Genomic DNA, 72,089 nt, shown 5'->3' on the forward strand with positions numbered 1-72,089 from the left:
TTAACGTAGCATGTTAGGCTCCCTAGGTCTCTTCTAAACCTTGTGCTGTAACAGCAAGTTTGTCACAACCTAAACTAGAACAAAGTCGTGACACGGTGATCACGATTAAGAGGGATCCCAACCAATCCATCTTAGCGTACATTCCATACATAAGGTAAAGAAACCTATTAAATGAGCAAAAGTAACAACTCAAGAGAATGGATATAAGGGATAGAATTACTTAATCAATGTCCAAACGGACTATATCAAAATATCATCTAAACATGCCTCTATTCTAGTCTTTGATTGGGGCTTAGGACAAGCTCCTAGATCAACAAAATAAGAAGAAAATCAATGAAAACATAAAAAAGGAAAGTCAAGTCCTCAATGGAATGAGGACTCACCAATTCTTTGACAACTAAAGCAACTCTGCCCATGAATAGGATGGTCGTAGTCCACTCCTACATTATGAGACAATGTAGGCAAACTATGTGTTAGTACATACAAGGTACTAAGTGTGTGAGATATACATGAAAAAGTAACAGGACATGAAAAATATGACATAAGATGCATGGCCAACATAATGAACATGAATAAGGTTTAAAAGCATCTCAAAATGTATGAAAACTTCTGGTCAATGCATCATAAAACTTTATAGTAAATCCCATATATTTATAATTTAACTTGTGTGGTATAAGATAGTTAACTGATATCTTAAGACCATACAATTTATAACATGGAATCCGATGTAACCTTCATCGAAAAGGTGGAGGCTACCTTGCCAGAGTATACTCCATCATGGTACTCAAGTCAACTAAACTGTGTTATATGTAGATGCACTAGCTAGGCCATGAAGTCAAACCAATGGGTAACGTAGTTTAAGACTTTAGGTTGCTACTAGGATTCCCTTGAATAACTAACTGCATTACTGGACCAAACCCCACCTATAACTCCTCTCGGTGCTTAGTCAATATCCCAATGAAATTTATTAAAACATAATCAAAAACATAAGTGATAAAGATAGTAACTACTTATCTATCCATCTTTACAAAATATATTAGGAGTAACTCATTAACTTTACTGATTCATAGGAATCCATAACTTCGATGAGAATTGTCCTTATCAACATCTTTAAACATGATTGTGTGAGATTTTACTTATCACACCATAATAACTTTACTTAATCATAATTGATCATCGTCATAACTTCATCGTTAAATCATAATCTCAACATTAATTCATAGAACTTTTCTTAAAAATCATTAAACTCATAATCAACGTATGAAAATTCTCTTTAACTTCATGATCATAACTTGGAAATAGCTTTATGATGGACATTTATAATTAAGCTTAAAATTATGTTATTCATTTATAAACATGCTTAAAATAATCATTGGTAACAATTCAAAATAAAATTGAAATAGCCTAATAAAATTCATCAAAACTAGGGTTCATAAGCCATTAAAAATTAAAGGATACTTTGAGAAAACTTTGGGACTCCATCAGTGAAAGGGACCCATGGATCAATCCCCACATACCTTGATTGAAATCACTTAAAATTAAGAAGAAACCTTGGAGAAGATATGAAACCCTAGCTTGTACCTTGGAGAGGAATCCTTGAGAGAATTATGTTCTTTCCTTAGAGAATTTTAGAAGAATGCTTTATAATGAGGGAATTCCACAGGATTGGGTAGATATAGGCTTGAACTTAGCCATAATTGTGTCTACGTTCATTAAACCAGACGTAGGGAAATGACACAAATACCCTTCATTAAAACTCGAATCTGACCCTACGAGTTCCCTTCTAGGAATCGTCCTCAATTCTACGACTCATAGACTTGATTCGTACTGCAGGTCTGATGGATATCTAAAAAATCAAGCCTCAGAAGTTTCTTTATGAGTCAAGTGTATGACTCGGTGTCAAGATCACAATTCATCAACAAGACTCATCCTATAGGTATGAGAAGTCCCAAATTTAGAGTATTTGATCTTTACCTACGATTCGTGTTTATGACTCATCTAAAAGACTATGAGTCATAAACATGACTCTTTCTATAGGGTTATGAAAACCTGCAAATGGAGGTCTCTGAACTTTTGAAATGACTCACTTTGACAAATCTTAGACACTCATATGACTCATCCTATTGAGTCGTAGGGTGTCATCTGAGGTTTGTCCTAGATGGACCCGTGGGACTCACTCTATGAATCATTCCTATGAGTCATAGAGTGACTCATAAACATGAGGTCAATCCATATTTTGGGAAAGTTTTTCTTTATTCTAAATTTTCGACTTTCAGGGTCTTATAGGGGTGCATTGCTAAGTTTTCACAAATCATAGGATCCATAAGTACATATTCAGTCATAGGGATCTAAATTTGAGGCAACATAGATAGTTGGAGTTGTTGAAAGACTATGCCATGACTATTTTCTATCATCCCGGTAAGGCAAATATAGTGGTAGATGCTTTGAGTAGAAAGTCTTCTTAGTTTGGGATGTCTTGGCTTGATTCGGGTCGAGAAGAAACCATTGGTTGGAGATGTTCAGAGGCTGGCTAATAGCCTTGTTCATTTGAAGATTTTAGAGGATGGTAATGTTCTTTCCTTTATGGAGACATACTCTTTCTTTATTGATCATATTCTAGAGAGGTAGTTTGAGGATAAGAAGTTTTATATTATTCTTGAAAAAGTGATGCAAGGTGAAGTTAAGGAGGTTGTACTTGATTCTGAGGGTGTATTAAGGATTGGAGGTAGAATTTATGTGCCTAAGGTGGCTAATTTAACTAGATTGAATATAGAGAAGGCATATTATTCGAGGTACTTTATTCCTTCAGGGGCATCTAATATGTACCACAATTTGAGTCAATATTATTGGTTCTACGGTATGAAGAAAGACATAGTTGAGTTTGTATCCAAGTGTTTGACTTATAAGCAGGTTAAGTGTGAGCATCAGCAACTTGGTAGTGTGTCTCAGAGGACGCCCATTCTTATGTGGAAGTGGGAGCATATCACCATGGAATTTGTAGTGCGTTAACCTACTACTATGGGTGGTCATGATTTGATTTGAGTGATTGTTGATAGATTGTCCAAGTCCGCCCATTTAATTCCAGTTATGATAAAGTACATGCCAAGACGTTTTCTCAGATCTACCTTAGTTAGATAGTTCATGTCATGACCCAACCCTATAGGCCGCGACTGGGGTCCGACCTGGACCTCCTTATGCGTATCTATCAACTATACTTAAGTTGAACCGTGTGCAATGTGATACTATACACAAAAACCCAATAGGTCAAAAACTTTATTCATCTACCTGTAGCCTCTTTCACCTGTATCATAACATGAAAAGGCACGTAAGCCGACAAGGCTGCCATAATACAAAAACATTTACAGTATGTCGCATGAGCATAATTGAAACAAATGTACAATCAACCCACATACACATGTCTACAGACCTCTAAGAGTATTAATAACAACATATGGCGAGACAGGTCCCCCGCTGTACCCCTGAATATACAAATATATATATATAGAAGGTCTAGTACCCAAAAGCTTGGTTCCGATTCAATGGAGCTTCTCCCAAACTTACTGAGTGGAACCCTGAGTTGGTGGATCCCCAAAATGTGCGTCTGTACCTGCGGGGATAAAATGCAGCCCCCCAAAGAAAGGGAGGTCAGTACGATACATGTATTGAGTATATAAAGCATAACATAGCATAAATGAGCTTTCAACTGAAATAGGGATGCAGGCAATAAATGTAACAGTTAACGAATCACTATATCTGCACTGTGTGAAATGAGGGCATGTATATCTTCCTCACATACCATACCCGGCACGCTGTGGGACTCGGGGTTATAAATGTATTACTATATTTTCATATACATACCTATATAATGTATCCATCCCTTCATTGAGGGAATCAGTGAAGCTGTCATTTCATCGTGTATAATGCCTGGCCCTTCATAAGACGCGATGAATAATCATTTCATCATATATCATGTCCAGCCCTTCATAGGATGTGGTAAATGAACATTTCATCATTTATCATGCCCGTCCCTTTATGGGATGCGGTGAATAAGCATTTTATCATTTATCATGTTCGTCCCTTCATGGAATGCGGTGAATAATGTATTAGCAGCATACGTGAGTAGATTAGTGAATAATCATATGCAGATAAATTCATCATTTAAGGCTCAATGAAACAGTCAAATGAACCATCACTTGGAAAATAAGGTAGGAGTCATCTCTAGTACCCTCTAGATGCCAATAGGGACTATGTCAACTGGAGCCTCAACTTCATAGTAATACGTTACTATAGTATGAACCATCTTATAGAAGTTTGAGTATTGGCTATCTCATAGCCTTTTAAATAGAGGAGCTTTTTCATACCAATCACTATTCAATCATATAGAAGACTTCAGGAATAGGAGCTTAACTCCTTTAAGGGTCTTAACAGCTAAAAGTGAACCGGAAACATGTATCAAGGAAGTGCCCAACATCTTATGGAACCGAGGACATTTGTTATTGTAGGGTCCTTAGGAATAAGAGCTTATATCTCCACTTACTATCAACATATAAAAGAATCAAGAGTAGTGGTTTGACCACCTTTAGAGTTTTAGCATTCAGACATGGATAAGAGTCATGAGTCGTGCTCGAAGCTTATGAATAGAGTTACCCCAAGCTTCATATACACATCGTTCGTAACCTATATCTAGGACATGCCAAAAGAAAAGGGATGGGATTTACATACATTTGAAACATGCCAAATCAAGGGAGATATAGGCCTTACATACTTACTACTTCCCTTCATACAGAAGACTTGAGAGGCAATATCTCACTTATTGTAGGAGTTCTAACATCAAGAAATAGGTCAGAGGCATGAATCATTCTCGAAACTCTATGAATGGAATTATCCTCAGAGCAAATATTACATTCCACTTATAGCTAATACATGCCAAAAGAAATAAAGTGATAAGCTTTACATACTTATGCCAAAAACATGCCAAGAGAAAGAAGGGTAGCTTCACATACCTCTTATCGATTACTTTTAACCCGTCTTATCGCGTCGTCCTCTAAACCTATTTAACAAGAAGGTAAAACTAATATTAATAACCTTTAACTTTCCACCTTCTAAATCCATAACTAAGCACCCACAGGAATTAATTCCTTATTCGCCTGCTCGACTGATCTCGACTAGTCTTTTAGTTAGTTAAGGAGTTAGTAGAAATCGGACAGTATCTCCTCTATAACTTCCCCTATCCAAACTTTCAATTTATTCTCCAAACCTTAGAAGCCAACCAAAAACAACAATCAGCAGCTCATATGCAATTAAAATATGGCAACATTATGCAATACAATCTTCCAACAACTTGCTTAAAATTATGAGACTAAAATAGGGTTTTTAGTCGCTATTTCATAAAATCTTTAAACATACGGAATGGAGAGTCATGTGGATGCAACCAGAAGCTCCCACACACCTTTCGTAACGTGTTCAATCCCTGCAACATACAATAAAATCACCTGCAAGCCCAGCACAACAGCCACAACACCCTACTCGACATTAAATTTAACTATGACGGCCTTAGTTTAGTTTTTTTCCAACGTCAAGCATCCTTGTGCAATTTTTTATAGTTACAGCCACATATAAGATGTTTAATACACTCCATAACCACACCATAAACTCCAAATTGAAATGAAAACCCTTACCTTACCCAAAATTGGCCAAAGCTTGCCAAAATTCACCTCGGAAGTTCTTCCAGCATGGCTGAAACATCATGGCTTCTTGTTACCCTTTTGATGCTTCTCCAAACAGAAACTTTATATTATTAACACCTTCATATCATGTCCAAAACCTTACCAAAACGTGGGAGAATAGAACCAAGTCATACCTTGCTAAAACTTGTCTCGAAAGTTCTCTTAACATACTGAAAATTAACGGACTATTTGTATCTCTTCCTTGCTTCCCCAAAATGAGATTATATGCTATTAAACACTTTCATGTATCCGTGGGATACCTTGAATAATTAGTTTACGGAATGAAATCGGAGGGCTTACCTTGCTTGACCAAATCCGTAGCTCTCTCTCCATGTTCTCTAAGTTTTTCTCCAATTTTTCTAAGTGTAAAGATGCTGAAAATAAGACCCTTAGTCATTAGATGACTAATATATAACCTTCCTTAGAGGGTGACACATGGCAACCCCTAAGGGTGATATGTTTCAAGCCCTTAGGTAGCCACGTCATCTCATACAACCAATCCCAAGCCGCCACATGGCAGGTGGGGGTCCACCCCAAGCAAGTGAGTCACCTACTTAATCCCAGTAGGTGCGTCACCTACTTTTCACCTACTTGTCACCTGCTTGCTTTATTTTCATGGGTTCGTAATCTTGTCTTACTTTAAGAGCCTATATATTCCTTGCTACTTAAGCTCAATGTATACTCAAGTAGCTCAATTATGTAAGACGTCCAAGTCGGTGGTGTACGTGAGTAAGTCCAAGTCGGTGGTGTATGTGAGTAAGTCAAGTCCTACGACCCATTACTTGGCCTCCAACTCCTTCTGGATTCTTATAACCCTATTTCCAATCTTCCCTATTATTGAGGTATCTTATTCTCTCCTCCTTAGAGTTGTTTGATAGCGTTATAAATTATCTGACTTACATGATGACTTCTAAGAAACTTAAGAGCCTCCCCAAAAACTTAAGAAGCTTAAGAAGTGTTCCAAGGTACCAAAGTACGGGGTGTAACAATTCAATTATATGGTGTACCTATTTCCATTACTTCTGATAGAGATTTTCTCTTTACTTCCATTTTTGGATGGCATTACAACATTGGTTGGGTACTCAGTTGGACATGAGTACAACCTTTCATCACTAGACTGATAGGAAGTCTGAGTAGACGATTCAGGTTTTAGAGGACATACTTTGAGCATATGTGATTTGTGTTTGTGCTTATTCGAAACAATACTTGCTTTTGGTGGATTATGCCTACTATAACAACTATCACTCCAGTATTCACATGGATCCATTTGAGGCTAAGTATGGTAGGAGGTTTAGATCTCCCATTGGTTGGTTCAATGCTATAGAGGTGATAACCTCGAATAAATAATTGCATAGAGATGCCATGGAGCTGGTTTGTTTGATTCAAAGTAGATTATTGACCACCTAGAGTTTTCAAAAGAGTTATACCAATAAGAAAGTTTGAGGGGAGATCATGTTTGGATTAACGTGTCACCTATAAGGGGTGTGATGAGCTTTGGAAAGAAGGGCAAGCTTAGCCATAGATTTATTGGTCTGTTTGAGATTTTGGAGCAGTTTGGAGAGGTGGCCTATAATTTGGCCTTACCACCTAGATTTTCATCCATTCATCCTTTTTTTCATGTTTGCATGCTTCAGAAGTGTGAGCTTGATGAGTCCCATGTGATTTCAATTGATTTTATGGTTTTAGAATCTGACTTGACATTCAAGGAAGAGCCTATAGCTATTTTGGATAGATAGGTTTAAAAGCTAAAGACCAAGGAGATAGCTTCTATAAATGTCCAGTGGAAGCATCGTTTGATTAGGGAGGCTTCTTCGGAGAGAGAGTTTGATATGCTTCCTAGATATCCACAACTTTTTAAGGCTTTAGGTACTTTCTATTACTTTATGTTTGAGGATGAACATGATTTTTAGTGGTGGATAAAGTAATGACCATAAAGGTCATTTTTTGAAATTCTTAAAAAAATACTGTTTATCACTCTAGATAGTTTTCCTGAATCATACTTGATAAGTATTTAAGGTTAAATTGAAATTAGATCAAAAATTTGAGATTTTGGATAGTTTTAGAGTTTTGAAAGCTTAAAGTTGTTAAAAAGTGAGTTTTGATGTCATCCAGAGATATAAGTCTCAGAATGGAATTTCGTCAATTCCATCAGCTCTAGAATGTAGAATTTAGACTATGAGAGTTCTTATCTTCTTCCCAATGGTTTTAATAGTGATTCAGATCCTTGAGTTGTGATTTTGTGGAAGTTATGGCCTAACATTGACTTTCAACATTTGGAGTTCAGACACTTGAATTGGATTTCTATCAATTTTGTTGGATACGGGAGATGATTTTAGGCCTCGAAGAGATCTTAGTTGAATATTTAGAGGTTTTGAGGGCTATTTGGTATTTTTGATCGAAGGTTAGTTTATTGCTACTTTAACCGATTATGGGTCAAGGAGACCTCGGATCCATGTTTCGATAGATCCTTTTAGTCTGAAACATCGAATTCAGTTGGTTAGCATGTTTGGTTTGCATGCAAGAGATTCTGAACAAATCCTAAGGTTCTTTTATGTAAATTTTTAGACTTGTTGCTTTGTTGTTGTTGTTGTTGTTGTTGTATCTGATGTCCGATGTCTTATTCATCATGATCGCAAACCTCCTTCCATGATTGCATAGGTGGTGTTTATTTTACTCCATGATTGCATGAGCCCTGCTGCGATCACATAGGTCTAAGTTCCCTAGGCATCGCGATTGCGTGCACTATGTCGCGATTGTGCAACTCATAAATTAGTTGACCTAATTTTTCTCTTTGCGACCGCGTGGAGGGGTGCCTCTATCGCAAAGTATAATGCCTAGTCAAATATTTATTTCCCAAAGTCGGGTTTCTTTCCCATTTAACTATTTTTGAACTTTAAGAGCTGGAGATTGGCAATTTTAAAGATGTTTTTCAAGATTTATTAATTGGGTAAGTGATTTCAAACTCAAACTTAGAAAAAATTTTCAAGAACTTGAGTTTCTACTAAAAGGGAATTTAAGTTAATTTCAACTTGTTTTTCGATTTGGTTTTCACCTACGAGTTCAAAAATCTTCGAATATCATGTTTTTCTATTTCCCTTAGCCCTCGGGTTTGACTTTTTAGGTCAATTTGGACCCAATTTTAAAAACATAAAAATTGGGTATCTTAATTCATAATTTTTATGGGGATTTGTTATTTGATGAGATTTTATGAGTTCGAAAGCTCGATATATGAGGAAGCTCAAGTCCCGAATTGAATTTACTCTCTTTTAACGCAAGTGGACCTCTTTAACCTTTTTTAAAGTGTCATTGAACCTTCTATTCCTAGTTGTGTTTTTGGAGTAATGGAGAAAGGTGAGCGTCCTTGTACTATTCTACTTGTTATCAAATATTGTTGAAATATTGGTAATAATCATGTGGGAGTAAAATTAATCCATTGATTTAATAATTGGTGATGTACCAATATTATGTGTGATTAGTTATTAATATGAAATTTATCATCTTCTCATATTGCATATGACTATATCTAATTGCATTAGTTCTGAGACACTGTTGTGATGCATATTTTGAGGGAGTGATAAAAAAGAGAACAAAAAGGATGGACCAGTTATCGAGGGACGTGCCATGAATTATGGTCAATACTATATTTTGAGAGATATTCCATGTGTCATGGTTGATTCTATATTTTGAAGGACGTTCCCTACACTAGGGATGATATAATTTTGAGGAATGTGCCACATGTCAGGGTAAGTGCATAAACTGAATTTTCCTCATAGGTCCAGGGCCGCTAGTCAGCAGATATGTATTGATAGGATAGAAATGCATCACTCTATATGTTATTTGCATCGCATTGCGTCTTATCATTGTTGGTTGATGTGTGTGAGGGAAGTGTTATTTTAATTTATTATTGATTGAGAACTTAAAGTGGTCTTGTTGAGAGTCAATTGATGTTATTCAACAGAAATACTTTGATTATGTTATGTCCATTGTTATTCTAGTATAGTTGTGCTGGGTTAGTTTCTAAATTTTGTGCAGGTTGTAGTCTGTGGAGGGTCGGATGGTATTTTAGGATACTTATATTCTCCATTACATTACTTAGGGTCATCTAGGGATGCTTGCAAAATATCATTGTGGTTTTGGTACTTACTCCCTTGCTTTTCTACATGTGTGCAGGTTACGAGCCTGAATAGTCTTGATCATCCCTCCTGCGTCATAGTGAGAGGCTTACCTTTGGATTTTGTGAGGTAACTGCTAGTCTACCTCGCAAACATCATCTACTCTTGATTATGTTTTTTTACTATTCTAGTATTATGGATATTCATACTTATGCTTTTCTTTGAATCTATTGTTATACTTTAGAGGTTTGTACAGGTGACACCAGGAAAAAATTTATCATATTATAAATTCTGAAATGCTTAAGTTATGTTTATATCCTATATTATCTTCTTTACTTCTCCATTTAACCTTGTCAAGGGTTGCTAGTCTTACTTGTCTAGGTGGGTTAAGACTGTTGCCATCAAATCTGATTTTTAGTTTGTGAAAAGTGGTGTCGGTGATTGTATCCAAGGATGAGTTGGGTGAGAGTCCTTATGAAGGAGCACTATCTCAAGATGTGGATTTATCATTGAGGTAATTTCATTCAGCTGCGACATTAAATCAAGTGTTTCCTGGGAGGAAACACTCGATTTATAATTGAGGTAATTTCACTGAGCTATGACATTAAATCAAGTGTTTCCTAGGAGGAAACCCAAGTCTTTGCAATTCTTTTAACTTCACTCTTTATTATTTTTGGTTTGTTTCAACAAAGAAAGAGTGTTTTGAAAATGTTTGTGAGAGGCACATGCACCAGACTAGCAAAACACACGTGAAGCATATTCCTAAGATAGTTTAACTGGAAGAAAAATATACACATGTGAGCAACAGGTGGAAAACATGTGGTATCTACTACACAAATGCGTAATGCAACTCCAAAATAGTGCACTAGCAAGAAAAATGTTCAAAAATCACCATTTGTGTGACACATGCATCTCATATGTCTAAACCTACGAAATACAGGTGCAACACAAGCACAAATATGTCTTATTATTTAAATATTAACCCATTTTTGGTTACCCAGCCTGATTTGTGACCTGCGAGAACTAACATCCAAAATCTCTTCCCCTTCCCCATGAATAAACCCCCACTTCTCCATTATTTTCCACTTCTTCCACAACCTCTTCCTATTTTCCATCCTCCACACCAAGCAAGGTCATAAATCTCTTTTGGGTTAGTTGAAGAATGTCCATTGGAAAAGCTCTCAAGCTTATTTTACACCCACATTTCTACTCTAATCTTTGGTATATAATTTAGCTTTAAAAGTTGAACCTTGTATAGATGAGAAGATGAGGAATGGTATCATGCTAGATTTATTTCTCCCAAACCCTCCATTGTTCTAATAATTTTGGTCAAATTTGTTGTATTGGGGGTGGTTTGCTTTCGAAATTGAAAAATTATGGGGTGAATGACTTTACTTGTTATTATGCATACTTGCGAATCTTGAGTAGTATATTGAAATTTTAGCTAGGGTGATGTCTGACTAACACATTTCTGTTTATGTATCACATAGATTGTCCCTATGAAGGATTGTGTGACTTTATTCCTAAGGATAAATTCATAAGTATAGAGATTTCTTGATATCTTGATTGAAATGAGTGAGAATTGCATCCATGATTGTTGTGTGAGTGAATTGAGTTAATTTTGATTAGTGGTGAAGCTATATGTTGCAAATGAGAGTAGTTTGTCTTGAATGAATTGTGTTGAATCATATGTTTAGCTTGATGGTGGTTCTCAATAATGGATGGGGTAACGCGCTTGTTAAGAAAAGTAGTTGAGTTCTATAGATTGACCTTGCTAATATTTTGGGGGGAACTGAGTACCAATTAGATGATAAATGATGTTGTGAAGTGTTGCTTAATGAAAGGGACCTTTCAGGGTTGTATTCAACACTGTGAAGCACCTATGTGTGGATGTTGTTGCCTTGTATTTCACAGTTGTAACATAGGTTGAGGCTTGAAAACTTGTTCTACTTCCTCAAACATGTGCTACACCTACATATCATAGGTCTTCATCTGCTAAATGCAGATGTAAGCGTAGGTATGAGATATTATTGCAAATGATCAAGTTGAAGCATGTATTCTACATGTGTGTAGCAGAGTTCAACATGCTAATTGCATGTCTCGCACAATGAATGTTCAATGCCTAAAATGTTAAAGTCTTCTTGTATCTTACTTCTATTTATTTTGTTTACTTCTTTTAGTTTTTTATTTTATTATTCATTGAAAAATATAAAAAGATGTAAAAAAAATCTGTAATACTCACAACTCTTGTAGGAATATGATGTCTCCTAGTCAAAGGGCCATGATCCTATTCTCATTAATGGTTGAAGAACTTTGGGAGCCAAATAAATATGAGGATAGCTTGATAACACAACTTTACTTTGGCATTCCCGAGTTGGAAACATATGACCTGAACTTTTGAGAGAAATAGATAATTACTTAATAGGTTGGGTTTAATAAGGCCTCATTCAAGGAGGATTTCCCAAACATTGATAAATAATTTGAGTCGCGGATTAGGGTATGTTTACATCTATCATAGGTAGGTAATTTCCTTAAATAGTTGGGGGATTTTCTGCCTCCTACCATGCACAACTACATCTTGTACACCATAAGGGCAATGTGGAGTCCATACCATTCTTATTTTCTATACCGGTGCATGGTAAAAAGGTTAATATTACTCTGACCATAATAAACTCTATTTTCTGAATTGGTCTATACATCGTCGTACAGGGTTTGCCAGATGGATAGGAATGAAAGATGATAAATATGCTTGGTTAGCCAAAATAATTGTTGAGGGTAGTCCTTTATGGAAAAGTACTAAGAGAGACGTAGCCCAGCTAGATCTATCATTTCAAAGGAAAATTTGGTTGGACCTGGTTTGCACAAGGCACATCCCCTCTAATAATAGATGACATATGTCCATTGAAGCATCCAATCTTATTTCCCACATTATGAAAGGATTGAACATCAATGAGGGTGAAATAATAGACAAAAGGATCAAATGGAAGGCTACACAACATACAACATCTATGCCCTTTCATATGCTTATCAGTCCTTTATATCTTTAAGCCAGATGTCCTCCTCGTTAAGGCGTCGATTGAAATTAATGCACCAAAAGCATGATTGATTTGGTATAAAAAAGATTATTATTCTTTGATTTTTAAAAAGGGGAAACTATCTTCCACCACCACCCAGTCCTCCTCGATCGATCCTCATATTCCACAATTGCCACCACAACACACTACATCCACCTCACCCTCAGCTTAGGGCTTACTCAAATTGGTTCATATGGATCATGATCAAAATGATCAATTGTTAAAACTAGAAAAAGCTATACCATCCCTCATTCATAAGGAAGTCAAGTTAGCAATGAAGCTAGTAGTTGAATCGTTAAGCAACCATTGTGCGTGAGTGGACACCCTAAAAGGGATATTGCATCTTTGAGGAAAACAATGGGCACAAATCATATTGTTCCACCATGGGAGTTAGATCTTAATTTTCTAAACAAGACTCATAAATCTATAAGTCAAGCAGCTAGCCCACCTGATAATTGGTATATAGAGGATAGTGGATCTTAAAATTCTAATTTTTTAGAGATTAAAGAGGTGTATAAGCCCAATTGAGGGGTACCCCTAGCTTAGTCAACCTAGTGGGGGAATTTCCTATTTTACATACCATCACATGATGTCACTTAATGACAAGAAAGAAGTTATATCTCCATTAGACCGACTTGACCTTTCCACCAACTCATCGGTTCAATCTCTAGTTGGGTTTGAGATTAACTCAGCTCATGCATATATTCCTCCGAGAAAACCACTTTGATCATAGTGTACATAGAGGGTTCCTATACCTTTTTTAATTATCAAGCATTAGGGAAATCACTTATGTCTTTTGCTGAGAGTGGATTTTTATTGTAGAATGTTGCACTTTGGTTATGAGCCCTTACAATAAAAACAAGCCCAGTATAATCCCACTATGTGGGATCTGGAGAGGGTATAGTGTACACTTAACCCCCACTTTGAAAGGTAGGGCGGCTGTATCCAAAATACCCTCGACTCAAGAGAAGAGAACAAGAGAGGGAAATAAGGAAACTATGACTACTATGGTGAAAAGATAAGCCACCTAGCATTCTATCTTAATCTGAGTCATCCACAACCTCCTATCTAAGGTCATGTCATCGGCTAGCTGCAACTGTGTCATATCCTGTCTAATCACCCCTCTCCAATACTTCTTCGGCCTCCCTTGTTTCCTATCAAGGAGTATTTTGTATACTACTCCAACCGTCTCAACCCTTAAGAAAATATATATTAAGAAGATTTTTGACTATTTTTCCCTCATGTATGTCTTAATATATAATCTCTATTAATTAAATATTACTTAGGGGACATGATTTTAATATTTAATTTATATGAGCCCTTATCAGGCTTAATTTATATAATGGTTTGAGACATTGGGGACATAATTTTAATATTTAATTGTGCCCTTTTTAGGATTGATCTTTTATGATGATTGTGTTGCTTCAATGCCTGATTAGTCTTACATGCCAATTATTTTACTATACGCACTTGCAAATTATACTTAAAGCCCTCATCGAGCCTTGTTTTCAAATGATATATGAGCGCACGATCAATTTTTCCTTATGAATAGTTGGTAGTGGAAAATAACCCAAGAGGGTTTTCTTAATACCACAAGTTTTTCCCAAGGAACAATTTTTTTCTTTTTATCTTATTTTGGTTTATTTTGCATATCAAATCGGATTGATATTTCCCTGTGATAAATTGAGAGGTGACTCTGTTATGAAAAAATGCAAAGTTTTAGATATTTTTTGAGTCTATGTTACAGTTTTATCAAGAGGGACAATCAAAATATTTGATTTGAAAAGTATTTTTTGAATGAATTTTGAAAATCTAGAAAAAGAGAGAAAAAGTGAATTCTAACATAATCTCTTCTAATGATTTCTACATTCTTTATTTGGCTTTGAAATTTATAAATGGATATTGATTAAATAATAGTAGATTGTCAAAAGTCATCCTATTCAATTGATTTTGAGAATAGTATAACTTGTTGCTCTCTGATTCCATGTATTGCGAGTTGTAGTTTGTTCTTTCTTAAGCATATCGTCGAGAACTTTCCTCCAAATGTGATTCAAGGAAAAAAATTATATGTGGGTTAGCTTGGAAAATGACCTTAGGCCCTCATTTTATTGGTATTATGTTTTTATTTATTTTTGGGTAAAAGTGATTAAAGGTGACAAAAAATATTCAAAACAAAGAAAAAGTGATACAAGTCTTAATTGAGTATAGGTGATAATTTTAAAATTAGTGTTAATGAAATTGATTTTAAAATCCTCAAACTTTATTATTTACAAAAATATCCTCTCTTCTCCCTACCCCTCCCCCTCTCCCTCTCTTCTACCGCCACCGCCATCCCCACCCTTCTGCCATCACCGCCATTCTCACCCTTCCTATTGCTTCAACCATCATTAGCACCTTCTCCTTTACCACTACCACAGTCACCTCCTCCTCTTACTCCTCCACCACCACCTATTCCTCTTTTTCCATAATCATCATCACCACCACCTTGACCACCACCTCTTCCTCCTCCTCCTCCACCATCACCACCAACACCACCACCACTATCTCCCTCATCAGCTCCTTCTTTACCTTATTTTCTTCCAATTTTTTTTATTAAATGTCGAAGTTGCTGCAAACACTATAAAAAAATTATTGCAACAATTTCAATGATTGTTGCAGTAACTCAAGCAATTATTGAAGTTATTACAGAAATTCAGTAATTGTTGAAGTTGTTGTAGCAACTATAATAGCTATTCCAACCACTATCATAGCAATTGTTGTAGCAATTAACATACTTATTGCAACAACTATCGCACTTGATGTAGCAACTATCGTAGTTTCTTAATTTTCTGTAAAAAAAAATTGAATGACTTATTTATTTATTTTTTAAAAATTCTCAAAATCAAAGTAAAACAGTCTATAAAAAAAGAAGAAGAATAACACGATAAAAAAAAAGATAAATGTAGATGCTCGTGATAACAATAATGAAGAAGATAAAAAAAAGATGGAGGAAGAGAGAATGAAAGAAAGAAGAAGATGGAGGGAGGAAGAGAGAAATCTGAAGAGAGAACGTAAGATGGGGAAATTTCAAATTTAAAAATTTCAAATTAGAGGAAAGACTTTTTAAAATTTATAAATATTTGATATGCACCTCAAAGTTTTTAATTACACTAATCTGATTTATTTGTTGATTAATTCTATTTGACAAAGTTTCACCAATTTTAATACAAAGACTTGAATGACACCTTATACTCATTTTCTCTTATTTTTTTCTAACTGGTCTCTTTGAATAATCACTTTGCCTAAATTCTCTTTTTCTTAACATTGACCTTCGCCAACCCCACTGAGCATTAACCGATTCATTGGAAACCATGTATAACTCTTTGACGTTTTTGAATCCTCTATTTTTTTATCCTTACCTCCATAATGGCTAGTGATAAAAATATAGGCTAAAAGCCTATGTTTGGGGGAATACAAATGAAGAATGAATAAGGTGATGTCGGTAAAAGTCTAAATTTGGGGGGGTGCATCAAAGAATGAGAGAGGAATGAAATTCGATATGATATGGAACCATGTGTTTCAATTGAAAAGTGCTAGATGAACCAATGGTGAACGAACAAAAAGAAGAAAAAGAATGAATTGGTGCTAGTTCTTCTCGTGCACATGCCTTATGTGAGTAAATGGGTGTTTGAATGAATGGTTGATACCATGAATAGGAGAAATAAAGTGAATTCAAATCAATAATGTGAACGGTGTGATCAAAGAGTTATTTGATCATGTTAGGGAGGTTCTAAGGCATTGAACCAAAGTATATCCTACCTTTTTCCCCTAGCTTATATCTTGACGCAAGTTCTTTATGATTTTGAGCTTTTTAACTCCATATTAGTGGTGATTTAAATAAAGAGTAATACTATAGTTTGATGTGTGTATGATTGAATATCTTTGAGATAGTGAGTATTTTTACAAGATTTATAATCCCTTGAGGTGACTTACATGATTGTAAGTGGGATTCTCTCTTGTTATGAGTGGCATTATATCCTTTGAGTGAATAATGAGGTCGTGATTTTAATTGAGTTGCATGAATGTTAAAACTTGTGTTGTGAATTCTTAGGAAAACCTTGAAAGTTGATTTCATTGCCTTGAGATGCTTGTAGATGTTCTTGAATGAAATATTGTCCCCAAATTTTGATTAACAAGTGTGATTTTAAATTTAAAAATAGTTCAAAGAAGATAACCTTTACCTTGTGGAAATGGTGGAACAATTGAGGTTTGTGCTTGTGTATAGAGTATTTTATTTTTAGTCAAGTGTTGTTTTGTTTTATTTGAGTTATTGTATTCTATTGTCAGCCCCAATGTCATAATAAACCAGAACCAAACTTGTACTTAGAATGTGCTTTGCTTGAGTACAAGCAATAGTTCAAGTTAGGGGGTTTGATACAAACTTATTTGATTCTTAAGAGTGAGTTATTTCCTTGTTTTAATGCTAATGAAAGTCCTGCATTCTTGTATATGCAGGCATTCCTTAGAAATGGAAAAACTGAAGAATTGGAAGTAGAAGTATATTATTCAAGGTCAACGAGGAACACGCGTTTCACATAAGTGAACCTATATTTCTTAGGTGCACTCGAAAGGAAAAGATACTAAAAGGTGCACATGTGTGTCATAAAAGGGCATATACATCTTACAAGTGTCAGCACAGAAGACTCAATTGAGTCTAGAATGATGTTGTTGAAGCACCTACGTGTAGCATTTTTGAACATACAAAACGCATGCTCAAATGCAAGTGGGCTGACGCGATTTAAAGAGAAAATTCATACATAGATAACGGGCGTCCTTTAGAAGCTTCCAAGGTCAAATTAGGGATTCATACAATTATAATATATACTCTTCTTCCCCAATTAGGGTATTGGACATTAGAGAACATTGTAGTAAAGAATATAGTGTTTTTATAGTTTGGTTATTGAAGAAGAACATACCATTGGTGATACAAATAAGCTTGCAATAGATTTTTTTCTGCTGATTATGAATGCAATGAAGTGTTACTACATTATTTAAATTCGATTTCCTTTATTATGAGTAGATATACTCTTTTCTAGGTTTGTGTGTGTGCATTATGGGTGTTAAAATTTGATTGGACAGTGTCTAATAAGTCTTAGAATTTATTATTATGCATGGATCTATTGTTATCCTCAAAGTTTAATCTAGAAATGATGATTGCAAATATTAATTGAACCTTCTCATTTCACTTTTACTTGAGTAAGGAAAGTGAAATCTGGTAGGGCTTCAATGGTGAAGACTTGAGATTTAATCAAAAGGTTAGAGCTAGAGATAGCCTAAATCCAATTAAATTGTCATCCAATGGTTAGAGGTAGATATATTTTAAACCCACTCAAGCTAATATTTGTGGTTTGTATGGGAGCCATCTATCCCTGCAGATTTTTTCAACCTACCTGGGGAGCCCTCTATCCTAGCAGATTACAAAACACCATACTAAATCTACGAGAAGGGGTAAAATAAGAAAAACATCCAAAATTAAAAATAAAACTACAAAGCTCGAGGTTGGGGTCAGGAGTGAAGGTCAATTTCAACATCGGAACTCAGGTACTATGGTGAGAATCAGGAACCATTACTCAGATCAGAGTCGTATGGTGAGGCTAAAAGAGAATTTTGTAAAATACTTTTCTTGCTTTATGAAGAAAAGGATTTTCCTTAAATTTTAGGAAGATAAGTCTATTTTCCAATTTATTTAAATCAATCAAACATGAGAAAAGTGAAAAATTTATTTTCAGAAATATTTTTCTTCATACCAAACACATTCTAATAGTACAAAGATTTTTAAAGAAGTAAGATGATAGGGATGGAACCTCAAAGTCTCTAATGGGGAAAAATATGTAATGACCCTCTAGGTCATTTCCCCTGTATTTGTCACGATCCAAATCTAGGCCTTGATGGCGCCTACTAAAACTCCAAGTAGGCAAGCCACACCCAAATCAAGCAGAAGTCAAACCTCAATTTAGATAAATAATTAATAATATAAGAAGGCCTAATCAAGAAGAATATAACAAAAGAAAAGTTGGGTAAGGTTATAGATATGTAAATACGATAAAGAATATACAAAAGGCCAGAAAACCAAAAAGACGAACTATCGCTAGACCAACCCTAGACCTGGTGTCACCTATATAGGATCTACTAAATACAAAAGATGACAAAACTATATATACAATACAGAGATGACTATCCAAAGTGCAAAATACAAGTCAGTACAAAAGAAGGACGATAGCAAGTCTCTAAACACCGGGAGATCACCACAATCTGGATCTAGCACCACTACGGATGATCAGGCACTCGCTGGGGGTGGCTCATACTGGGAATTGCATCAAAAAGATACAGAAGTGCAGTATGAGTACCAAAACACAGGATACTCAGCAGGCATCATAGGCGACTGAGCTCAGAAATAATAAATATACAATAAGCAGCACGATGATACTAATAATAATAAGATAGAAACATAAAACTATAATTATGGGGAAAAAGAGTACGGAAATTTCATACAGTAGTCAAGTACATCTAACCAAGTAGGTAATTATGGTATTAATCTCAACTCACAAATTATCGAAAGAATGCATAAATCTAAACTAGCATATATGGATCAATATCCCCAAAAGTAGCATAGAGCGCCCGGAATAACCCTCGAGCTCATCAATATCAAAATAATAACCCAAAATAAGTATCAACAGGCCACCCAGAATTCACAACTCGAGCTTATCAACGGTGAATATAATAGTGTAGCCCAAAGTCAATAAAAGGGCCGCCCGGAATATTACCTCGAGCTCATCAACCATGAAATGCCGTAAATGAGATATCACTGATATTTCCTTAAATTCCTCATTTCTATTCATCAACCAAAAGTCTTAATCTCACCATTTATTCTTTCTTTAAAAAGGTTTTTTAAACACCGGCGAAGTAAATAAAGGCAAGTAGCATGTCAAAAATCATATACCACTCAATTCAGGTAAAAATCCCATCAAAGGAACAAAATCACTAACCTAAGACTTTGGTGTACCGAAAGCACAACCTCGGGCCTAACATTTCAATATCGTTAGCAAACAAGCCATAAGCATTAGCCAAAATCAAATCAAGCGGGCAACCAAAAACAAACAAGTCAATCAAATGACATCTTAAGTTCAAACCACCGAAAAGCAAATTCTAAGGATTCTAAGCGATGCAAACAAGTCAAGATAGCACCAAGATGAAGTCCCTAATGGCTAAAACCCAAACTAGTTACTAACGATGATCCTCGACTATAAGTTTATCAAAAGGATATCAATAACTAAATCACCAAACTAATCACACGTATCTTTACTCTATGCCTGGGAAATGATTATGACAATATAATGATCAAACTAAATTGAAAAAAGACCTTAATTAGGTGTAAAATCATAGGGTTAAGGCTTAGAAGCGGTGGAAAGAGAACAAATACCCCTTATTAAAATCTGACGTAGTCATCTATGAGGACAATCTATAGTCTGTATAACAAGAGATAAGAACAAGTATAATCAGACAATAACCGACCGGATGCCCATACCCCCGAAAGGTACAAACAATGACAAATATACCCCCAGCCCCTATAAAACCGGGGGACTACACCATAAAAGTATGTGGGTGATAGGCAATGATAATGAATGCAAGTTTGTAGTAAAATCCAGTGACATCATCGGTGGCTCTCAGAGATCAACAACTATAAGTGTTTAGACCCACACCGGCCCCTGGCCTACTATGTGGGACCCATGTGACTTCCTCATACATTTCAGTGATGCACTGGCCAGAGGGGTCCATAGGGCACGCGGAAAGTCCGTATACACTTCCTGGGCCCGAACCAAGCCTTGCATAGACAAATACAATATCCATAGTGGTACCGGAGAGTGAGCATCCAAACCGATATAGAAAGGGCATCGCCGCACTGAATATCAGTTAAATAGTAACCTAAATTGTGAGCACCCTGAAAAGGGGCCGCCTACCCAGCCAGTAGACTCCTAGGTGCATGGCCCAACTAGTAAGAGTAAACCCAGCAGCATCGGTGGGCTATGAAAGGGCATCAACACACCAAATATCCAAGTAAAACTAAGCGCATTTCAGATGTCTCTAATGCTTCAAGTAGAAAAAGGAGCACATCCTCGACACCTCATAAGTTTCCAAAACCAGTGATCAAGTATCCAGGTGGCACGACTCCCGCTAAAAGCAGTTTAAAAATAGAAAAAAAATTATGAGAAATCCTTCTCAAAATAGTAGTTAAAAACCAATAAAATACCGGGATCGTACCACAAAATGAATGAATATGCTCAAATAATGCAAGCATGCAATCACCAGTATCCAAACAAGATACACACATCCATAAGGAAATACCAAGTCCTAGTGCACAACAAGTCAAGGGACTAACTTGGGATCTAATCTATCCTCGGATAAGGCCTTGGGCCCAAAAATAATTAATAGATAAGATGGCATCATAAGGCTACCGCTAAACAAAAGAAAAACAATTGAGGCATGGCTTCAAATCTTAAAATGGGAGAAATATCTCTAGGTACGATGCAGTCTTTGGAATATCTGCCTCCTTTACCCGCACCTGGTTATAGCCTAACCGCAAGTCTATCTTCGAAAAACACTTAGCATCCAGCAACTGGTCAAATAGATCATCAATCTTGGGGAGGAGATATCAATTCTTTATTGTCACCTTATTCAGCTGCCTATAATCAATACACATTCGCAGTGACCCATCTTTCTTTCTCACGAATAGTACCGGTGCTCCCCAAGGTGATGTGCTGGGCCTAATGAAGCCTTTTTCTAACAAGTCTCTCAATTGCTCCTTTAATTCCTTCAATTCTGCAGGTGCCATTCTATAAGGAGGAATACATATGGGCTGCGTATATAGCAACACATCTATAGTGAACTCTATCTCCCGCTCAGGAGAAAGACTTGGAAGTTCATCTGGGAATACATCTGAAAATTCATTAACTACCGGCACTGATCGAAGAGTCGGTACCTCTGCTTCCAAGTTATGCAAATGAACCAGATGATAAATATAACCCTTTCTAACCGTCTTCCTTGCTTTGACGTATGAAATAAATTTACCTCTCAATGACGCTGTATTCCCCAGCCACTCTATGATTGGCTCTCCTGGAACTAAAACTGAACTATCTTATTTCTACAATCAACATTAGCATAATAAGAAGCTAACCAATCCATACCCATAATGACATTAAACTCAATCATACCTAACTTCATCAAATCTACCAAGGTAGGATGACTGTATATATCCACCGAACAATTTTTATATACTTTCTTTTCTATAACAGAGTCTCCTACTGGTGCAGCTACCTCCAACGGTTCTATTAATTCAGGTTTTATTATGATTCTACTAGCAAAAAGGGGAGATATATATGATAAAGTGGAGCCTAGATCTATCAATGCATATATATCCCGAGAGAAGATGGATAATATACCTATAATCACATTTGGTGACGCTTCCTGATCCTATCTACTAGCTAAAGCATATATGCGGTTTGAAGGGCCGCTTGAACTAGAAGCTCCGCCATGGCCTGCTGGTGTCTAAATACCCTAATCTGTAGGTTGCATATCCATAGAAGAAGATGAACTGGTAACTGACCCAGTAGGCTGAGCTGCACCACCTAGATTACCCCTAAGTGGACACTCTCTCATGATATGTCCTTGACGGACGCAAGTAAAATAAGCACCTATAGAAAAATGGCATTCCCCAAAATAAAGCCTACCATAACGAGCACACTGAGGCAAAGGTGGTGTCGACTGACCCGAACTCTAGTACATCTGTGAACTTGAAGCCCTAGAGCTCTGACCAATTCTTGGATACCCTGTACTATCACACCTCCTACTAGTGAGCTGTGGGGGTGCACTCTGTGTTAGCTGAGAAGGATATCTAATATATAGTTGTTAAGGCTGCCTGCCTCGAAACTCACCTGGATAGCCAGCTAATCTAGCTCTCTTATGCTGGCCTCTGTCATAATCTCTATCGGACTAACAACCCCTATGTCGATCTTCTATTCCCTGTGCATATGCCTGTACCCAAGCAATATCCATACCCGGCTAAGAAGCCATTGCCATACAGCTATCAATTAAAGAATGATCCATCCCCATTACATAATGGTGCACTCTATAATAATCGGCGCATGCCTAGCCAATAAATCAAACTCAAGGCTATAGGCAGATTTAAGAATCTATCAACTTTAGCTCTCCTTATCTCCAGAGGTAGAAAGCGGTTAAGAAAGGCCTCCACAAACTCATCCCATACCTATGGAGGAGCACCCTCGCCCCTAGATAACTCTGAGGACTCATACCAATTAACAGCTACATCACGCAACCGATATGAAGCTAACTCAACAGACTCAGTCTCAAAAGCTCTAATTATCCTCAGCGTACGCTGCATCTACCAAATAAACTCCTATAGATTCTCTACGGGCTTCGATCCATAGAACTCTAGGGGTCACAAGTCAAGAAATCATGAACTCTTAAACTATCATGTCTGTTTGCATTATCTACTCCTAGCCCATGCCTGCGAGCCTACCCTGCCATTAATCTAGTCAGTAACTGAACTGTATCTCTCATAACCCTATCCTCTGCCCCTGGCTGTAGAGATGGAGGCTCAGGTATTGGAGCTGCAGGAGCTAACGGTGGAGCCGCCCTCTGATCTGCAACTACTGCCACTCTAAGCTCCTCTAGAGGTGGTGGTGTAGTAGAGCTTGCTGAATGATGTATAATCTCGGGCATGGATTGAGCATGGGCCCTAATAACTCTCTGGTTCTGGCTAGCCTCTCCTACTATTGACTTTACCTTTAGGGCAACTATCGCCTTCTTTGGAGGCATCACTATAAACATAGTTATCTGTTCAGAAGGAATTATCCTGATAATATAGCACACGCTCTAGAATAAGAAGGAAAGATAACATCCTAAATGTCCTGTAGCTTCCTGTTTATAGATGTGGTGCACAACACACCGATAAACAAGACTCTACTAGACATGGTCTGTAGACACTCCTAGGATGAACTGCTCTGATATCACTTTTATCACGACTCAACCCCATAGATCGTGACTAGAGCCCAAGTTGGTCACTTGTATACATATCTATTAGACCTCGTCAAACAAAAACCAAACACCATATGGAGGGTTTGTGAAAATATGATGTCATGTCAAGTGTTACCTACATATATCAAGGTAACCTGTCTCCTGAGAAAGCACAATCAATTTAAACATCCTAATACACGATCTGAAAAGGGTGTCAATACATACAACATCCCAAAATATATACATACACGAGCCGATAAGGCTTCCACTATGAATGGGAACGTCCAAAAATACAAATCATACAAGCATAACCAAACACATATACACACAACCCACACATATGCCTATAGACCTCTAAGAGTATCAACAGTATCATATGGCGGGATAGGGCCCCGCCGTACCCCTGAATAAACATATATATACATCAAAAAGGGGTCTATACCAAAAGTCTAGGCTCTGAGATAAAGAAGCACTCCAAGATAGTTGAATAGAAATCCTAGGCTGACGAATCACCAAAGCTAGTACATGTACCTGCGAGCATGAAACGCAGCCCCCTTTTGAGTATGTAAAGCATGAAATATAATAGGAAAGATCATAACTGAAGGAGAGAGCCCAGGAGACAAGTATGATAATCAAGAACTCACTATACTTGTGTCTTACGAAGCAAATCATGCATATCATTATCATATACCATACCCGACCCATTATGGGACTCGGTGCCATAATCGTATCATCATATTATCATATCATCATATATATATATTATATCGTATCCGTCCCTCTAGTGAGGGACTCGATAAAGATATAATAAAGTTGTGCACAATAACATACACGGGTCGGGACTCGATGAAAGAGGTAATAACAGTATGCACGAGTAGAATATCATGAGCAACCATATACAATTAGATCATAGTCTAAGACTCAATAGAATAATCTAAATGAACCATCATTTGAAAATCAAGACAGTAGTCATCTCAAGTACCTTTTGAATGTCATTATGAATTATACCAAATGTAAATTATACCAAAATTTGAGTTATACCAAAAATAGGACAGCTGGAATCATAAATATGTATCAAGACATAGTGATAAAAGTTCAGGGAATCAAGAACCATAGCCATCCTAATTTCTCTAAGAATAGGAGCTTTTTTGGAATTTATACATTCGTCATCCATTTGTTTCATATGGATCATGCCAAAAGAAAGAAGGGATAGGCTTTACATACCTTTAGCGCTTATTTACCACATAGCACGTAAGTTGCCCAATAGTATCTCAATCTAGATTAAGACGTCAAGAAGTATGGTTAAGCTACGGGAAGGTTTCAAAATGTACTCCAACGTTAGCAGCTTCTTTCTAGAAAATTAGGCGATATTTTACTTATATTCAAACCAACTACATAACAACCAAGTCTACATCCACAACCACAACATTAATCAAAATTAATCCATCATTTTTAGATTAGAACAGCCCCAACACAGCCCAAATAGGAATTTAACCTTAACATATACAATCCCTTCACTTTTAATACATAATCCATAACAATAATAGCAACAACAATAATCAACCCAATTTAAGCAACTTCAATTCTGTTTATTTCAACACCAACACTAATCATGGAGTTTTCTCACTTCCAATTCCATTCAATTCCTTCATCATCATTACATAATTCATAACAACAACAACTAAAATGTTAATTAAAATTGATTCACCATTTCTAAATACAAACAGCCCCTACACGGCTTCAACAACATTCCAATGCCAACATAGATAATTTTGTGCCTCTAATTCACGTTTACACATTCACAACACGTCTAAACCCTTCCTAAAATGTGTAAAAAGATAATCAAACCTTACCTTAACAAGTTAGCTCCTTCAGTTGGCTGAAACTTGACGACTTCAATTAATTCAATCTTGCTGCCCCTAGGATCAATTCCACATTGTTATGGACCTTCTAAAGGGTTGAATTACCTTAGGGATTTAATAGTTAAAAGAAGAGGAAGGCTGGTTGTGCTTTGTGGAGCTGCCATGGTGTCGTGACTCTCTCTTTTTTCTTCTTCACTTGAGGAAGTTGAGAGCCTCTTTCTCTCTAAGTCTAAGTTGAAGAAGAATGGGATAAAATGAGCTTCTTAATCATTAAGATATATATATATATATATATATATATGCTTCCCATGTGGTTGACATATGTCTATGTGTTGTCCATGTGGTTGACATGTCTCCATTGTGGACATGTGTCCCTCTAAAAGCCACACACCAATCAGCTCCTGCCAGGTGCCTTGGTGGGGCCCATTTAGTGGTATAATTAGCTTAATTAATATCAATTAATCCCTAACTCCCACTTCATAATCTAGACCAAATAAAATTTATAACCAATTTATGTATTAATTAAAATCAGAAATAAAAATCTCTATCTCGCATCCCGAAATAATCTTGTCCATTTCTTTAAGAAAGTAGGTTCATCACCTCCTTAATTCCTGCCACAAGTTCGTAAGTAGTTGCATCACCTACTTGCCTTTTTTTATTTAAATGCAGTCCACACATTCTAAGTAGGTGCATCACCTACTTATTCTTTTTAGTAGATTAGCAATCAGTCTTACCTTAAAAATCTGTGTGATCCTTGCTACTTAAGCTAGACGTGTACTCAAATAGCTTAATTATGTTAGACATCCAAAACAGTAGCTTAAGCAAGTAGGTCGATTACTGTGACAAATTATTTGGTCTCGAACTCCTTTCAAATCCTTCCAAACATATTTCAAACCATCACTACTTCACATAGAACTAGTTTATGTAAGATATGAGGTGTTACATCCTCCCTTCCTTAGGATCCTTTGATAATGTCATGAATAACATGGATCACGTGGTAGCTATAGAGAAGCTTAAAAACGTTCTAATGTAAAAAAGTACGAGATATAACAAAAATAAAACATAATTAAAACATCCCAATGCAATTCATCAAATTAGGGTTATTAACCCAATTGAAATTCTTGAGATTTTGAATGAAAACCTTGGGACTCCATGGGTGGAAGGGACCCATGGATCAATCTCTACATACCTTGATTGAATTTGAACTTGGAATTGAGAAAGCATACGTGTTCTTGAAGAAACCCTAGCCAAAACTTGAAGAAGATGAATATCTCTTAAGGAGCCTTGGGAGAGAAGTCCAAAGTGATCTTAGAGTTTATGAGGCAAAAGAATAGACTTAGGAGTATTTAGGAAAATTACATAATGAATCTAGTCCCAAAAACATCCACATATATTAATGAAATATAAGAAAATGACCAAAATAACCGTAACTTTAAACTAGATTTGGGTACCTGGACGGACCATCAGCACTGACCATGTTGGGCAATACGGTCGGTGAACCTGGTCCGTGGTGATAGACTTGAATCTTGAAATCTGGGGGTCTTAGGGGTGTGTCCACCACTAAGGTAACCACAAGCTGTGTTGCTCACCACGGACCATGGTCCCTGTCGTGAAGCCCACTTTTGAAAGCCTAAATTTCAGGGCTTGTACCACGGGAGCCATAACGGACCGTACTGAGTAACATGGTCTGTGAACCTGGTCCGTAGTGGTCACCTGGTGCATAAGCTGACACTACAACATTTTTGGCTTTTAGCCACCCCTGTAAAGTATGGTCTAAACTAGCAAAAAGTGTGGCCTTTGATAAAAGGCTACACTTTATGACTTTCAGCAATGCTTTTTCAAGGGTGGCCAAAAGCAGTGTAACCTTTGACTTTAGGCCACACTTTTCAAATGTTGTCATATCGTCTACGCTTAAAAATCATGGTTGTTGAAGTACAAAGACCACGCTTTGTAGCATCTTATCAGCAACAGTTTTTTTGATAAAACTACACTTTCAAGCATGGCCTTTGCTTTGTTATTGGCCACACTTTAAAGCGTAGCATTTATACTTCATCTTCAACAACACTTATAAAGTGTAACCTTTTCTTATGTACACATTCTACAATTTATAACTAATAAACCACACAGTTAATATTCCTATAGCCACACTTCTTTATTGTAGCAACGTTGCCTAAAATTTTTATAGCCACAATTTCTAATATAAAAATAATTATTTTTTTATTTTCATACAAATTAAATCAAAAAATTATATATATATGATATCAACCACCAAGTAACTAATAAATAATATATATATATATATATATATATATATATATATATATATATATATATATTTGCAATAAACTTTGAACAACTTGTTATATATATATATTTGCAATAAACTTTGAACAACTTGTCTTCTACTACATATTTTGAAAGTGATATTTTAAAGATCGGTGCTAGCAATAAATTCCACAAAACCAAATGTATTCGAATATATATCACAATAGTTCAAAAACTTTTAATCATTCAATAAATTGATTTAACTTGTGGACACCTTATTCAAATTCGATCACCCGTATTTTCCTACACATTTTTAAAAAACAAAGTTAGAAAAATAATCTAATTCCAGTTAAACACTTGAAGTATATAAATATATCTATGCAGCCACATGCACTGAATCCAATGATAAATAATTTATATAGAAAAAACTGTCTAAATAACCTCCCTGTACTAGAATCCAAAACTATCCCATTTGTTCCTCAGATGACTTCATACTAATGTGTAGGGATGATAGGAAAATTTGTAAAACACTCCAAACAGTACTTAAAAATTTCTGCAATGAATTGGGTAATCTTATTAACTATGAAAAATCTAAAAGCTAATATGCTCCAAGATCAGGCAACTCCTTTGAAAAATATTTGGGGTTCCCAATCTTCAATAAAAATGCAGCGGTTCAAGATTGGGAACCAATATGAACTTTATAAAATGTGGTCTCTACATCAGCTAAAATAATCAAATCATCAAGAAGGCTACACACAAGAACGCCAATGCCAAGTGCCACAAAAAAAGTAACTATCACATATCCTAAAAGATTATAAAATTTACAATAACAAGTAGGGGTTGATACACAAGAACAAGTGTTTCATAATCTTTTTTTGAGCTAAACCTTGTAATTCAAACAAATCTTCAAATCATTTCAAGTAGTTGACAAAAGATTGATCCTTTTTTTCTTTTCCAAATGTATAGACCAAACATAGATAACACTATATATTAACTATCAAATGTAGAACTGCTCTCCTCAAGGGATCTTAGATTTGTATTCTAACAATATTGTGTCAAAGCTTAACCTCTATAAAACATCATGATATTCTTCATACAAGCAAACAATTCTGAAATGAATATCATGTGTTTCTTGAGCATTGATTTTTAATAACTCAAAGTAGTACCTCTGGTGTTCAAAACATGGTTAGTATCATCAGTAAGACAATTTATTTCTGGAGAAACCAGTCTTTATCAGTCATCGATTTATCAAGGATAAAGTCAAAATTAAAAATTACATCATTGAAATATCAAGTGTTGTCGCATCTATAGAAACAAGAAGGTTATCTAGTCATAACCTTAGTGGAAACTCACATCAGTGGAAAATCAAGTATTGTCGCCATCAAGGTTCTCACATTCACTAATCAAAGGACCGGAATAGGAAAACCTATAGAAGGATTTGTAAGATAAAATATAAAATATCTTTTAACGAACCGAAGCATGAATTGAGCCAGACAAATTTGGATGATTTTTCCCTCTTACAACTTGTGCACTACTTGCATCAACAAGTGAAGCAAGGTTAGATCCGGCAAAACCTGGTATATCTTGAACATTTAATCCAGGGTTGTTTTGCACCAATTGACTAAATAAATGTCGCATTTCTTCTCTCATTTCACGCATTACTTTCTTAAGAGAAGTGACTTCATTGGCATGCTTTTGTTTAAGCTTGCTAGTTTCCTCATCTTTTTTTAGAGAACTTATTGTCACTGATCTACCATAGCATCTAAGTTGATCAGGCTTCTCCTTTTCAAACACTGCCCTGAATGTATCATATGTTGATTTCCCAGAATGTTGATGATTCTGAAGTTTAGCCAGTCAAAAAGTTGTTCTATAAATAGCATGTACTATTTATTTGAAATGGGGCAGAAATCGAGCTCATTTTCCTTCTAGCATAGTGATCCAAATGGGGCTTCAAATCCTTTTTTGACAGTCCTTTTTAAAAGCATTTATTTAACGAAAAAGGGTTAAAACTATCCACGAATTATCTGAAATGGAACGCATATTTCTCTTTTAATTACTTGATAAATTTCTTTGTCAATGATTGAGAACAACTTATTTACTTGATTTTTAAATCACCATTCTAAAATCTTGAACTAGTATTATTTCCATATTTCCTATTTTTTATCTAGTCATAGCCTAAGTTAAAATCTATTCCCTCCCAGCGAACAATCTAGCGAAGAAGAAGAAGACGAAGAACAAGAACAAGAACAAGAATGTAGCACAAAAATGACTTACTATTACAATTTGACTATCTGCCTGAACTTCTTTCCCCATCTTTGTGCGAGTTGAAATAAACATTTCAGACTGTGATGGTTAATCATTATTTTCTTTGATTGCACGCTATAAATTATATCAAAATAAAGTAAAAACATACATCAATACGTTCTGTTAAAGTATGAAAAAAATAAAAATCAAATTTTTTTACAGTGTGTCTATTTAATATTATCAATGCCATGCGTTCTCTTGCAAAACTAATAGGTCCCATACGATGCCTCTACTTTTGTTTTTTTTCTGTTTTGAGAATTTACCTCGCTTAGGACCTAAAATTTAATTTCAAAAAATATGTTGATTAATAAATAGAAAAAAATAGAAATGATGCAAAATATGTCCAAAGAGTAAAAGTACACTATTTTAGTCTCACTTGAACAGTTGGATGTTTCCAATACTCGATCAACTCGTGCAATTGAACTTCTGACATGTCTTTGGGACGTTTTGCTATCATTTCTTCATCAGTAAGTTTCTTATTTAGTTTGATTTAGTAATAAAACACAATAAATACGATCTGAAATATTGATTTTTCTTACATTGACTTTCCCAATCCGACCTAGGGCCTAGTCGTAACACGGCGATCGAAATCCCGAAGGGCTCCAACCAATCCTCTTGTACATATCATAAACATACTTAAGGTAAAGTAAAATCGAAAATATCATAAGAGGGTCTAGACCATGAATAATAAATGACGAATGTCACATGACAACATAAACTCGAAACATTTGTCCAACTAGATGCCTCTACTCATGAACATGGGCGGGGGCTAAGAAATGTCCCTAGCTCACCCTCAAGATGAAACTTAACAAAAGTCTTTAGAAACAACAACCAACCCGACAACTAGTCCCCGATAAATGAGGACTCACCACAAACACCGCTGGATAGGAAAACTTAACTAACCACGTGGACGAATGTGATCTTCAACCTCAACCACTACATTATGAGATAATGTAGGCAAAAAGTATGCATTAGTACGTTAGAATGTACTAAGTATGTAGGCATGACATGCAACATAAATCATAAGATGCAGTGATCAAGATTATACATGATAAAAAGGTTAATTAAAGTCATGGAAATACAGTGATGATCAAATCATTTAAAGGACATAGTTGAAGATCATAAAGTAGCATAATAGTCATAAACATATATGGGATAGAAACCATAACCGACATTAAGACCATGCGAGCTATAACATGGAATTTCGTTATATCCCCATACAACGAAGAAAAAGAGGAATCTACTTGCCAAGGGAGACTCTACCCTGCTAGGCGGGTCATTTACATGCGTTATATGTGGATTCACTAGCTAAACCATAAGGCAACCTACGGTGGCACGTAGTTTATGGGGCATGAGGCTGCTACTAAGGCTTTTGATAGGGCCCCCACCTCCTGTCTACTCGGTGGTAAGTCAAATCCCACGGAATATATACATAGCAAAGTAATCATAGTTAACATATCATAGACATGATCACAGGTTTGAAATTCTTAGAGTAGCTCATTTCATAACATAAGTGCAATGTGAGTATTATCCTTCCATATTAAAAATCATGCACACATAATTCATATCAATAGGTCTTAAGTCACTACATAGGGCCCTAAGTCACCTTTTCTATAATTTGCATGAAGAACGCATAATTTGAAACATACGTGAAAAAATCATACTTGAATAGTCATAGTTGAAAGTAAGTTCATGTAATGGAGGAGTAATTCATGCTTGGTTAAGAGGTTAAATCATAAATTAAATGTAATTCATGCACTTGAAAGAGTAGTTGATGAGAAGTAAGGATCAACAAAACAAAACAAAAGAATTTTATCACATACGTCGCATTTGGTGAATGCGTTTTATGAAAAACTGGGTGATGGCGCTATAGTGGCGCACCGCGCCAAGGTTTAAAATGATGGACGCTCTGCAAGCGCTATAGTGGCGCGTCCGCTAGGAGGCAAACCTCAGAGACCCATTCCTGGCACGATAGTGGCACGCTGCCCCAGCATTTTCCCAGCAAGTTCCTAGATTTTTTATCATCGTTTTTCATGAGTCTTCGTCTCCTATAATGAGATCATAAGCCCTAATTAATAATATAATGAATATATATGAAGGATCTACCAATCCCAAGCAATTACCAATGAATTTATGCCAAAATAGATTTGAATTCATAAGATCCATCATAGTTCATGCAATTGAAGTTGAAATTAAGAAGATTCAAAGTTTTAATTGAAACTCATGGAAGATTTAAGAAATTATTTGGGCTCCATGGGTGAAGGGTACCAATGGATGAATCCCACATACCTTGGATACAAATTATGAAGAAAACTTGAAGATCAATGGAGAATTTAAGAAGATTCTTGGTAGGTCTTTAATGGAGGTCTAAAGAACCTTTTGTAGAAAAAAAAAATTAGGATGGGTGATTAGTGAATGATTGAGGAGACATTAAGAGCTTTGGGGGTTAAATAGATTAGGAACCTAACCCAAAAACTGTTTAGATTCATTCCCCTTATAAAATAGGGAAAAGACTACTTTGCCCTTAATGAAAATCTCCCTTAACCTACCAATGAATTCACCAAAGCTAATTATTCATCTTATTATGTCGTACTCTATCTTTCTCACACCCGAGATATTACATTGACATATTCCCACATGCATTTTTTATTTTCTTTTGGCACAGCATGCAAACTAGTGTACATCAAGGTGATAAATCTAGGATTCCTTGCAATTTTGCAATTGTTCCTATGAAGTTGCTTAAATCAGAAACCATCTTGTCAGTTGGTCCCACCGCTTGTCCTTTGTAAAATATCACATCGTCTCTTTCATCTAAATTTATTGTGTGAATTTTCTTGCATGTTGTTTGCCCTCGATCTTTTTTCTTCTCTGATATCTCTAGATCGATGTAATAGACATGAAATAAGAAAAAACAATATACAAGGAACAATAAATTTAAAATGTTTAATAGATACCATTTGTACTACAATCGATGGTCATATCCTCATATCTAGCACACCCATCCTGACCAATTTCTTCATGTTCTGCAAGATCATCCAATCCTATATTATGTTCATCAACAAAAGAAGGCAGCAGATCATCTGTTGTGTGAACATCATGTTGCTTTTCACCACCTACGTATATTCGTTGTTTTTCTAGAAACTGATAAAGACTAGTCGCTTGTATGACTGACTTCCTCTTCACCTGTTTGAAGTTTTGTAGCTCTTGAATAGCATGTGGTTTCTCTTCATCACCTTGTACTTTCCAATGATATGTGAAGTATTAACATCCACCTTTGATGATGATTGCAACATGAAGTTGTGCATAGGCAATTCCATTCCTTTCTTTTGAATGGACTCTCCAAATTGAGACTGAAATAACTAACATATGTGTGTTTGGTCCTTTTCTGTTATCATTTGTGAAGTATTAATCTGTTCCCTTGAGTTCGATTGGATCATTGACTTGTGTCCATGAAATTTACTCTTTCCTTGTTGTGGAATGGACCCCTCAGGATTCTTTCTTTTATGGGCCATTGTTGCCTGCTCTTTTCTAGTTTTATCATTGTATTCTTTTGCAAGCTCTTCTCTCGTAATCTTATATTTTTTGGCTAATTCAACACTTGAGCAGTACTGGATATCAGAATTCATATTCTTCATAGGACTTTGGGCTTTATTTGGATTCGAGAGTTTTTTCATTAAAGTTGTTGCCTGACTCATTCTTCTTTCCTTTTCTATTCTCTCTGTTTTCTTTTCCTTGAGCGACTTCAACTACAAAGCCAGAGACTATTATTTGAAGGGGAAAACGCAGTGACAATCATTAACTGCAAATAGAATCAACATAGCTCAAGTAAGCATATTGGAGCAATATTTTGTGATCTTTTAGTTCTAATATAGAGATCATACACACTATATACACCACACTGAATAACTTAGTTAGAATAACAAACAAAACACATGAGGATCCACATCAAAGCCACACCTAAGTTTCAAAAGATTGCACTACACGGGTGAAGAAGGAACTGCCTTCGAAACATTGATTAAGAAAATGAATAAGAATCTTGATAGTAGCCAGAAGTACTGATACACGTGCACTTAATTATTCTATTGAGTTTTCATGCAAGATAAATATTGCTGGACAGAAATTAAAAAAGCAACAAGAATATTATACAAAAAATATACCAAAAAATCAATAGAAGATGGGTATAAATTTATCTGTCAACATTTTACCAATAAAGTGAAGGGATACCTGTTTAGCATCACTCTGGTGCCTCAATTTTTGTTAGTCTGCAATCTTTTTAGGATGACTACAACCTGATAATAAAAGGAAAAAAATAGGTATTTAAGTAACAATATCAGTGCACTTTAAATATCAGAATACAGTTTTATTCAACTAATATATACATTCCTTCTCTATTGAAAAACTCTAAAAAAAAACATCTACATAACATTACCTAAAGTAACAGAATACTTAAAAATTATCAAAACAATAATCAGGCACAGAAAAAAAGCCAACAAAATACATAAAGATTGCCAAAATTTCATTTGGGTTTCTGCACATTAGATATCCAAAGAGTTTTTGTACAGCAAACAGCCAAATAAGAAAAAGATTAAGCTAACACTATGGGTCATCAACAAAATAACAAACTCATGGTTCATCCTCAAAATCAACGTCGTCTTCACAGTCTTCTTCGGACTCATCTTCAAACTCTTCTTCAGACTTGTCTTCGAACTCGTTTTCAGACTCAACTTCAAGTTCATGAGCCAGAACTTCTTTGGCAGCCACATCAATAATTGTTTCTGGTACATCATTCCTTACTATGACAACTTCACCATTATCATCTGGCATAGATGGGCCCGCCAATGTTCAGAAGGCTCACTTCCATAAATTTGTGAGGCATTTAGATTCAACCTGATCACTGAAATTAAACAAGTCTCTCAGAACAGTCTTCATAATCTTGATCATATGGATCTTGCACATAGAAGCATTGGTATACTTGAGATGCAAGAACAAAAGGTTCTTCTGGAGAGCATTTCTTGTTGAAGTAGACATGAGTAAGACCATAAATATCTTTTTCAACCTCATACCAGTCGTACTTGCATAAAACAACCTTAAAATGGCCATAATAGTCTAACTCAACTATATCAACTATTCTACCATAATAAGCCAAATCTGCATCAACTGGACTTTTATCCTTTGAGCTTGCAAAACTTGTAGTTGAGGAAACTATTGTTACACCACTATTTTGTGTTTTAAGCATTGCATCACACTGCCTAGTTTGAAATCTATATCCATTAGTGAGATACCCTGAATATGTTTTAGCAACTGAATTTGGTTCTCTAGACAATTCTTTTATCAGTTAAGGCACATCCTCTTGCAAAGCAAGAATTTCAAACCATTGAGAGAAGTTTTGACTATGATTCTTCGCCTTGCTCCATTTGCATCTTCACGACTGATTATTAACCTCATGTTCATGCTCTCTACACAACAAGTATTTTTATTTCTTAAAACAATAAATAAAATAAGCTAAAAAATTATCTACAAAAGTACAATAACTGATTACAGTACATAATATACTCTTGAACTTCATCACAATTTCCTAATAAGTATGCTTGTGCCTGCTTTAGTGACTTGTTATCTAAAATAATCTCAACATTTTTTTTGCTCCTAAAGGAAAACCTTTGTTACGGAACAAACTGAAAGTTTGTGCATCACCCGAGCCACATTCATCATTATTTTATGGTCTTTTATTAAATCTGGTACGTACATCCATGCATATACCTAGAGCACAAAGTTAAATTTCTCTCCAACCACATGCGCCTCCGCTATACATCCTTACTCATGATGTCTGTTGCGGACATACGATTTTAATGTACACATCTCTCTTTCAGAGGAATACATCAATCGATTTTGAACTGGTCCTCCTAATCTCACCTCACTCGCCAAATGAATAGGTAAATGAATCATTATATCATAAATGTAGGAGGAAAAATTGGCTCCAACTGACACATTGTTTCTATGATCTCTACTTCTAAGCAATCTATTTCCTCCAGTGTGATAACTTTTTGACATAAACGGCAAAAGAAGGAACTCAAACGAATCAAAGCAATAACAACATGATCAGGAAAGAGGCTTTTAATTGGAATTGGCAGCAAGTAATGTAACATGAAATGAGCATCATGGGTCTTATAACCAGATAAGTTTCTTTCTTCTAGTTGCACACACCTAGATATGTTGGAGGCACTACCATCAGGTAGCTTTTCTTTCTTTAAAAATCCACAAAATTGAATTCTCTCCATTAGTCATTGAGAAGCACGCTTTTGCCATCTTCGATCTCTTGCCATCCGTTGTATCTTTTGGATGAAGGTTCTTTTTAATTTCCATCTCTTTCATATCATAGCGAGCTCTTGCATGATCCTTTGTTTTACTAGAAATATCCAAAAGAGCTCCAATTATGTTGTCAACTATGTTCTTCTCTATGTGCATTACATCAAGGCTGTGGCGTAACAAGTTGTGCTCCCAACAAGGTAATTCAAAAAAGATTGATCCTTTTTTTCCACGAACCATCACTTGATCTCTTTCTCTTCTTCCCAAATGAATTGGTAATGCTTTGTAAGCTATTAAGCACATCAGTTCCCTTTAGTAAGGATGGGTGAAGGCCTCAATTCAGTTTTTCCATTGAAAGATCTTTTGTTAGATCTCCACGGATGATTCATCAGTAGAAAAATACGATGATCCATATGACACATTTTTCTACTATGATTAAGAAAACAATAATTAATGCCATAATTACAACAAGGGCAATCCAACTTTCCTTCTGTACTCCAACTGGATAACAAGGAAGTCACTGATTGTCCACATAAGAACAGCTCGTATTTGGAAGATTTGATTTCTTGAAGCATCATATATTTTGATCCCGGAATTCAACAATAATTATAACACATCTATCAATGGCTCCAAATAAACATCAATGTCATTTCCAGTTGATCGAGACCCAGAAATAAGAAAAGAAAGCATAGAGTATTTTGGTTTCATGCACATCCAAGGTGGCATATTATACACCATCAAAATTACTAGCCATGTGCTATGAGATATACTCATGATTCGAAATGGATTGAATCCATTACATGACAAGCCAAGTCTCAAATTACGAGAATCCAGTGCAAAATCTGGATACAAGCTATCAAAGTCTTTCCATGCTTGGCCATCAGCGGGATGCCTTAACTCTCCTTCTTTACAACACTCCTCATCATGCCACCTTAATGAATCTGTTGTCTTTGAGCACATAAATAGACTTTTGAGTATCTCAAATTTTTTGCTGGAACACGATGAGTCTTTTAGAAGGCTCAATAACCTCACTATCTACTTCAGGAGGTTTAATATATTGAGAAGCTCCACAAACATGACAGAATTCATCATCTTTATAATGGTCCTAAACGACATGCAATCATTGGGACATGCATCAATTTTGTCATAATCAAGGCCGAGATTCTAAACTATAGACTTGGCTTTATTGTAAGATGGAGGAATGTTCAACTCGGGTATCAGCTCTTTTAATAACTCTAAAAGAGAAGTGAATGATTCATTGCTCCATCCATGTAGACACTTCAAGAAATATAAACGGATCGTGAATTATAATCTAGAGAATCCCTTACAACCGGGATATAGTTCTTGGCTTGCCTCTTCAACTAAGTTATAGAATTTCATGGCATCTTCATTTGGACATTCATAAACTCCTTCAGCTTGTGCGACATCTCTAAATTGATCATTCAACAATCCATCAATGTCATCATACGAATCATCCATATGATCATCAACATTCAATTGGATTTCCCATTCTCTGTGATTGATCCATCTTTTATAATTTTCAACAAATATGTGGACTATTTGATGATCATACACTACAACTCTTCGAGTCCAACAAATATTGCAACACTGATCAAATGGGCACTGAATTTCTTCACCTTGAAGATCTCCAGAAGAGTAAGCAAAATCTAAGAAAGATTTAACACCATCAACATACTCTTTGCTATACTAAGGTAAATCCATCCAGTCCTTGGATGGAACATTTGCATTTCTAAAAACCCACTATTAATGTTAGATCTACCAATATACAAAGCATTAATTACACCACAATTAAATTCTAAATATCACGAGTAACTTATCAGAATCATGTGTTGGCAGATGATAAAGCATTGATACCTAGTCATGGCCCTTATGCTAAGCAAAACTCATGTTTAAATCCTCAAATAACAAAATAGAAGAAGATTGTGAATCCAATTTCCCTTCTCCTGCATATAACAAAGCTAAGTACATATTCTCCATATTTCTAATCGATCCTACAAATTAAAGTATGTATTATATATGTCTTTTCCTACACTTAAGTACTTATAAGAATGAAATCAGATTGCTCTTGAAATGTAATGACCCTCCAAGTCATTTTTGAATTGAAGCATTCATTCCATTGTTCAGCGGTTCGGTCACATGTCATTCTTTTGGGTTTGAGGCCCGTTTCCCTATTTTGGAGCTTTTATAACTTGAAAAGTTGACTTCGGTCATAACTTCAAGAAAATGACCTCAAAACAAAATTCTGACATTTCCATTAGCTTGGGAATGGCCAAATTAGGCTAGTAGTATGATTGTCATGAGTACCGAGGCAATCAATACGAGTTTGGGACCATTTGTGCTTTTGCCTTTGAAATTTGGCATATAGTTGATTTTGGTCAATATTCTTGAAAAATGCGCTCGGATGAAAATTTTGACATCGCATTAGCTCCAAAATGTCATGTTTGGTCTAGAACAACCCTTCTTTTGCTTTCCGAGGCCCTTTGTGAAATTTGGCTCATAATTGTCCTTGGGTGTGGGACCCACTTTCAGTCGAAACGACCTTGTATGGGAATTTTGACAACGTCATTGAGTCCAAAATGTCGAATTTGATGAGGTAGCATATCTCGTTTGCATGCACAGGATTTCAAACAAATTTCGAGCAACCCATTAGTGTATTTGAAATTGAAGAAAATCAACTTTTTAGCTGATATTTGGTGCAGGAGAAATTCCTCTCCGCAATCGCGGGCCCTTTTCTGCATTTACGGAGGCCCAGGTCTTTGTTCTCCGCATTCGCGGGGCCTTGGCAGCATTCGCGGAGGTGTGAGTCTTTTACCTCAGTGTTCGTGGGCCTCTGGCCGCGTTCACGAAGGCCAAACTTGCTGGCCTCCGTTCGAAAGCCACATAGGCCACTTGCTGATTCTAATTCGGTTCGATCCCTTAGCTATAATTACCCGATTCAAGCCTGTGGTCTAGCTTACTTGTGTTCGACTCCTTAGCTATAGATACTAGCTTACTTGTGTTTAGGCTCCTTAGCTACAGTTACATTGTTGAAGTCCGTGGTCTAGCTTACCCATGTTTGACCCCTTAGCTACAGTTACTTGGTTAAAGTCCGTGGTCGAGCTTATTCATGCCGACTCATTAGCTACTGTTACCCGGTTGAAGTCTGTGGTCTAGCTTACACGTGGGTCTATTCTTGATTCCCTGAGGAATCTTTGGTTCAAGTCTTCATTTACCCTCAGCGTTGGGTTAAACTTCAAGCCTTTAGGATGGTTGGGTTTAAGGCTGGGAAAGTGGGTGATATTATGGGAATCTTTTGACTCAGTTCCTTTTTACTTCAACTATCCTTTCACCTGTCCGGCTTATGGGAGTCCGTTTAGGTGGTTATCTTATACTTGTGCACGAGCATACCCGTCGGGTTTATGGGAGCCCGGCGTATTTAGTTAGATGCTTTCCCTTTGTTTGTTAAGTACACTCGTGTACATACCTACATTTACTTCTTGACCTATCTTTGGTTGTGATCATTTACTCAAATTTTAGTTTACTTTTTCTTATCTTGCTCAGTCGGCCTATGATGCCTACTGGATACCTATTATTTTGATACTCATACTACACTCTGCATTTGTTTTCATGATGTAGGTCCGAGTACTAGATACCGACATTAATTCGAGTCAGTTGCAGTCATGATCAGAGGCGAGGGTGAGCACATTGCATTCTGGATTTACCCGTCTCCCTCTGTACATATATTTTGCCTGTCATTTGCTTTTTGAGATAGCTCTATTTCCGTGGTCCACTTTTGAGACTTGTACTCTTTTTGTAGTAGCTCTGTACATGCGACTTGCAGGTTCTGGGAGGGATCTTTTTATTTATATATATCTAGCTTTTCTTCCGTCTATTCATGATGTTCCCATTATTTCATTAGTGTTTTAGATTGAATTATTGGTCTTCTACCCTGACATCTCATTACTCGTAGTTCTGGGATATGGGTCGGCTTGCCTACCGATGAGTCATAGTAGAAGCCATCATGACCTGAGAAATCGGGTCGTGACATAAAATTTCTTACTGTTCAATTTTTGTCTTGGAAGACACATATTTAGGCTACTCATTCATACAGTAAATAAACTAGTTTACACAGTTTAGGTTAAATGAATACTTTAAAATTGTTAATATCTGTTTAATTTTCATGTTCATGCTATGTTTCTTTACTTAACTAACTATTTATACCACGTAATTTAAATGTACACAACATGTATTCAAGAAAATTACTAAGTTAAAACAATTTAATAGCTTAGTAATTTATTATTGAAATAAAATTCACAACATACTCAAGAATAAGTATAATATTCATTGTTATTTAAATTCTCATGTTCTAAAATGATGTAGACAAACAATGGTCTTTATGTAAAGCAGGAAAGAAGAATCAGATTTTTAAGTACTACTAATTTTTGTAAAGCTCAACAACTTGACCAACTCATATCTTTACTAGTTTAAAAGGAGCGCAGACAAATGATGTGACAGTAAATATCCTTAGCAATTTATAAATACTAAATGAATTAATCTAGACTAAGCAATTTTAACAACATGGATATGATTACATAAAACAATAAATTTCCTCAAGTACGAGTATAATCTATGTTATTCAGAAATTTCTACCTAATAACCTAGATGTACAGAATTTTGCGTACAAAGTAGGCTAACTAGATAAATTTTAAAATTACTAATTAGTAGGCCAACACGATGACTTTTAATGTTACAAAGTAGTAGGCCAAACCAAATTAACAACAATGAGTTTGGAACCAAGCACATTATTGACACCTCCGCCATCACCTCGAATAACAATCAATTCTACAGTGGACCCACCAATTACTGTAGCAACAACAATAACATTAACAACAACCAGCAACAACGATTTCTGTTAACAGTAATACCACGACGTCAACAAGTTTAGTACTAAAAACCACAACAATTAGCAGCAACAATTCTACAGCAACAACCAATAGTACTAGAACATCAACATTAACAACAGCAACAATGATAACGACAATGAAAATAAGGAGTACTGTAATGCTGCTAACCACTTCCTACAACAGCAATACCGAGCAGAAATAGGAGTTGACCAAAGGCTACAACACCAACCGAACAAATTACAGAAACAATTACAACAACAAGAACAATCAAGAACAGAGAAATATCTACAACACTGAAAATGCTAATTATAGAGTGCTAATGGAAAAACTGAAATATTAACTTTACTAAATAAATGACATAACTTGGATAAAATTAATCAACAAATGTCAACCATAAAGAATCATCAGATGGGTGTAATACTACTACAAGCTAGAATCTCTTTTTTTCAATCTAAGAAGCTTGGGTTTCAAAAATTAGTAAAGGTGAAGCAGCAACAACGTATTACTAATAAGCATGACATAAAACCTACATTAATGGATGATTTCAGTCCGAATCAGCTTATCGGTGTAAGGAAAAATAGATATTCTCATGCTTAACTAATGGGTAATGCCCATGACAAATAATCATCTGATGGGTGTATAATACTACAAGCTAGAATCCCAAAAACAATTTTTTGATAGAAATCAAACTTTTTTGAAATTCTAGGGTTCTTCAGCAAACATCAACTGAATCAAGAAACAAGCATAAAAAAATTATGATTTTGCATCAGAAAAAAAAAACCATTTTAGTGCATACATAGCATAAAATCCTTCCAATGTACAACAACTCACAAGCCATTAGTAAATAAGAAAAAATCAACACAAATCGTAACAGCACAAGAAAATCAAGACCCGTGCAATAAACCTAGATGTTAGCTGGTTGAGTATTTTTCCAGTTACTCACTAAAAACTCGTTTGTTTTCTTCATATTCGTTAAACCCAGATCTTAAATGATAGAAATTTCTACCTTATAAACTCTATTCCAACAAAAATCCTTCCGATGGGATGAAGCTTTTGTGAAGCGAATCGTTCATCCTCTTCTTTTGTAAAGCAAATCATTCATCTTAAGATTTGTAATTGTTGATTTCTTAAAGAATTAGGTCACTAATTTTTGAGAGTTTCTAAGAGGTCACTACAAGAGTTTTCTGAGAGGTCACTTGGGAGAGCCTTTTGAGAGTGAAAAAAGGTAAATATATTTTCAGCGAGTCTTTTAGACTTACTTTTTTGGTTTTTTTGGCCAATTTGAAATTGGAGGAAAAGTTAAATATGTCGGAGTGAATAGAATATTTTATTGAAAAAATTTGGAAAATTATCAGGCCACACTGTAAAATGTTGTTTTTGTTAGGAAAATGAATGTTATTTTCCCAAGTGGGCCCACTTGAAGTGGGCAACTTGCCCACTTGGGCTGCTATCATGTTGCATATCTTCTTATATATATATATGTCAATCTTGGCATTAAGATGGATATGCCAAAAACAAAAATACATATACGCAATTCCTCTCTTTTTCTCTTGTGTTCTGTTTCCCTCAATATCTCTCTTTCAATCATTTTACTAAATTTAGTTTATATTTTTACAACATTTTATCAGCACGAAGCTCTACTATTTATTCAAGGTAACAAAAAGCGGTAAGAGTTTTATTTAATTATATTTTCATAAAAGGAAAAATATTTCCAAACTTGAATTTGTTGCCCTAAATATCTCTGGAAAAGGTTCTTCATAATGGGCACTTGATGCCAAAATTTATTTAGAATCAATGGGTCTGGCAGACACCATTAAAGATGACAATACCACATCCAATCAAGACTGTACTAAAGCCATGATATTTTTCCGCCACCATCTTGACGAGGGGCTAAAATTACAATATCTCACATTAAAAGACCCTCTTAAATTGCTGAAAAATTTAAAAGAAAGATATGACTACCTGAAGTTGGTCATGCTTTCACAAGCTCGTCATGATTGACTAAATCTGAGATTAATGGATTTCAAAAATATAACTGAATATAATTCTTCTCTGTTTAGAACATTGCTCAGTTAAATTTATGCGGAGAAGAAATCACTGAGCAGGATAAATTGGAAAAAACATACTCCACATTTCCACCCGCAAATATGCTCTTGCAGCAGCAATATCGCGACAAAGAATTTAAAAAATATTCTGAATTACTTTCTCACCTTCTGATTGTTGAACGCCACAATGAACTATTAATGAAAAATCATGATAGTCGGCCCGTTGGCTCGCCCCAGTCGTGGTCAAAGAAAGAATTTTAATCATGATACTCGACTGGCACCGAGAAATAATCAGCAATATAAAAGGCAGAGTAAAAAGCCAGAAGTTTTACCAAAGAATAATTCAAAAAGTGTATGTCATAGATGTGGAGGTGTGGGGTACTGGTCGCGGACTTGCCGGTCATCAAAACGTCTGGTTCAGCTATATCAGGCATCATTAAAGAGGGCAAAAAATAATCCAGAGATAAATTTTATCTCTGAAGATAATATTGAGCCCATGCATTTGGATGTAGCTGATTTTTTTAATTTTTCAGACGAAAATATGAATATTGATAGGCCTAATAATATGTAAATATTTTTCTTCTTATCTGTATTAAATATGATGTTTGTATTTTCCTAGTCAATGTAAATAAATAAAATTTGTGTAATGTACCATGTGTTAATACTTATTTTATTTCTTATTGAAGAAACTATGGAAATACCTCAAATTTTATTTGGATCAATGATCAATCACGGGGATATTTGTGTAATTGATAGTAGAATAACTCATGCTATATTTAAAGACGAGAAATATTTTTCTAACTTGCTAAGAAGAAAAGCAAATGTTACTATAATTTTTGGTAATTCAAAAATGATAGAAGGCTCCGAAAGAGCTACTATAATTCTGTCTAAGGGGACAAAAATTATTATAGAAGATGCACTATTTTCTTCTAAATCCCCAAGAAACTTGTTAAGTTTTAAAGATATCCGCAGAAATGGATATCATGTTGAGACACTAAATGAAATGAATATTGAATATCTTGGTATAATCAAGAGTGTCTCAGCCCAGAAATATATTTCAGAAAAATTATCAACTCTGTCATCTGGCCTATATTATGCAAAAATTAGTGCAATTGAAGCACATATGATCGTAAACCAGAAGTTTACTGATCCAAATATATTTGTGCTATGGCATGATCGAATAGGTCATCCTGGATCAATAATGATGAGACGAATTCTTTAAAATTCAACTGGACATCCGTTAAAGAACCAGAAGATTCTTACAAATAATGAATTTTCATGTGCTGCATGTTATCAAGGCAAATTAATTGCCAGACCATCGACCCTGAAGGTTGGCATCGAATCTCCTGACTTTTTAGAGCGTATACATGGAGATATATGTGGACCTATTGTGTGCTTATTATCATCTCGCAACCTGACATTTGCGAAGTTGTTAGCACAAATAATAAGATTGAGAGCGCAATTTCCAAATTATCCAATTAAGGCCATTCGCCTTGATAATGCTGGAGAATTTACATCCCAATCTTTTAATGATTATTGCTTATCAATTGGGATAAAAATTGAACATCCTATTGATCATGTTCATACTCAAAATAGCCTTGCAGAGTCATTTATAAAGCGCCTACAATTGATAGCAAGACCTCTACTAATGAAAATAAAATTGCCAATTATTGTTTGGGATCATGCTATCTTACATGCAGCAGCACTTGTACGTCTCAGACCGACACATTATAATAAATACTCTCCATCGCAATTAGTATTTGGTCATGAACCAAATATTGCCCATTTAAGAATTTTTGGTTATGCGGTATACGTGCCTATAGCACCACCACAACGTATAAAAATGGGCCCTCAACGAAGGTTGGGCATATATGTTGGGTTTGACTCACCATCCATAATTCGATACCTTGAATCATTGACTGAAGACTTATTCACTACTTGATTTGCAGATTATCGGTTTGATGAAATAATTTTCCCACTATTAGGGGGAGAGAAAAAGGAACCCGAAAAAGAAAAAGAAATTGCGTGAAAAGTTTCATCACTATCACATTTTGATCCACGTACTCGCACATATGAGCAGGAGGTCCAGAAGATCATCCACTTGCAGAAAATAGCAAATCAAATGTCAGATGCATTTACTGATTTAAAACGGATAACTAAGTCACATATCCCTGCAGTGAATATACCTATCCGGATTGATGTCCCAAAAGGACCATCTACAAGTATCATAGCTTCTGAATCTCAAATACGCCAAAAGCGTGGTAGACCATTGGGTTCAAATGATAAAAATCCTAGAAAGAGAAGCGTGAGAAATAATAAAGATGATACTACAAAAGACCCTCCTGAAGAAGGTCAAGATTTGAGTAATCCTGATATTCCTGAAGAAATCAGTGAACCCGAGACTCAAGTGAATGAAGAATTTTTAATAAATTCTTCTGGTGATGAGATAAATTTAGATCGATCAAAAATTACGGTTGATAATGTTTTTGATATAATGTTGCCCTTAACCTCATGCAAGATCGTGAAAGTCTTGAGCCTAAATCCATCGAAGAATGTCGACATAGATGTGATTGGCCAGAATGACAAAAGACAATTCAATCAGAATTAGACTCACTTGCTAAACGTGAGGTTTTTGGACCTGTAGTCCAAACCCCTGAAGGTATAAAACCAGTTGGCTACAAATGGGTTTTTGTGCGAAAACTAAATGAGAGAAATGAAATTGTAAGATACAAGGCACACCTTGTTGCACAAGGATTCTCTCAAAGACCCGGAGTCAACTATGAAGAAACATATTCACCTGTTATGGATGGAATAAGTTTTTGATATCTCATCAGTTTAGCTGTACATAAAATCTTGAAATACACCTAATGGATGTAGTTACAGCTTACCTTTATGGTTCACTTGATAATGAAATTTATATGAAAATCCCAAAAGGATTAAAATTGCTTGATTGCTTGAAGCATGTAATAAATCTTGGGAGATGTACTCAGTGAAATTGCAAAGATCATTATATGGTCTAAAACAATCAGGACGTATGTGGTATAATCGCCTCAGTGAGTACTTAATAAATGAAGGCTATATTAATGATGTTGTTTGTCCATGTATTTTTATTAAGAAAATGGAATCAGCGTTTGTTATACTCGCCGTTTATGTTGATGACATAAATCTCATTGGAACCCCTGAAGAGGTCCAAAAGGCAATTGAATATCTAAAGAAAGAATTTGAAATGAAAGACCTTGGAAAGACAAAACTTTGTCTAGGTCTGCAAATTGAATATTTAACAGACGGAGTTTTTATCCATCAATCTGCCTACACTGAGAAAATCTTTAAAAGATTTTACATGGACGAAGCACATCCATTAAGTACTCCAATGGTTGTTCGATCACTTGAAGTGGAAAAGGATCAATTTCGACCTCCAGAAGAGGATGAAAAAATTCTTGGTTCTGAAGTACCATATCTCAGTGCTATTGGTGCACTTATGTATCTTGCTAACGCAACTAGACCTGATATAATATTTTCTGTTAATTTGCTAGCAAGGTATAGTTTATCCCCAACGCGAAGGCATTGGAATGGTATCAAACATATTTTGCGATACCTGAAGGGTACTATTGATATGCGTTTGTTATATACTAACAAATGTTGTGTAGACCTTATTGGTTATGCAGATGCAGGTTTTTATCAGACCCACATAAAGCTCGATCTCAGACAGGCTATCTATTTACATATGGAGGAACTGCTATATCATGGCGATCTACAAAACAGTTCATTATTGCTACTTCTTCAAATCATGCTGAAATAATAGCAATTCATGAAGCAAGTAGAGAATGTGTGTGGTTGAGATCGATGATACAGTTCATCAAAGAAAGATGTGGTTTGGAAAATGATGTTAAAGTACCCACAATTATATTTGAAGACAATGCCGCGTGCATAGCTCAATTGAAAGGTGGCTTCATAAAAGGAGACCGAACGAAACATATTTCACCAAAATTATTCTTCACATATGATCTACAGAAGAATGGTGATATTGATGTACAACAAGTTCGTTCAAGTAATAATCTTGCAGATTTATTCACAAAGGCGTTACCAACATCAACTTTTGAGAAATTAAGATATAAAGTTGGAATGCGTCGTCTCCAAAATATCAAATGAAGTTTTCATCAGGGGAGTAAAATACGCGCTGCACTCTTTTTACCTTAACCAAGGTTTTTGTCCCACTGGGTTTTCCTAGTAAGGTTTTTAATAAGGCAGCATTCAAGGCGTATTACCAGATATGTGTACTCTTTTTTCTTCACTAGGCTTTTTCCCACTGGGTTTTACTAGTAAGGTTTTAACGAGGCACAACATCTATGGATATTGAAAATAACTATGTATATTATTTCTTGTAAAAATTTTTTTTACGTAAACATCCAAGGGGGAGTGTTAGGAAAATAAATGTTATTTTTCCAAATGGGGCCCACTTGGGCTGCTATCATGTTGCATATCTTCTTATATATATATGCCAACCTTGGCATTAATATGGATATGCCAAGAATTCTTTTTCCAAGTTGAAAGATGAAGTATAAATTACAGAATAGTAATCTTTACATGTATTTACACACTTCCTTAGAGTGTGACATGTGGCAGCCCCTAGGGGTGATATGTGGTAGCCCCTCCTAGGGCGCCACCTCAATCATGCATCCAATCTAAAGCCTCCATATGATAGCATGGGGTCTACCAAGGTTGCTGCATAACCTAATTGACCCTAAGTAGGTGCATCACCTACTTTCTTCGAGTAGGCGCGTCATTTCCTTATTCCTCTTTTGTGAGCTCGTAATCTCATCTCACTTCAATAGCCTATGTATTCCTTGCTACTCAAGCTCGACGTGTACTCAAGTAGCTTAAGTATGTAAAATGTCCCAAGTAATAGCTTTCACAAGTAAGTCGAGTCCTACTACTCACTACTTAGCCTCCAACTTCTTCTGAATTCTTATAACCCTATTTCCAATCTTCTTCCTTATGGAGTATCTCCTTCTCCTTTCCTTAGGATTATTTGATAGAGTTATAGATTATCCGACTCACATGAAGACTTCAAAAAAACTTGAGAGACTTCCTAGAAACTTAAGAAGCTTAAGAAGCATTTTAAGGTACCAAAGTACGGGGTGTAACACATAATAACATCAAACTCCATGATATCTAACTCTATTAAATCAGCCAAGGTATGACGACTGTATACATCCACCGATCAATTTCTATATATTTTCTTTACTATAACAGAGTCTCCTACCGGTGTGGCTATATCAAATGGTTCTATTAACTCAAGTTTTATTCCGATCCTACTAGAAACAAAGGGATATATATATGATAAGGTGGATCCTAGATCTATCAATGCATATAAGTCCCGAGAGAAAATCGATAATATACCTGTAACTACGTTTGGTGATGCCTCCTGATCTTGTCTACTAGCTAAGGCATATATGCTATTCGAAGGGCAACTAGAACTGGGTGCTCCACTATGGCCTGCTGGTGTCTGAATACCCTGCACTATAGGGCGCATAGCCATAGAAGAAGATGAACCAAAAATTGACCCAGTAGGCTAAACTACACCTCCTGGACTGCCCTCGAATGGAAAATCCCTCATAACATAGCCTTGACAGCTGCAAGTAAAATAAGCACCTGTAACAAAATGTCACTCTAAAAAATAAGGTCTACCACAACTGGAACACCGAGGCAAAGGTGGCCTTGACTGGCGTAAACCCCTACGCATCTGTGAAACCAAAATCCTAGAGCTTTGACAAACTCCTGAATGTCATGTGCTATCAAATCTCCTACTTGTGAACTGTGGGAGTGCACTCTGGGTTGGCTGAGAAGGATATCTATTATACTGATGAGGCTGCCCACCTCGAAACTCACCCAAATAACCAATCGATCTAGCGTTCTTATGTTGGCCGCTTTCATGATTTCTATCGGGCTGACGCCCTATGTGCCGGTCCTCTACCCCTTGTGCATATGCATGTACCTAAGCAATATTCATACCTGGCTGAGAAGCCATTGCCATACAACTGTCAATCAAATAACGATCCAGCCCCATCATATAATGATGCACTATATTAGCTATATAAGCTACAATAGTAGGAGCATGTCTCGCCAACGAGTCAAACTCAAGACTATAATCTTGAACAACCTGTCATTCTGCCTCAAATGTAAGAATCTATAAACTTTAGCTCATCGCATCTACGGAGGCAGAAAGTGAACAAGGAAGGCCTCCACAAACTCATCCCATACCGCTGAGGAGCACCCTCACCCCTATACAACGCTTAGGATTCATACGAATTAACAGCTACATCACGTAACCGTTATGATGATAACTCAACAAACTTAGTCTCAAAAGCCCTAATTATCCTTAACGTACGCGTCACTTGTCGGATAAACTCCTGCGGGTCATCCGCAGGCCTCGACCCATAGAACTTTAGGGGGTTATAAGTTGAAAAGTTACGAGCCCTCAAACTATCATGTCTATCCAACGTCAAGTATCTTTATGATATTTTTACATTTATAGACGCTGACACAACATATAACATACTTCGTAACAACACCATAAACCCCAATGTGAAGGGAAAGGTCTCTACTTACCCGAAATTGGCCAAAACTTGCCAAAACTCGCCTCGGAAATTCCTTAATTGCGGCTGAAATGTTGTGGCTGTTTGATATCAATTTTGTTCTGCTCCAAACCATAACTTTATATTATTAACACCTTCCTATCATTTCTAAACCCTTACCAAAATGTTGGAGAAGTTAACCAAGCCATACCTTGCGGACTGTTCATGTCCCATCTTTGCTGCCCCAAATAGTAATTTTACGCTATTAAACCCAGTCATGTAGCCCGTGGGATACCTTAAGTAATTAATTCACAAAATGAAATTGGCAAGCATACATCAAATTGGCCAAAGCCATGGCTGCCGTAGCTCTCTCCCTCTCTACGTTTTTCTTTTCTTTTTCCAAGTTGAAAGATGAATTATAAATGAAAGAATAGTCATCTTTACATGTATTTATACACTCCCTTAGAGTGTGACACATGACACACCCTAGGGGTGACATATGGCAGCCCATCCTAGGGCGCCACCTCAATCATGCATCCAATCCAAAGATGCCACATGGCAGCGTGGGGTCCACAAAAGCTGCTGCATCACTTACTTTACCCTAAGTAGGTGTATCACCTGCTTTTCCAAGTAGGTGCATCACCTACTTGCTTCGAGTAGGCGCGTCATCTCCTTATTTCTCTTTCATGAGCTCGTAATCTCGTATCACTTCAAGAGCCTATGTATTCCTTGCTACTTAAGCTTGATGTGTACTCAAGTAGCTTAGTATGTAAAATGTCCCAAGTAATAGCTTTCACAAGTAAGTCAAGTCCTATGACTCACTACTTAGCCTCCAACTTCTTTCAGATTCTTATAATCCTATTTCCAATCTTCTTCCTTATGGAGTATCTCCTTCTCCTTTTCTTAGGATTATTTGTTAGAGTTATAGATTATCTGACTCACATGAAGACTTCTAAGAAACTTAAGAGACTTCCTAGAAACTTAAGAAGCTTAAGAAGCATTTTAAGGTACCAAAGTACGAGGTGTAACACATAATAACATCAAACTCCATGATATCTAACTCTATTAAATCAGCCAAGGTATGACGACTGTATACATCCACCGATCAATTTCTATATATTTTCTTTACTATAACAGAGTCTCCTACTGGTGTGGCTATATCAAATGGTTATATTAACTCAAGTTTTATTCTGATCCTACTAGGAAGAAAGGGATATATATATGATAAGGTAGATTCTAGATCTATCAATGCATATAAGTCCCGAGAGAAAATCGATAATATACCTGTAACCACGTTTGGTGATGCCTCCTGGTCTTGTCTACTAGCCAAGGCATATATGCGATTCGAAGGGATGCTAGAACTGGAAGCTCCACTATGGCCTGCTGGTGTTTGAACACCCTGCCTTATAGGGCACATAGCCATAGAAGAAGATGAACCAAGAACTGACCCAGTAGGCTAAACTACACCTCCTAGACTGCCCTCGAATGGAAAATCCCTCATAACATGGCCTTGACAGCCGCAAGTAAAATAAGCACCTATAATAAAATGGCACTCTCAAAAATAAGGTCTACCACAACTAGAACACCAAGGCAAAGGTAGCCTTGACTGGCGTAAACCCCTACGCATATGTGAAACCAAAATCCTAGAGCTTTGACCAACTCCTGAATATCATGTGTTATCGAATCTCCTACTTGTGAACTATGGGAGTGCACTCTGGGTTGGCTGAGAAGGATATCTATTATACTGATGAGGCTACCCACCTCAAAACTCACCCAAATAACCAATCGATCTAGCCCTCTTATGTTGGCCGCTATCATGATTTCTATCGGGCTGACGCCCTCTGTGCCAGTCCTCTACCCCTTGTGCATATGCATGTACCTAAGCAATATCCATATCTGGCTGAGAAGCCATTGCCATACAACTGTCAATGAAATAACGATCCAGCCCCATCATATAATGATGCACTATATTAGTTATATCAGCTACAATAGTAGGAGCATGTCTCGCCAACGAGTCAAACTCAAGACTATAATCTTGAACAATCCTGTCATTCTGCCTCAAATGTAAGAATCTATCAACTTTAGGTCATTGCATCTATGGAGGCAGAAAGTGAATAAGGAAGGCCTCCACAAACTCATCCCATACCGCTGAGGAGGACCCTCACCCCTATACAATGCTTAGGATTCATACGAATTAACAACAACATCATGTAACCGTTATGATGCTAACTCAACAAACTCAGTCTCAGAAGCCCTAATTATCCTTAACATACGCATCACTTGTCGGATAAACTCCTACGGGTCATCTGCAGGCCTCGACCCATAGAACTTTATGGGGTTACAAGTTGAAAAGTTACAAGCCCTCAAACTATCATGTCTATCCATATAATCTATTCCTAGACCTTGCCTATAAGCCTTCCCCGCCATTATCTTGTCAATAACTGAAATGCGTCTCACATGGCCCTATCCTCCTCCCCTGGCCGGGGAGCTAGAGGCTCAAACACTAGAGCCTTTGGAGCTAGTGGTGAAGCCGCCCCTCGATCTGTAGTTACAGTTGTTGCTTCTTTAAGCTCCTCTGGTGGTGCAGCATAGTAGAGTTCACCGACTGGAGCACAATATCCAGCACGAACTGGACACGGGCCCAAGTAACTCTCGAGGTCTAACTAGTTTCTCTTGCTACTGACTTGCCCTTCTAGGTAATTGTCGCTTTCCTTGGACTCATCGTTGTAAACATAATAATCTGTTAAGGAGGAATTGTCCTGATAATATAGCTCTATCGCATGATTTAAAACAAAAAGAAAAGATAACATCCTAAATGTCCTGTAGCCTCTTGTTTATAGATGTGGTGCACAACACACCGATAAACAAGAATCTACTAGACACAATTTGTAGACACTCCGAGGATGAACTGCTCTGATACCACTTTTGTCACAACCCAACCCCTTAGGCCGCGACCGGTGTCCAAACTGGACACTCGCGTACATCCCTATTAACTATAATTAAACCGCACATAATTAAGAACATAAGGAAATAGAATATTATCTTGAAATAGTCACATATTCATATATTACCACAACCTGTCTCCTAAGGAGTCCAAACTTATCAATAGATAAGGCGGTACACAAGCTGATGAGGCTGTCATAACGTGTGGGGTCATCTAGTTATATACGTATATGCAAACCGACAAGGCTGCTACTACGAAAGGGAAATTCTCAAAACATAAGTCATATATCTACCGACTTCTAGGAATACCAACAGTATCATATGGAAGGACACATCCCCATCGTACCCCTGAAAAAATATATGTACACATCAAAAAGGGTTTATACCATAAGTCTAGGCTCCGACACAAAGGAGCACCACAAAATAACTGACTAGGAATCCAAGGCTAGCGGATCACCGAAGCTAGTACCTGTATCTGTGGGCATGAAATGCAGTCCCCTGAGGAAGGGGGTCAGAACAAGATATGTACCGAGTATGTAAATCATGAAATACAATAGAAAAGATCATAACTGTAGTATGGAGTCCATGATACAAGTATGATAATCAAGAACTCATTGAACCCATGCCTTATGAAACAACTTGTGCGTATCATTATCATATACCGTACCCAGCCCATTATGGGATTCATTGTCATAATCGTATCATTATATACATATACCGTACCTGACCCTCTATTAAGGGATTTTGTGAATAAAGTCATGTACACGTATACCGTATCCAGCCCATTATGGGACTTGGTGCCATAACCATATCATTACATCATCATGTCATCATATAGCGTAGTTGGCCCTCTAGTGAGGGACTCGGTGGATAATGTAGTAAATTGCGCATGATAATGTACCCGGCCTGGGACTCAGTGAAAGATGTATTAACGATATGCACGAGTAGAATATCATGAAAAACCCTATATAATTAGATCATCATCTAAGACTCAATAGAACAGTCATAATGAACTATCATTTGAAGATTAGAATAGTAATCGTCTCAGGTACCCTCTGAATGTCATTAGGGACCATATCAAATGGGGCCTCAGGAATCATAGACATGTCTCAAGATAATGCTAAACAACTTATGAAATCAGAGACATTTGCCATTGTAGAGTCCTTAGGAATAGGAGCTTATACATCCATTTACTATTCAACATATAGAAGGCTCGAGGGCAATAGCTCAACTACATTATGAGTTTTACCATCAAGAAGTAAATAAGAGTCATGAATGATACCCGGAGCTTTTGAATGGAATTACCCCCAAAGCTCATATCATATATCACTTATGTCTAAGACATGCCCAAAGAAAAGAGGGATACCTTTACATACCTTTAACACTTATTTGCAACACGACATGTATACGTTGCCCGAAGTGTCTCCACCTATATTAAAATATCAAGAACTATGCTTAAGTTATGTTAAGGTTCAAAACCTACTCTAATGTTAGTAACTCCTTTCTAGAAAATTAGGCAACGTTTTCCTTATATTGAAATCTACTTCATAAAACTAAGAAAACATTAATATCCACACGTTCATGTACTACATCATATTAAGGCTATTCGAGAAAAGACTTGAAAAGACGTCGGACAGCCCGCATGCTATGCCAAATCAGCCCACACATAATATTTGATCATAACCCTTTAACACAACAGCTCGGCCAACACGCAACACAACATATAACTTTAGCTATTATTAATCTTCTGAGCTCAACAAGAATAACAATATACCAAAATAGTCCCCAACACGACCCAAATAGAAAGTTAACATTAACATATGCAATTCCCTTTAATTTTAACACATAATCCATAACCATAATAGCAAAAAAATAATCAACCCAATTTAGTTTATGTAATTCCAATTCTGCCAAAAAGTCTTACGAACACTTATGAATATACCAAGCAAACCACATATGCTTTTCATATGCTATCTCATACCATATTTTCATCCAAATTCGTGACTTATACCAGCCCACACGCGACCACAACATCATTCATTCACATGCAAGAAAACCATGTTAATATCACCACAAGTTCAGCAACAGCTCACAAAATAAATTCAACCCCAATTTTAACCATTTAATTCCTTTACTCACGTCACATAATTCATGATAACAACAACCAAAATACTACTTAAAATTAATTCATCAATTACAACTACAACAACCCCCTTATGTAGTTCAACAATACTTTAACATCAACCTTGATAATTCCTTGGATTTAATTTATATTTACACATTTACAATACATCTAAACTCTTACTAGAATGTGTAAAAAGATGATTATACCTTACCTTCATAATTCGGTTCCTCAACTTGGTTGAAACTTGATGGCTTCAATTAACTCGATTTGCTGCTCTTAGGATCACCCCATGTTGTTGTAGACTTTCTAAGGGTGGGATTACCTTGTAAAGATTAGTTTTGGATCACTAATTAGGGCTACAAGTTTAGCTATCCATGGTTGAAGTTCTAAGTCTCTCTATCTCTCTATTTTTCTCTAAGTTAGAAAGAAGAATAATGAGTCAAAAATGAGCTCTTAGTCATTAGTTTAGGCTTATATGCACAACCCTTGAGAGTGACATGTGTCTAGCCTCTAAGGATGACATGTTTTTAGCCCCTACACATGTCTAGCCCTCAAGGGTGGCATATGTCCATCCCATCCATGCTCCAACCAACTGCTGCCACATTTTTTGGTGGGGTCCACTTAGTAGGTGCATCACCTACTTTCCCTTTTTATAAAATGCAGCCCATTCATTGTAAGTAGGTGCATCACCTACTTACTCTTTTTCGTAGGTTTGTAATCTAGTCTCACCTTAATAACCTGTGTGATCCTTGCTACTTAAGCTCGACATGTACCCAACTAGCTTAATTATGTAAAACATCCAAAATGGTAGCTTAAGAAAGTAGGTCGATTACCACGACTCATTATTTGGCCTCCAACTCCTTTCAAATCCTTTGAAACGTATTTCCAACCATCACTACTCACACAGAACTAGTCTATGCAAAATATGGGGCATTACATCCTTCCCTCCTTCGGATTATTTGGTAACCTCATTGATAGCATGGATCACATGGTAACTTTAGAAAAGCTAAAAAAAACGTTCCAACGTATAAAAGTTTGGGGTATAACATTATGGGTCATCAACTTAGGTCGTACGACCTTTCTTTGAGGTTGGTCCTAAGCATTCTATGAGGATCAACTCACTTTTACATGTTGTAGAATGCTCTACGATTAGTAGAGTGACTCATAAACTAGACATCAGTCTAAAATTTTAAGAATTTCTCCTTCGTTCTAATTTCCCGACTTTTGGTCTTATAATATCCTTTCTCTTAGAATTTTTAGACTTGAAAATGTCTTCGACATATTGAGAAGTAATACTTCATGTCACTTTGGACTTTGAACAGTCTTAGGGCTTTCCTTGACTATCTTGCTGAAGTTTATCTCGTTTGGTTGATAATGAAGCCTTATCCTTTCTCAGACCTCTCAAAATGTAAGACTCTGAAAGTCAGTTAGTTGAAACCCAAGGAAAATTTCCTCAAAACTTGACTATCCTCTGAGTTATGAGTCACTTTACAACTCGTAACCATCTCTACAACTCGTAGGGATGATCGTAGAGGGAGAATTGAACCCCTCTCAGAACAACATCAAATAATACCATACAACTCAATAGGATGATTCATAGAAGTGTCTACTATTAATCATACCATGTTGTAATAAAACTTCAGAGATCCTCAATTTGCAGATTTTGAGACCTATAGGACGAGTCAAGTAGATAAGTTGTATTGATGATGAGTCATAGATATGACTCATAGATGAAACCTTAGTGGTTACAAAATCCAAGAAAAATCAGGACATGCACGACGACTCATGTCTATGAGTCGTAAACTTGAGGATTAGTCGTAGAACATAACTCAAAGGTCCAAATCCAAGTTTAATGAAGGACAATCTTTTCTTTTCCCCAAAGTTTGATTCAAAAAACTAGAAAATATTATGGACAATTTCAAGCCTATAACTACCCAACCATTCAAAATTCCCTCTATTCTAATTCATTCTTCAAAAATTTTCTTAAGGCAAGATCACAAATCCTATCAAAACTTTTCTACAAATTTCAAGCTAAAGTTTCAAAAGCAATCAGATTCTTCTTCAATTTTGAGTTAATTTCACCAAGATATGTGGGAATTGATCTTTGGGTTCCTTTCACGCAAATATTCCCAAGGTTTTCTCAATTCTTCAAATTTAAATTGTCTATTAACTCTACTTTTGATGAAATGGATTGGGCTATTTCAGTTTCATTTTTAGATTTTATCAATGATTATTATAAGTATGTTTCTATATGGATTAGATGATTGCAAGTTGAATTATGAATTTCCATCCATAAAGCTACTTTTAATTATGATTATATGATTCATTAATGATTTACATGAGTTTTGATTATGAATTCAATGAATTTCCAAAGAAAGGTTTTATATATAAAGTTGAGATTGATAATTCAATGATGAAATTTATGATGATGATCAATTATTATCCGGCAAAGTTATTATGGTGTGATAAGTACAATTCTCACATAATCATATTTCAGATGGGTTTAGGGATAATTCTCATCAAAGTTTATGGATTCTTATTAATCACTAAAGTTAATAAGCTACTTTATAATTATTTTTATGATGAAGTTAATGATGACAATTTTTATGATTAATGATATCTTTTGGGATATTGACTAATAAATGAGAGGAATTATAGGGGGGTTTGGTCCGATAATGTAGTTAGTTACCAAAGGGAATCCTAGTTTCAACCTAAAGTCCCACACTACGCTTCCCATGTAGGTTTCCTTAATGGCCTAGCTAATGGATCCACATATAGCTTATAAAGTTAAATTTGTTCTCACAGAGTCTACCTTGACAAGTATCCTCTCTCTTATCGATGTGGGAGTTACATCGGGTTCTATATTATTGTTCATATGGTCTTAAGATGTCGATTAAAGGTTTTATCCCACACTAAAGTTATATACAAATATTTAAGATTTACCATGTAGTTTATGATGCTCATTATGATTGGTTATGCATCCTATGCCATATTGCTCATCATGATTGGTTATGTATTTGTCATGACCCAACCCTGTAGGCTGTGACTGAGGTCCGACCTGGACCCCCGTATACATATTTGTCAACAGTAGTCAATTTGAACTATGAGCAAAGCGATACTACTCACAAAAACCCCAATGAGTTAAAACTTTTTCATGTACGTGTGGCCTCTTTCATTCATATCGTATCATGAAAGAGAATGCAAGCCGACAAGACTCCCATAACGTAAAAATATTTATACCGTGCCGTATAGGCATAACCGAAATAAACTCATGAACAACCTACATATACATGTCTACAAACCTCTAAGAATAGGAACGACAACATATGGCGGGATAGGGCCCCCGCCGTACCCCTATGTAACTAAATATATACATCGGTAGTTTGGTACCAAAACTTGGCACCGAATCAATGGAGCTTCTTCTAAACTTGCTGAGTGGAATCCTGAGCTGGTGGACTCCCAAAATCTGTATTATACCTGCGGGCATGAAACGCAGCCCCCCAAAGAAAGAGGGGTCAGTACGATACATTTACTGAGTATATAAGCATAACATAACTGAGATAAAAACTAAAACAGGGATGCAGGAAACCAAGTATAGCATTTAATAGGGAACTGTACCTACATCTCATAAAATAAAGTCATGTATACCATTATCACGTACCGTATCCGGCCCACTCGGGGACCCAGTGTTACAAACACATCATCTATCATGATAGGTATATATATGCCATTAACACTGTGGGACGTACAATCCGATCCCTGTATATAGAAAGTACATGCCGAGGAATGATGGCCCGATCCATGTATCATATAATAATACCGAGGAATGACGGCCCGATCCGTATATCGTATAATAATGCCGAGGTACGATGACCCGATCCATATAATTCATAATAATGCTGAGGTACGACGGCCCGATCCGTATATTACATAATAATGCCGAGGTACGACGGCCCGATTTGTATAATGCATAATAATGTCGAGGTACGACGGCCCGATCCGTATAATGTATAATAATGCCGAGGTACGACGGCCCTATCCGTATAATGCATAATAATGCCGAGGTACGATGGCCTGATCCGTATAATGCATAAAAATGCCGAGGTACGACGGCCCTATCCTATAATGCATAATAATATGGTCTTAAGATGTCGATTAAAGGTTTTATCCCACACTAAAGTTATATACAAATATTTAAGATTTACCATGTAGTTTATGATGCTCATTATGATTGGTTATGCATCCTATGCCATATTGCTCATCATGATTGGTTATGTATCTGTCATGACCCAACCCTGTAGGCTGTGACTGAGGTCCGACCTGGACCCCCGTATACATATTTGTCAACAGTAGTCAATTTGAACTATGAGCAAAGCGATACTACTCACAAAAATCCCAATGAGTTAAAACTTTTTCATGTACGTGTGGCCTCTTTCATTCATATCGTATCATGAAAGAGAATGCAAGCCGACAAGACTGCCATAATGTAAAAATATTTACAATGTGCCGTATAGGCATAACCGAAATAAACTCATGAACAACCTACATATACATGTCTACAAACCTCTAAGAATAGGAACGACAACATATGGCGGGATAGGGCCCCCGCCGTACCCCTATGTAACTAAATATATACATCGGTAGTTTGGTACCAAAACTTGGCACCGAATCAATGGAGCTTCTTCTAAACTTGCTGAGTGGAATCCTGAGCTGGTGGACTCCCAAAATCTGTATTATACCTGCGGGCATGAAACGCAGCCCCCCAAAGAAAGAGGGGTCAGTACGATACATTTACTGAGTATATAAGCATAACATAACTGAGATAACAACTGAAACAGGGATGCAGGAACCCAAGTATAGCATTTAATAGGGTACTATACCTGCATCTCATAAAATAAAGTCATGTATACCATTATCACGTACCGTATCCGGCCCACTCGGGGACCCAGTGTTACAAACACATCATCTATCATGATAGGTATATATATGCCATTAACACTGTGGGACGTACAATCCGATCCCTGTATATAGAAAGTACATGCCGAGGAATGATGGCCCGATCCATGTATCATATAATAATACCGAGGAACGACGGCCCGATCCGTATATCGTATAATAATGCCGAGGTACAACGACCCGATCCATATAATTCATAATAATGCTGAGGTACGACGGCCCGATCCGTATATTACATAATAATGCCGAGGTACGACGGCCCGATTTGTATAATGCATAATAATGTCGAGGTACGACGGCCCGATCCGTATAATGTATAATAATGCCGAGGTACGACGGCCCTATCCATATAATGCATAATAATGCCGAGGTACGATGGCCTAATCCGTATAATGCATAATAATGTCGAGGTACGACGGCCCGATCCGTAGAATGTATAATCTGTCGTGGAACGTACGACCCAATCCTTACATAGCAAAATATGCCGAGGTACATCCGGCCCGATCCATATATATATCATAATGAATATACGTGCACGCAAAACTCTGTAACATTTCACATCCCACATATATCATCCTAAAGCATATTTAAGATCTCCTAGATATACGACCTTACACATCCCAACACTATTTAACCTATAGGAGGATTAAGGGTCGTAGTTCAATACTTTAAGGTCCTTATCATTCAAAAGTGGGTACAAGTCATGAGTTACATCCAGAATCTATAAATGGGGCTATATCCAAATCCATGTCCTATAGAGCCTTTAGTCTAGTCTTTCTCGAAGCAGGAAAAGACAAGCTTTACATGCACCACTTCCTATCACATGGAAGACTTGAAAAGTAATGACTCAACTTGTTACAGGAGTTCTAGTCAGTAGGAAGTGAACAAGAGTCTTAACTCACCCTCAGAGTTTTAAGAGTAGAATAACTTCAAACTTCATATACATAATACTTACATCTAAGTCGTTCCAAAGGAGAGGAGGAATAACTTTACATACACTACTTCTCAGTATATAGAATACTTGAAGAATGGAAGCTTAACTACTTTAAGAGTCTTAACATTCAATTGTGAACACGAATTATGAATCATGAATCATGTTCAGAGTTCATGAATAGAGTTACCCGAAGCTTCATACAAATATCACTTGTCACTTAGATCTAACACATGCCCAAAAGAAAGAATAGATAGGCTCTACATATTTATACCAAAACATGCCAAAAGAAGGAATAGCTTTACATACACTACTTTTCAGCATATAGAAGACTTACAAGTCCATAACTCAACTATCGCAGGAGTTCTAATATCGAGAAGTGAATAAGATTGATGAACCATACTCAGGGTTCTATGAATGGAATTATTCTCACATTACATACACAATTCACTTAAGACTAAGACATGCCAAAAGAAAGCTTCACATACCTTTTTTGAATTATTCCTTATCCTTCTTGCCTCGCCGTCCTTTGAACCTATTCAACATGAAAGTAGTATTAATATCAACCCCTTTTACTTTCCAGCACCCTAGGTTATATCTTAGTATTAATGGAATCTATTTCCTTAGTCGTTTTCCCGACTAGTTTTGTTATTCGCTAAGGCGTCGACGAAAATTGGGCAGCATCTCCCCTATAATGTGACCTATCCAAATTTCCAATTAGGTCGCTAAGACCTACATCCAACCAACAATGACAACCTGAAGCAATTCACACCAACAATATACAACATAAACTCCAAACGACTTATTCAAAAATGCGGTAGCACAATAGGGCGTCTAGCCTTTATTTTGTAACGCCTTTCATTATACGCAACAAGGGGTTGTGTGGCTGAAACCAGCAGCATCCACACCCCTTTTATAACGCATTTAGGCTCAGCAACAATATATTACACCCGTGCAGCAACAACTTACAAGAACAACACTTTATTTGGACGACAATTCACTTCTAGCGACTCCAATTTAGTTTATTTCGGGCGTCAAACATATTTATCATATTTTCACATTTCCAACCACTTACACAATGTATAATACCCTGTATAAAACCACCATAAACTTCAATTTAAATGGAAAGGCCTTACCTTACGTTAAACTTGTCAAACTCGCCAAAACTATCAAACCGCGAAATCTGGACAGCCCACTGTCTTATATTGTCGCTTAGTTTCGGAGGGGTAATTGAGGGAAACAGGATTTGTGGCCTCAATGAAAGTCATAGACATGTGTACCATGGTCGCATAAAAATTTTAATTAACCCTACATCTAGTTTGTACGAAAATATATGCCCAAAATACTCACCGCTGTCCGTGTAGGATTTCTAAAACAAAATCTGTTCCCTAGCATTTTCTCTTTACGTTTCTCTTAGTTTTCCAAGTGAAGAACTGAAAATATGGTTCCGTAGGCATCGTAATATACATATATACACCTCCACGTAATTGAGGAACACCGTATATAATTAATTCATGGAAGAAAAGTGAACAACTTACCTTAATTTCCTCCAATTTGTGGCTGCTGTTGTGAGCTCTCTTTCTCTCACGTTTCTCTCTATAATTTGGCTGATTTTTGGACTCCAAATGACTTAAGAGTCATTAACATACATATATAGGGTCCCTTAGGAAGTGACACGTGTCAACCCCTAAGGGTGACACGTGTCAAACCCTTATTGGGCCACGGATCCATGCTTTCAAGGAGGGGATGCCACGTGTCCTTATGGGCCCCACCTCCCAAGTAGGTGGGTCACCTACTTGACCCTAAGTAGGTGGGTCACCTGCTTGCTTGAGGTTCTGCCATGTGTCACTCATCCATTGGCTTCCATGTGTCGTCTTTTCCCCTTCCTCATGGGTTCGTAATCTCGTCTTATTTTTGGAGCCTATGTAATCCATGCTACATAAGCTTGGTATGTCCTTAAGCAACTCAAGTATATAAGACGTCTAAGTTGGTAGCTTACATAGGTAAATCGAGTCCTACAACTCATTTCTCGGCCTTCAACTCCTTTCAAATTTTTATAACCCTATTTCCAATCTTCCTTATTATGAAGCATTTCGTTCTCCTTTCCCTGGAGTTATTTGATAGTATTATAAATGATCCGGCTCACATAATGATTTTTTAGAAACTTAAGACCCTTCCCAGAAACTTGAGAAGCTTAAGAAGCATTCTAAGGTACCAAAGTACGGGGTGTAACATCCTCCCCCCATTTAGAATATTCATCCCCGAATGTTAACTAGCCTCATAAGGTCTTACGAGTGCTTCAGGATTCTTCTGTACTGGCTGCCGTTCATAGGCCGTGTATCAACTCATATGGTCTATTTAAGAAGGTAGATTATCTGTAGGCATAGGGAACAGGTGATATTTCTTTTCCATTACTTCTTTCCAGTTTTGTTACCATACATCATATTGCACCCTTTACACGAACATGTGTAGGAGCTTAAAATAGCCCAAAAAATGCTTTAGCATCACCATACTAGTTTGTACGTAAACCTGTATCATTTCTTACTTCCTTTCTCTACTTACCCTTAAGTTTCCTCATATTCCAGTATAGGAGAGATCTCTCGTCCTTTCCTTGTTTTGCTGCTTGTACACCACAATACTAGTAGTCAGTAACTTTGTTACCAATATCTTACCTTCAGTCGAATATAGCCTGGCTATTCCTTACAGTATATTTAAGTTCTCATCGTAATTCTCTTATTGTATTCATCCCCTTTGTATGAACCTATTCTTTGATGTCATACTATTCAAGTCCTTATAATTAATTCTCCGGACTATCTCCGGTATCATGGCTTTTATTTGTTTATTGTTGGCCTTTAGATCTTATTAACTCATGCTAATATGGGATCTCACTTGAAGCCACTTCCCCCCTTTAGGGTGTACCCATGTCACTATCTGTTGTGTTCTACCTTACGCCCTTATTTCCCATTTTCCAATAGGTATGATTCTTTTCCAACACATTCGTTATACTGCACCATATCTATGCCTTCCTTTATATCTTCCATACCTTTGGTTGCCTAGGTACGACAACTTAACACAATCATGACGTGCTAATCCAGTCTAATTATGGGTACTCGAGTCACGTAGCAATTTATTCGAAGCCACTTTCTCACAAGGCTTTACTTATTTTCATAACTATCCTCATTATATTCACATCATATCCTGTTCGCATTCTACCCTATAGTATAACACTTCTTAACCTTTTTCATGATTCTTACTGTGGGTTACTTATCCTTCTTAGTTAGTCTTATCCTCAATATATCATTCTATCCAGAACTACCAGTCTTTCCTAAATCATTTTCCTTTTATTTCAAGAAAAATTTGGGCAGAATTTCCTCTGTATTTCTTACTATCTCAACACCTGCACATAGAAAATGCCAATAATGCCTCATAGGGGCAACACGCATAAAGATACATATATACGTATCATATCACATCATATCGCAGCCTCACAGGACGCCCAATATCAATACTAGTATAAATTGATGGACTTACCTCGTATGTCCAACTCGAACTGCATCTGTTTAGACTTTCCATCTACTTTTCTTTTCAATTTTCAACTTTACATGTCAACCATAATTCAATACCTTACCTGGCACCTATCATTCGTGCCTTCCTTACCTGCGTGCTGTGTAACTTCCAATATCGTCAGTAACCTTCTTATATTGATGTTATCCTTCTGCTAAAATCACAAGTTAGTATGAGGAATTTCATTCCCTATGACTCGGCTCTATCGTACGATCGTAGATATGAAAGAAAGGTAATATCCTAAATGTCCTGTAGCCTCTTGTCTATAGATGTGGTGTACAACACACCGATAAACAAGACTCTACTAGACACGGTCTGTAGACACTCCAAGGACGAACTGCTCTGATACCACATCTGTCACGACCCAACCCCATAGGCTGTGACTGGGGTCCGACCTGGACCCCTGTATACATATTTGTCAACAATAGTCAATTTGAACTATGAGAAAAACGATACTACTCACAAAAACCCCAATGAGTTAAAACTTTTTCATATACGTGTGGCCTCTTTCATTCATATCGTATCATGAAAGAGAATGCAAGCCAAAAAGACTCCCATAACGTAAAAATATTTATACCGTGCCGTATAGGCACAACCAAAATAAACTCATGAACAACCCACACATATATGTCTACAGACCTCTAAGAATAAGAACGACAACATATAGCAGAACAGGGCCCTCGCCTTACCCCTGTGTAACCAAATATATACATTGGTGGTTTGGTACCAAAACTTGGCTCTGAATCAATGGAGCTTCTTCTAAACTTGCTGAGTGGAATCCTGAGCTGGTGGACTACCAAAATCTGTATTGTACCTCTGGGTATGAAACACAGCCCCCCAAAGTAAGAGGGGTCAGTACGATACATGTACTGAGTATATAAGCATAACATAACTGAGATAAAAACTAAAACAGGGATGCAGGAAACCAAGTATAGCATTTAATAGGGAACTGTACCTACATCTCATAAAATAAAGTCATGTATACCATTATCACGTACCGTATCCGGCCCACTCGGGGACCTAGTGTTACAAACACATCATCTATCATGATAGGTATATATATGCCATTAACGGTGTGGGACGTACAGTTCGATCCCTGTATATAGAAAGTACATGCCGAGGAACGACAGCCCAATCCATATATCATATAATAATGCCGAGGAACGACGGCCCGATCCGTATATCATATAATAATGCCGAGGTATGATGGCCCGATCCATATAATGTATAATCATGCCGAGGTATGACGGCCCGATCCGTATAATGCATAATAATGCCGAGGTACGACGAGCCAATCCATATAATGCATAATAATGTCGAGGTATGACGGCCCGATCCGTATATTACATAATAATGCCGAGGTACGACGGCCCGATTTGTATAATGCATAATAATGTCGAGGTACGACAGCCCAATCCGTATAATGTATAATAATGCCGAGGTACGACGGCTCTATCCGTATAATGCATAATAATGCCGAGGTACGATGGCCTGATCCGTATAATGCATAATAATATCGAGGTACGACGGCCCGATCCGTAGAATGTATAATCTGTCGTGGAACGTACGACCCAATCCTTACATAGCAAAATATGCCGAGGTACGTCCGGCCCGATCCATATATATATCATAATGCATATACGTGCACGCAAAACTCTGTAACATTTCACATCCCACATATATCATCCTAAAGCATATTTAAGATCTCCTAGATATACGACCTTACACATCCCAACACTATTTAACCTATAGGAGGATTAAGGGTCGTAGTTCAATACTTTAAGGTCCTTATCATTCAAAAGTGGGTAAAAGTCATGAGTACATCCAGAATCTATAAATGGGGCTATATCCAAATCCATGTCCTATAGAGCCTTTAGTCTAGTCTTTCTCGAAGCAGGAAAAGACAAGCTTTACATGCACCACTTCCTATCACATGGAAGACTTGAAAAGTAATGACTCAACTTGTTACAGGAGTTCTAGTCAGTAGGAAGTGAACAAGAGTCTTAACTCACCCTTAGAGTTTTAAGAGTAGAATAACTTCAAACTTCATATACATAATACTTACATCTAAGTCGTTCCAAAGGAGAGGAGGAATAACTTTACATACACTACTTCTCAGTATATAGAATACTTGAAGAATGGAAGCTTAACTACTTTAAGAGTCTTAAAATTCAATTGTGAACACGAATTATGAATCATGAATCATGTTCAGAGCTCATGAATAGAGTTACCCGAAGCTTCATACAAATATCACTTGTCACTTAGATCTAACACATGCCCAAAAGAAAGAATAGATAGGCTCTACATATTTATACCAAAACATGCCAAAAGAAGGAATAACTTTACATACACTATTTTTTAGCATATAGAAGACTTACAAGTCCATAACTCAACTATCGCAGGAGTTCTAATATCGAGAAGTGAATAAGATTGATGAACCATACTCGGGGTTCTATGAATGGAATTATTCTCACATTACATACACAATTCACTTAAGACTAAGACATGCCAAAAGAAAGCTTCACATACCTTTTTTGAATTATTCCTTATCCTTCTTGCCTCGCCGTCCTTTGAACCTATTCAACATGAAAGTAGTATGAATATCAACCCCTTTTACTTTCCAGCACCCTAGGTTACATCTTAGTATTAATGGAATCTATTTCCTTAGTCGTTTTCCCGACTAGTTTTGTTATTCGCTAAGGCGTCGACGAAAATTGGGCAGCACCTCCCCTATAATGTGACCTATCCAAATTTCCAATTAGGTCCCTAAGACCTACATCCAACCAACAATGACAACCTGAAGCAATTCACACCAACAATATACAACATAAACTCCAAACGACTTATTCAAAAATGCGGTAGCACAATAGGGCGTCTAGCCTTTATTTTGTAACGCCTTTCATTATACGCAATGAGGGGTTGTGTGGCTGAAACCAGCAGCATCCACACCCCTTTTATAACGCATTTAGGCCCAGCAACAATATATTACACCCGTGCAGCAACAACATACAAGAACAACACTTTATTTCGACGACAATTCACTTCTAGCGACTCCAATTTAGTTTATTTCGGTAGTCAAACATATTTATCATATTTTCACATTTACAACCACTTACACAATGTATAATACCCTGTATAAAACCACCATAAACTTCAATTTAAAAGGAAAGGCCTTACCTTACATTAAACTTGTCAAACTCGCCAAAACTATCAAACCGCGAAATCTGGACAGCCCACTGTCTTATATTGTCGCTTAGTTTCGGAGGGGTAATTGAGGGAAACAGGATTTGTGGCCTCAATGAAAGTCATAGACATGTGTACCAAGGTTGCAAACAATTTTTAATTACCCCTACAGCTATTTTGTACGAAAATATATGCCCAAAATACTCACCGCTGTCCGTGTAGGATTTCCAAAACAAAATTTGGGCAGTACCTCCTCTACACTTCATCACCCTTTTTTGCGAAGCTAAAAGCAAAACTGGATTTAAAGGTATAAATAAAAGTTATATACCTATTAAATACCTTTCCAAAAGATATTTAATCACACGAAACTAAGCTATACACAAGAAGTTATACCAATATTACTAACAACTGTCTACTCAAAAAACGGGTTTGTTCCCTAGCGTTTTCTATTTACGTTTCTCTTAGTTTTCCAAGTGAAGAACTGAAAATATAGTTCCGTAGGCATCATAATATACATATATACACCTCCACGTAATTGAGGAACACCGTATATAATTAATTCACGGAAGAAAAGTGAACAACTTACCTTAATTCCCTCCAATTTGTGGCTGCTGTTGTGAGCTCTCTTTCTCTCACATTTCTCTCTATAATTTGGCTGATTTTTGGACTCCAAATGACTTAAGAGTCATTAACATACATATATAGGGTCCCTTAGGAAGTGACACATGTCAACCCCTAAGGGTGACACGTGTCAAACCCTTATTGGGCCACGGATCCATGCTTTCAAGGAGGGGATGCCACGTGTCCTTGTGGGCCCCACCTCCCAAGTAGGTGGGTCACCTACTTGACCTTAAGTAGGTGGGTCACCTGCTTGCTTGAGGTGCTGCCACGTGTCACTCCTCCATTGGCTTCCACGTGTCATCTTTTCCCCTTCCTCGTGGGTTTGTAATCTCGTCTTATTTTAGGAGCCTATGTAATCCATGCTACGTAAGCTTGGTATGTTCGTAAGAAACTCAAGTATGTAAGACGTCTAAGTTGGTAGCTTACGTAGGTAAATCGAGTCCTACGACTTATTTCTCGGCCTCCAACTCCTTTCGAATTTTTATAACCCTATTTCCAATCTTCCTTATTATGAAGCATTTCTTCTCCTTTCCTTGGAGTTATTTGATAGCATTATAAACGATCCGACTCATATAACGATTTTTAAGAAACTTAAGAGCCTTCGTAGAAACTTGAGAAGCTTAAGAAGCATTCTAAGGTACCAAAGTATGGGGTGTAACAGCATCCTATGCCATATTGCCAATCATGAGGGGGTTGCTCTTGTGAACCCAAGTGTGGGTATGAAAACAACAAGAGTTTTGGGATTCCAAGGTGAAAGTCGATCGACAAGAGTTTATTGATGGAATTTACAAAATTGTGGAGATTATGGGGTTTAGCCGAGTTGACAGGGTGGAGTTGGCCACTTATCAATTGTAGGGTGTTGCTAATATTTGGTTTGAGCAATGGAAGAGTGAAAAGCCTTGAGAGGCGGATACCGTGACTTGGGAGGAATTCAAAAGAGTATTTCTTGATCGCTTTTTCCCAATGGAGTTGAGGGAAGACAAGATACAAGAGTTCAATCTTAAACAAGGATGAATGCTTGTGAGGGAGTATTCCCTCAAGTTCACTAAATTGTCAAAATACATGTTATCCAGCCTGTGATGTGCTATAACTTAAACAGGGGACAAATTTACTTATAGATAGCAGGGATATACGCGAGTGCCTAGTTAGGGCACCTATTATGGCCTCAGGGTTGGATCATGAGAAAAGTGGTATCAGAGCAGTTTTTCCTAGGAATATCTACAGATTGTGTCTAGTAGAGTCCTATTTATTGGTGTGTTGTACACCACATATATAAATAGGAGGCTACAGGACATTTAGGATGTTACCTTTCTTTTACATCTAAGATCGTGCGATAGATCCAAGTCATAGGAAAAACTCCTTAAACTAAGCTTGGATTTGAAAAGAAGGGAGACATCAATAGAAGAAAGTAATTGACGATATTGAGAGTGACAAAGTATGCAGGTAAGCAAAGGTATGAAAGAGATATGTTGAGAAAGGTAGTGAGCTTGAAATGTAAAATTGAAAATTAAAAGGAAAGTAGATAGGAAAGTGTAACAAATGCAGTTAGAGTTGGACACATGAGGTAACTCTATTATTTTCATAAGGTTATTAATATTGAAAGCCCTATGTGGCTGTGATATGAATAAATATATGTTGGCCATGTGAGGCATTGTTGGTATTTTCTGAGTGCAGGTTTGGGATAGTAATGAATATAGAGGAAACTCTGCCGGTTTTTTTGGAAATAAAAAGAGAATAAGATATAAGGTTGTAATGTATCTTGAGAGATCATATCCATGGTAATGATAAGATCAGACGAAACTAGGAGTACAACTAAATTTGGAAAATAAGTTAATTACGATATGGGTGGTAAGTAGAAGGTCAATATTGATATGGTAAGAAGGATGGTGATGGATATGAATGTCTTAAGACAGCCTATGAGGTGTTAAGGATGAGAATGACAAGGAAGTATAAGGGGTTAAGTACGCTTGCTCCATCAGGTGGAATTAACCTAGAGTAAGAGTTGTGAATAAATGTTAATAAATATTACCCTCCGGGATTGACCATGAGCAAGATATAGTGTGAATATAATGAGGATCATCATGGAAGTACGTAGAGCCTAATAAAGAAGTAACTAAAAAAATATGATTGTGAGTAAGGTTAGGAGTTAGCATCGGTTACACAATAAGGATGTAAGCTCAAGAAGCAGAAAGGGGTATTGTGTATATGTACCTCCACCTTGGAAAATAGTGGGATCCCTCGAGGATAGGGAATAGAAATTGCAAAATAACTGAGGCATTGTGAAATTATCAAAGGAAAAAGTAGCATCCATTAGAAAGAAAAAATGTGATAAACAAAATGTGAGACACGTGTCATCAAAGTATAAGTGCCCCGAAGGGAAAATCAGACATGATTATAAGCACTAGTGATGTACTGATTGGGATGAATGAAATGTGGCTTCGGCTAAACTACTACATTAGTTATATGACTCGAGTACCAGTACTTGGACTAGATTGGGTACTAGTTATTGAGAATTCTAAGCACCCCATGGTTAGATTAATGTTTCTTACAAGGGCAACCTAAAGTATAGATGAGTTAACAGAAGGTATAGACATGGTGCAGTATGTCAAATATGTTGGAACAGAATCATATACGTATGAACAGTTGAAAATAAATAGAGGATAACATGGGTACACCCTAAAGGGGGGAAGTAGACAAGAGAAATACAAGCGTGAGAGGAAATCAACTGACACTGTCACATGTTGATAGGACCGCTTAAATTTCAAGTAAGATCCCATACTGGCACAAGTTAGCAAGAGCTTAACGCCAACAATAAATAGATAGAAGCCACGGTAGCTGAGACCGTGCGAAAAATCATGGGTGTATACAAAAAGGGGTGAATACAATAAGAGAGTAAGACTAAGCGATCTAAGGACCGTGTAAAGGGTAGTCAGGCCATGGTTGAGTAAAGATTAAGATATGGCAACAGAATTGTTTGCCGCTGAGTTGTGACATACAAGTAGCAAGGAGAAAGGATAGAAAATCTCCTCTGGTAGGAAATGAGGAGACCAAGGAGTACGTAAAGGAAGAAAAGAAAGAAGTAGGACAAAATTACGTTAGCATGAGCAAGTCCTAGTATGAAGTCGATATGTAAAGCAAGATGGGCCGGGAGAAGAAAAGACTGTATTTACCTCATACCAATAGTATAAGATTAGTTGTGCAACCTATGAATATTTATATACAGCATAAGACCAAGAGGAGGAGTACATGATAAAAAGGAGTTATGATGTTCTCGAGATGTTACAGAGGAATACGAAGAGAAGTTAAATCAAATGGCCAAAAAGGACACAGTCATGGTTGAATTAAAAATCTACCCCGACATCGATTTTAAGGGAGAAGAGGAGAGGGCAAGGCAAAAGATGAACACTAGCGAGAATAAGCTAAGGTAAATCTTGGGCTAAGATGAGTGCCTTCACACATTATTAAAAGGATGGCAATGGAACGGGACACGAGGACTTCTCGGGGGGTCACCTATCCTAGTACTATT

At 36.7% G+C, this 72,089-nt stretch overlaps 1 protein-coding gene, 1 long non-coding RNA gene and 1 pseudogene across 2 annotated transcripts; all 3 read right to left on the reverse strand.

Annotated features, from left to right (window-relative positions):
• Positions 1-15,289: 15,289 nt before the first annotated feature.
• Positions 15,290-20,844, reverse strand: LOC129871363 (glycine-rich cell wall structural protein 1.0-like). The gene is made up of 2 exons (XM_055946266.1): positions 20,652-20,844; positions 15,290-15,480 (listed from the first exon to the last, which is right to left on the reverse strand). Exons 1-2 carry the CDS (start codon positions 20,842-20,844, stop codon positions 15,290-15,292), a joined length of 384 nt encoding a protein of 127 aa, XP_055802241.1.
• A 2,637-nt stretch (positions 20,845-23,481) lies between these two features.
• On the reverse strand, positions 23,482-32,407 carry LOC129871372 (uncharacterized; annotated as a pseudogene).
• A 781-nt stretch (positions 32,408-33,188) lies between these two features.
• On the reverse strand, positions 33,189-42,918 carry LOC129880527 (uncharacterized). The gene is made up of 3 exons (XR_008765418.1): positions 42,627-42,918; positions 34,638-34,702; positions 33,189-34,212 (listed from the first exon to the last, which is right to left on the reverse strand). It is a non-coding gene; the product is annotated as an uncharacterized LOC129880527 (long non-coding RNA).
• Between the last annotated feature and the right edge of the window lie 29,171 nt (positions 42,919-72,089).

This window comes from Solanum dulcamara, chromosome 2 (assembly GCF_947179165.1).
Source record: "Solanum dulcamara chromosome 2, daSolDulc1.2, whole genome shotgun sequence".
In the NCBI taxonomy this organism is placed as follows: Eukaryota; Viridiplantae; Streptophyta; class Magnoliopsida; order Solanales; family Solanaceae; genus Solanum; species Solanum dulcamara.

Coding starts and splice junctions, on each gene's coding strand:
- LOC129871363 (XM_055946266.1), bottom strand. CDS start 20,844: ATGCCCTTTCTATATCGGTTTGGATGCTCACTCTCCGGTACCACTATG. Junction 15,481..20,651: donor ACATAGTAGGCCAGGGGCCG/GTGTGGGTCTAA, acceptor GAAGAAAATAAG/GTAAAGAAGGAGCTGATGAG.